This window comes from Bombus vancouverensis, chromosome 17 (genome assembly GCF_051014615.1).
Source record: "Bombus vancouverensis nearcticus chromosome 17, iyBomVanc1_principal, whole genome shotgun sequence".
Lineage (NCBI taxonomy): Eukaryota > Metazoa > Arthropoda > Insecta > Hymenoptera > Apidae > Bombus > Bombus vancouverensis.
In genome coordinates, this window is record NC_134927.1 from 7,507,662 (window position 1) to 7,579,750 (window position 72,089).

Below are 72,089 nucleotides of genomic sequence, written 5' to 3' on the forward strand. Positions count from 1 at the left end.
GCTCCCGCCCGCCACCGAGGTGGCGCCTCAAGGATAGAGACAACGAGATGCTCCAGGCAGCAGCCATTGACGCGGCCTGGAACTGGGACGCCCGCACAGAAGAAACAGGCGTGGACGAGGAGGCGGAGAACCTTCGCCGAGACATGAAAGCGGCATGTTGCCTGGAGCCAGACAGAACGGGAATGTGTTCTGGTGGACACCGGAGATCGCAGAGCTACGGGCGAGGAGAATTTGGGTCCGCAGGCGGTTCCAGAGAGCTCGCCACTAGCGACTTCATAATGAGGAACAGATCTCCCTCCGCTACGAGACATATAGAGAGTCACGACATATCTTACAGCGGAGGATCAAGAGCGCTAAAGTTCGAGCCTAGATGGAACTAGTCCTGTCAGTCGAATCCGACCCGTGGGGGGCGGCCGTACAGGATGGTGATGAAGAAACTGCGTCCAAGGGCCCCGCCACTGACGGCAGAGATGGATCCGGCAGTGACGGAAGAGGTCATTCACACACTGTTCTCGCCACAGGAGGACAGCCCGGGACAGCCGCGCACCACCTCGACTTGGACAGTGGAGGGGAGAGAGGAACTAGGGGTTGCGGAGAAGGTGATGCTGGATGCGACAGAGAAGATGGCCTCTCGCAACGTGGTGCCTGGTCCGGACGGAATCCCGGGACAGATATGGGCGGAGACGATGACGATCATGGCCTCCAGACTGCGTCACCTATTTACAAGGTGTCTGGGGGAGGGAGTATACCTCGGATATGGCGTATGGCGAGGCTGGTCCTGTTTCGGAAGTAGGGACGACCGACAGACTCGCCGTCGGCATATCGCCCGGTATGCCTAGTGGATGAAGTGGGCAAGCTCTTGGTACGAAAGCGAGTACGTCTTCCAGCGAGGCCGCTCAACGATGGATGCGGTGAACCGGGTACGAGAGATGTCACGGGCCATGGTTTCCCCGGGCGGGGTAGCGCTGGCAGTCTCTTTAGATATAGTCAATGCATTCAACGCCATACCCTGGGGCAGGATATTAGAGGCCCTTGAATGTTTCGAGGTGCCCCTCTACATCATTTGTGTTATACGAGCCTACCTGAAAGACAGATGGGTCGGCTACCGGCAAGAATGAAGAGGAGTGGTGGCCCATTGAACGCGGGGTACCGCAGGGTTCGGTTTTAGGTCCGATTCTATGGATCATTGGATACGACGCGGTGCTTCCTTGCCCCATGTCCCCAGACCCATGCATGGTTTGTTACGCAGACGACACATTGGTCTTGGCCGGATGACGCTGGTGGCACGAGACCTGCGCCACGGAGAGCTTGCCGCCGTTTGCGTGATACGGGCTATACGAAGGCTGGGCCTGAAGGTGACGCCAGCCATGTCGGAGATCATATCGTTTTATGATTACCGACGCAGAGGGACTACTCCGCCAGATCAGTGTCTGCACATAAGCGGAGAGGAGAATGAGGTAGGACCGCAGATGAAATACTTGGGCCTCACCATCGACAATCAATGGACGTTCGGGCCGCATTTCAAGCTCCTGGTTATGAAAGTGACGGCGACAGCCAACGCCCTATGTGGACTGCTGCCGAATATCGGTAGGGCGCAAGTCGGAGTGCGCCGACTGTATGAAGGAGTCATCCGCTCTTGGGTCCTGTACGGGGCTCCGATGTGGGCGGAGGATCTGATGAAAAATCGACGCAGTCTACTCTTGTTGAGGAGGCTACATAGAACGACCGCCACCAGGACCGTAAGGGGATGCCGGACGATATCATATGCGTCGGCGATGCGTCTTCTTCGTTCTAGCTCCAGGCCCTAGCGTTTCGACGGGTATACCATCAACTGCAGGGCCTGTGTTCGGACGGGAATAAGTCCTCTGCCGGCCACTCGGTCCACGACGTCCGGGGTGTGGCAAAGCTCAAAACTTGGGAACGGTGGCACAGCCAGCTCGCCGCCGAAGATATGGTGCGGCCTCATCGGGCCTAGAAAGATCGTGGCGGGCTTCCATTGACGTACAGAATGACGTAAGTGCTGACCAGGTACAGAGCGTTCAGGAAGTTCCTGCTAAGGATTCGGCGGGAGGTAACTAGCACGTGTCACCACTGCGAGGAAGAGGAAGACACGGCACAGTACATACTGGAGTTCTACCCTTTGTGGGAGGAACCACGCCGTGTCTTACGACTCGCCATCTGCGAGAGTTTGGCCCCCAAGGCGATCGTAGGAGCAATGCTGAGGGGGAAACAGGAGTACATCACCGTCCGCTCCTACTGCGAGCAAGTCATGAGCCGATGAGAGAAAGGGTGAGAGGACAACACCCATCGAGAGTGCTGTCACGCCGAAGAGGGTCTGGTCTCTCCTTCAAACTCGCACGACGACCCAGGCAGCTTGGCATCAGGAGGAGTGCCCCCCCTAACGGTCTAATCAACCAAGGATGACTCCCGACCATCAGGTAGAAGACGAAGGAGTACCCCAGCAGCAATACGAAAAGATAGCCTTGGAGCTCTCCTACCAATCGTCAGAACGATCACAGTGGAGGTTTTAGCTGGTATCCAGTCCTACCCAGCGCCCTCTCCCTGGAGGGCGCGGGGCGACTGTGAAGGTTTCCTCCACGAAAAAAAAGTCTGAAGCAATTATATTCACGTCTAAGTAAAGTAGAAATTTATAAAATTTTTAAGTAAGAAAATAAGAAAGCAAAACCTGTCAATTAAATCCAATTAAATGCTTTATTTACGAAGATTATAAAAACAATTCTGTATCTATCAGACACGAATTCCAATAACTAAACTGAACTAGCAGTTAGTATTACGCAGCTTATCACAAACTAAATTAACAGCAAATCACTGATAATGAAGACGGAGTAAAGCTAACAAATGCTGGCAGAAGAACACTCCACATTTTAATTTAATTATTAATTAATGTTAATTCATCGACAAAGAAAACAAATCAAACAAAATCAAAAATTCAAATAAATCGCCAATATTCTTTAATTGAACGACAGTGAAAGCACCTCCAACACATACGAAATGAATATAAATCTAAAGAAAAGGCAAGACTAATTGAATAGCCAATATTCTTTAATCAATCGAGTAAAATTTCTCGCAAGTATAATAATGTAATAAAGCAAATTAAAGCAATATGCAAGAATTCGAGAAATATCTATCCCTATAATAAAGTTGGAAAGGACAGTTTATCGCAATACACCATACTTTGGTGTGATAACAAACAATCTTGGCGGTAGAGTTTAGATGTCCATCGGGCTGTAATTGCCATTACGGACGAATCAGCACCATGTACCAAACGCTCCATTACTGATTAACCATCGAACTAATCTATCCGACGATTTAGACACTGAGATTATAGACGTAAAGATTGTCCCTGATCTTCAGCTTCAGTGGATATAGAGATGTGGTTATCCTTTGAGAAAAAAATGTGCCCCTCGTTCAGCCTCATAAATATTGAATTTCGAAAAACGTTCAAACATATGTTTATTTATTTTTTATGAAATGTTTGAGGTGTGAGTGTTGTCCGTGATAATTGTAACTGCTGGATGTAGATGTCGTTGCTGAGGTACTGCTGTTTTTCTTCTCATTTTTAGATGCGTGGAAGAAAAATCGGACTCCGGTCGCCAGGATTTGAACCCGGGTCCCGAACGTTCGTAACCTAAGGCACTAACCACTGCGCTGCTGTCGTCCGACTAGTTAGTGTCGAGTGGTGGTATTTGTGCTGTCGAGTGCTGCCACAGATTCATATGCCGAATTTCACATCTCTAACTTTAGTGGGCATATAGTTATCTTGTAAGAAAATTAGACCCGCTTTTTACCCGTTAGGTCCATATTTCCAAAACTCCTTACTTATTTCATGCTTACGTTATAAAAGAAGTGTACTGTCCGAATTTCATCTTTCTAAGTACTTGGGCTGGGCATTGATGAGTAAATTAATCCCTTTTGCATTGTTTATATCTATGTACACCTACACCTGACAGAAATTAACAAACATTATGATTGCTTGGAAATTACTGCATATTTTTAATTTTCTGAGATATATTAGATGAAATTAAAAATAGTATGAGGAGATAACAATGTATACATGGAATTGCAATATGTTTATTTTCGATTATATTCGTGTAATTTCTACAATTAATATTGGATCTAAAATGAACAAAATAAAAGTTTGTGGCGGCACGGGCCACGGAACTTTTCAACGGCTCCAGATACAAAGCGCGACGCCACCAAAGCGCAACACCGATGTGCCCAATCTGTCATCGATATCCTCACACTCTTTCCGCCGAATTCTCGGAAGAGCATACTCGTGCCAGCACAGGCGACACATCTTATGAATGCACGCGAGTGGGGATATCGATGGGCTACGAAGGGAAGGTCTGCGCGAAGAAAAACAAAAAGCAGAGTCAGTCTGGCTTGCGTCATTAGAAGTGTAACTCCTCGGTCCCTTTTCGATAGCAAGGCGACGAACGGCATCTCGGTGTCTATCGTTATTTGTTAGTTGTTACCTGTTGTCCGTTAAATGTTATTGTTGACCGTTAATTGTTAACTCTGATTGTTGATTAGTTCTAATAAACTGTTATTCGTTAAAAACACCAAGAGTAGTTCCTTACGCACCTATCACCAACCACCTCAAGTTTATCACAAAAGTTAAACATATTTGGAATTATATAATTACTTTTAATAAAAACTAAATAAAAAATATTCTAATAAGATGTTAGGTAGCCCCTATAACCTTTGGATTTGACGACTGCATGACATTTGCGTGACACTGAATTGGATTGCGCGTGAATTAATCGAACACAAAACGCAGCCGATATCTCACGCCATATTTTTCTAACTGTATGCATCAACTCAATGTATTAACTTCAAAAAAATTTTTTTTTAACTTGTTCAAAATTGACTTCCCAATTGACGTCTAACGTCAGTATTATTGTTTTGTAAACCATAAGTTAAAACTGATGGATTGTGGATCCCTTCTCTTTTTCTATTTTATTTTGTTTTTCAACACGTGTAATGTATGATTATAATGCAAAATATAATTATTTAATTTTCTTGCTGTCATTTCCGTTAAGGTGACACTGCAGACACTGAGTATTTCTCACTATATACACAGTAATTCTTTATATACAAGGAAGTGTGTGCTCGAAGTCTGCAGCAATAAATTCAGTTTTCTTATCTTTTTAAACATTTAACGGTCAACTATTGTATCTTCGATAAAATTTGATAAATACCAAGATTCGACATAAATTCCGAGAATTAAAGTGAGATAACGTGGAAAATCCCGATAAAAGAATAAACATTGTACTGCAGTAAAATTTCTATCTGTTATAAACACAAATTGTAATCAAGAATTTTACGTTTATTTAAACCAAATAGTGGATTAATGCGGAATACTCCCGTTAAACCCTTAGGTATGATGTGTCACTATAGTGGCTTTCGTGGATGCCATCTTACATTACGACGCGCCTCTATAATGGCTCATTCTACCCACTCATTCGCTTACCGTTTCAACTAAATGATCTATTTCACTTGTCTTGCTTCACACGTTTTTTGTCCTCGCAATGTTTTATAACAGTGTTAACAATATACAGGCAGAATATATAGTCTTTGTTTTTCATACGCCAGTGTCAGATATCAATTGTTACTTTTCGTTAAAATAAATTATTGGCTTCTCCTTTTAACATGCCGATCCGTATCCCTATAATTTTTTAGAATCTTCAACCTCAAAATGTCGCTTCAAAATAGAAAACTAAGAACAATTTGAAAGACACTATCGCTCTATGAGTGTGAAAATTGAGACGTGGTTCTATGTGTCGTAACGTGCTTTAACATATATCACGCTCAATCGTATTATTAATTATTAAAATAAATTATTAAAGTTAAACTTTATGCATCATATCTTTAAGAAAAATTGTAATTTAGTTATCAAAAACTTCGTTCCAATGTGCTTGCGTAGGGAACAGCATTATCCGTCACACATTGCAGTGCAGTATCGTTTACGTAATTCGCACCAAACTCTGCTGTACAAAGAAACAGTTCCGCGCAAAATTCAGCCGTACCTAAGAGGTTAATTCCCTTTATTCGGCTACCACTTTCCTCACCAGTGTACTACCACTGGCGTCTTGGTCATCTTCAGTTTCCCAAGTCGCCATTTCCGAGCGAGAGTGCCTTGGGATCAACCTCCCCCACGTCGTTCCTCCAATAGTTTGATGACCGTCGGGTCGAGTCTGGTGGCTACTCGAGTCTCCGACGGGGCCTGGGGGCTCCAAAACCCACTGCGCCTCACTTTTCTTTCCCTTATTCGACTTTTCCATTATAATTATTAATATTGTTCGTTGTCCAGGGTTGTAACCGTGTAAGTCATACATCGCCGTTCCATTTTCATAATCCATTACATTTCTCAGGGCGTCATAAAAGCGATATTCCCTTTCCATTAACCATATTCCTTGCCAAGGTCGTCATTAATACTCTTGTATTATTAGTACCCACAAGGGTTGCCAATCCTAATCAAATTTAGTTTATACCATTCTAACCGTTTGCGGGCGGGGCCTCTCGACGAGCGAGCGTCGCTGTGGACGAGAGGTATTGGCGCGCGCATTTGAAAAAATATACATGTTGAACGTTTGCGTTATTCATTGTTGAGGCTTGTATTATTTTCTTCAATATTTAGTTCATTATCACTGTCGCTATCACTAGAAATATTAAAACGTCTGAGCCAATTCCTTGTTGAACGGAGTTCGTTTTCACTATCTGAAGCACTGTTATCGTCTTCTACCTTGTCAGGTTCAAGATAATATTCATCACAACTATCACTATCGAACATGTCCTTTCTGAATCTTTTAGGCATCGTGTATAAGGTATTATAGAAAATATATATAATATACGAAAAGCTTGCTGATTCGTCTGAAGATGCCATTGAAAAATTGAAATTCGTTCTGACTCGACCACCATCCTACATCGCAAGTTTACGTTAAACGGAAGATAAGATTTCTAAAGATCTGGGCCAACGCCCTGGCTGCGCTGAGTGCACTCGTTTCCGTCAGATCACGAAAGTTAAGCAGTGCCGGGCACGGATAGTACTTGGATGAGTGATCGTCTGGGAACTCCGTGTGGCGTTGGCGAAGCGCGCTGGAACCGTGAGGTTCGGGCTTGGACGCTGGCGGCTTAGCGCCTCTGGGCCGCCAAGCAATCTGCTGGGGGAACCGGGCTGCCTGGCACGGCGGCTCCGGTGACGAGGCGCGGTGTGACAATGGTTACACACCGCCCTATCAGCGGTGGTATTAGGCGCGCGGGGGAGGCCGCGTTGCGACGCTCACACAGGTTCCGGGGCCTCTCTCGATCGCAGCCGGGACGGTTATCGTGGAGGTTTTAGTCGGTTGGAGTCCGACACTACCACGCCGCTTTCCCCAGAAGCGGCCTGGTGTCCGTGCGGATTTCCTCCACGTAAATATATATGTCGGAGAAACGTCGAGGATGGGGTTGGGAGCGTTAGATGATTCTTCATTGAAATTAGCCATTGTTGCGGTATAGTAACAGTACGGTTTATTAACACAAGTATGGGTAACACAGGTTCGACGATCAAACACGGCGATTAAGCACTTGCGGCACTAGTGACAATGATCTCAGGTTCGATAACGAATTCGCGGTCAACGGGATGATAGATGAATGTTCTCACGAAATCTAAGTCTGAATAGTTGCTGATTGTAAAGACGTTACTCTTTAGTCGATGAGGTCGCCAGAAAGAATGCCTTTCCCGTTCCGATGATGCCACAGAGGAAAACTATCACGGGGTGTGTCTAAGGACACGAGATCATCGGATTCGTCGGGGATATCACACGTTCGGAAAGTAAGGGAAATTGACGTTGCTGCTAATTGGCCAATCTCCATATCGGTAGTTAGAAAAGGATGCTAGCCGCCCTTGAGAGAGGGTTGCTAGTGGGAGACGTCGTTCGTGGAAAAATAGGTCTCTCCTGTCTTCCTGTAACTGGGACAAAGACTGTGTATCTGTTGAGGGATTCTATGTAACTAGATATTAGTGTTTATAACGGTCCTCGGGCTAGCCGATCACGTACTGCAGAGAGGCGTTGACATCTGGTAAACATCCTGCCCGGAGAATAGGATCTGCGTGTGGCGAGCTACGGGACAGAAACCGTTGGAATGTTTACTGCCACGTGCCGCTACAAATCTTTCTTTTAAGAAGAGCTATAGGGTTACTCAATGCCTTTGTTAGATGGAGAGTTCGTCTCGTTGACCGCGGCCACGGTCGGCGACTAATTGTCGCCTTGAGCCCAAGCTCATTGTCACAAATCTCAAACGAATACAATTGGGTAGAGTGACGGCAAATCGTTTAATTACAACTGTGGATTTTAATTACAATGTTTCTATGGATTTACCCGAGGTTTCAGAGGGAAGGCATCGGTGTCCTCTTATCTCCGACATACTTATTTCGCCAATTACGATCCACAATTCTTAACAACTTAACGATCAGTAAAGAGTAAACATCTTGAACACGTTTAACGTTCTCCACCAACGGTTACTCGAGGGTGGAGTTGGGAAAGCTTTTCCCGTGTTTTATCGCAATGAGCAATAACCCTAAGAAACTTCTCGACTTTTAAAATGTTTTTGACAATGGACTGTAAAAAATGCTAAACTTTGTAGCGGTTCCTTAGGATTATTATGGGCCTGAGTTGATATGCCTTGACAGCTGGTGGCTATCTTGATCGACGGATGTTGTTTGTCATCTGACCTTGAGATAGCCTTTTCTCTGTCCTGATTGCATTTATTTTAAGAATAACTAACATATTTTGTCGGGCGGTCAAAATGACCGCTCACGGTAGGCAAGGCAGAGTACAAATTTTTCTCAGAAAATAAAACAGCAAACTAAAATTAAATACCGAAAAATATATTGTATGCATGTTTTGGGAAAAGTGAAAGATTATGAAGCGATATGATAGTTTGAATATAATAGAAATGACTTTGAAATTCAAGAAATGCGTTAAAGATATAAAACGGAAAAAGATCGAAACAGATAAAGCTGATTGGGATGAAAATGATTTATGAGCAGTGTCTTCAGAAAATCCCCAATATTTTGCCTCTATAACTTACCTCGATTATAATTGTTCGAGATTTGTGATAATGAGCTTGGGCTCGAGGCGATAACCAGTCGCCGAACGTAGCCGCGGTCAAGGGATGAACGTTTTGTCTAACAAAGGTATGGAGTAATAGTATATGTCTCCTTAAAAGAAATAGTTGTAGCGGCACTCGACAGTAAACATTCCAGTGGTTTCTGTCCCGTGGTTTACCACACGCAGACCCTATTCTTCGGGTAAGATGATTACCAGATGTCGATGCATCTCCGCAGTACATGTTCAGCTAGCTTGAGGGTCCGTTATAAATCTTAAGATTTAGCTAACCAAAATCCTTCAAACAGACAAAGAGTCTTGTCCCAACTACGGGAAAATAGGGGAAATCTATTTTTCTCACAAACGATGCTTCCCGCTAGCAACTTTAACTCAAGAGCGGCTAGCATCCTTCTCTAACCACCAACATGGAAATTGACCAATTAACAGGAACGTCAACTTCCCTCACTTTCCGAACGAAGGCATCTCTTCACGAATCCGATGATCTCGTGTCCTTAGACACACCCCATCATAGTTTTCTTCTGCAGTAGCATCGTGACGGAAAGTAATTCTCTCGTGAGGTCATATTAGCGAGTTACTTAGCGTCTGTACGCTCGGTGGATATTCCACGTTTTAACAAAGAGTTAGTTCAGTAATACTTGTACCGCAGACAAGGAAGTTGGGTACAACTTGGACTTTGGAAGAGAACGCATTCTGGTATCCCGTTGACCGCGGATTCATTATTGAACCTAGGATCATTGTCATTAGGATCATTTCGAATATCTAATTACCACGGTTACTTGTTAAATTCTGCAATAATCGTATTTGCACTAGTCAATGTCTTCTCTATTGCGTAACAACAATGTGTAATCCAAATGAAGATTCGTTTCACGCCCCTAACTCTAATCATAACATGCACTCGACATATATATAGTGCTATTTCGAATAAGCAATTGGAATACATTAGCGTAGAAGAAACGGCGTATGATACAATTAGAAAGTTCGATGAGATGTATTTGAAAGAATCAACGGCACTGCAGATTGTGTACAGGAACAGATTGGAAAAAACGAAACTTAGCAACTATAGTGATTCAGCGACATTTTTCAGTGAATTTGAAAAGGCGGTAAAAGAATTGAAAAGCGCGGGTGCTACTGTGAAGGAAAAGGAGAAATTGAGTTACATGCTAAACGCGTTGCCGGACTCGTACAGCTATATAGGACTTAATGGGTGCATTAATGGAAGAAGATAAAAGTGTGGCGTACGTTAGAAATAAAATACAAATGGCAGAAATGAAAAATCAAAAGGACGACCGAACAGGGAGAAGATTGAATGTAAAACTAAGAAGGAGAGATTTTGTTTTAAGTGTGGAAAAACTGGTCATTTCGTATGAGATTGTCAGACTGGCCAAACGGGAAACAACGCCGGTTCTTGGCGGGGGCCAACACGTGGTCGAGACTGAGGCAGAGCTGGAAGAGGATACCACCAGAGAGGGCGCGGAAACTTGCGAAGCTTTCGTAATCAAGATGAGCAGAATAACGCAGGAACGGGTTCATGGTTGGCAATGGTAGATACAGCATACAACAGCGAAGTAAATAGTTTAAATAATGATGAAGTAAATTTGTTATTAGATAGCGGTTGTACTGATCACATAATCAATAGCGATGAATATTTTGATGAATGCATTGAATTTAGAGAACCCGTAAATATATATTTAGGAGATAATAGTGTCGTTAAAGCAACGAAAGTAGGAAAATGTATTTAGTTATTTTGGAACGTTTGGTAAGAGAAACGAAATAGTAATGAAGAATGTGTTTTATGCGAAAAATATGCATTCGAATTAAGTAAGTTACGGGAAGATAACTGAGAACAGTACGATTGTTTCTAAAGGAAATTTATCAAAAATTATAGATAAAAATGGTAAGGTTACAGCAGTAGCTTTTAAACAAAATAGAACGTACACAATGACAAACAAATTAAAGCGCACAGTGTGTTCGATAAATGCTGTTAATAGTAAAACAAACGAATCAGAAAGAAAAGTGGCATAGAATATTAGGCCATGTAAATTGTAGCTATTTAAATACTTTGTATAAAGAACAGTTGTTAACGGTTATCCCTATGGAACTTGAAACAGAATTTATGAAATATAAGACGTACATAGAAAATAAAACTCATAATTTGTCATTCAAAAATAGTAGAACGAGGGCCGAAGATATTCTAGAAATAGTTGGTACTGACATATGTGGTAATTTCACAACAACCGGTATAAATGGAGAAATGTATTTTGTCTCCTTTATTGAAGATTACAGTAAAATTGCAAAAATTTATTGCATAAAGCCTAAAGCAGTTTTTGATTACGTATTTCAATTTGTAAATGAAAGTGAGAATTTAACCGCTAAAAGGGTTAAATTTTAGAGATGCGATAACGGGAAAGAATATTTAAACAATAATATTTCTAATTTTGCCAAAGAAACGGGCATAACTATTAATAATTGTCCAGCGTATGTACACGAATTAAATGGAACCGCGGAACGATTTAATAAAACAATAATGGGCTTGGCGCGTTATTTATTAGTAGAAGCACAAGTACACAAACGATATTGGCCGGAAATAATGTGCGCAACTGTTTATTTGAAAAATCGCACGTTAGCAAATACTATAGTAAAGAAAACACCTTCTGAAATATTTTTCAGAAGAAAACCAAATGTTACAAATTAACGTTCATATGGAAGCAAAATTTTTGTGAGAAGATCAGAACAGAAAAGAATTTCTAAATTTGAAAGAAAGACAGATATGCGATTTGTACTATGCGGGGGATACAATCGGATCGGTTATAGAGTTCCTATAAATAATAAAATAATAGTTGCGAGACATGTTGACACCGTAGAAAAAAATGTAAAATGTATCGGTTTAGATGAATCAGACGAAGAAAATAATGATTGTGTAAATGACAAATCGTCGGATGATAACTCCGAAAGCGCTGATGAAATTGAACAAGGAAAAGTTAAAGAAAATAAAAATGATTCGAAATCTGAGACCAATTTTTAGAGTATACCACGTAAATCAAAACGCGAAAGGAAAGAACCAATTAGATATCCAGGAAATACATATAGTAATAATATTTATGCAAATTATTGTAGTGTAGATACTCCTTTTACATTTGAGGAGCCGATTGAAAGTAATGACTGTAAAAATTGGGAAAGGGCTATGAATAAAGAAGTAGAATATCTAAGTAAAAATAAAACATGGAAATTAGTTGATGAGATACAAGGAAAAGGGTTCTGGATGTAAAGTGGATTTACACAAGAAAATCACATGTTAGATATAAAGCTAGGTTAAAAACAGATGTAATTAATGACATATACTCTCCTGTAGCAAAAAAGGCAAACGTTAAAGATATTACTATTTCATTGTTGTAAAATGGGCCTAGTTATTGAACAAATGGATGTAGAGAAACTGTATTCTTAAATGGTAAAGTAATCTCTGAAATATATGTCAATCAACCGAAAGGATACGAAGATGGTATGAATGGGATATGTAAACTCGAAAAGGCATTATATGATTTAAGAGATAGTCCGAGAGCTTGGTATGAATGTTCAAATAAATTTCTGATAAATTTAGGATGTAGAAGAAGTAATATAGATTACAGCCTACATACTTTTAAGAAAGGAATAGATATTGTTTATTTACTCGTATATGCAAATGGTTTATTGATTTGTAGCATGAGCAAAGACAGTTCAATAACCGATTACGTAATAATAGGACCAATGACAAAACACTATATTAAGAGTATCAGAAAAGAACTAGTATAGAATCAGATCACTTACTGATGGGGGTGCAGAGATATAGAAGAACTAGCACGAAAATTCAAAGTGAAGAGCACTGGAAAGAAAGAAAGGTATGGACGGGAGAAGGAATAGAATAGACTTCGAAAAAGAAGAAACAAGCGAAATGATGGAAGAAATGATAGGAAAAATAAAAGAAGTGACACTACAAAGAGTAACAAACATTAAAAAAATTAAAGTAGTGTAATATCGTAAAAGAGTTTGATTAGAGTTGAAAATAGAAAAAAGTAGAGTTGAGAGAGTCGTCTAAGAATAGAGTCGTTAGAGTTGATCGAGTTTTCAGTGTTGTAGAGTTGTTAGAGTTGCTAGTGAGAGAGAGTGAGAGAGAGAGAGAGAGAGAGAGATTCGTTGTGACGAGAGTTGCCAAATGACTGTAAAGTTATTTGAGATAGATACGAGTATCGCATTTAATTTCAGTTAAACAAACATCGTTTTATGTCCAATTAATAGCTGTATATCCAATTCATTATTAATAAATTGTAAGTAATCAGAAAAAAATTTATATTTTAATTTCCACGATACTACATATAGAAATTCATTATCATTAAGTACATGAGCATGTAGAAGAAAATGCAATCGATGCAATCAAAATGATCTAATGAGAATATTGCGGACATGTCCACAAAGTCTTTATGCAAAGAAAAATATGAAAAATTTAGACAACTAGTGAATGTAAAATGAAAAGAAATACGTAAGACTAGAGTGTACAGGACAAAGTAAGGAGGCGTGTTAGAAAATAGATGTATGTACAACTGTATTGTACGAGTGAGGAGTGAAAGAGCCATGAGATGAACGCATCGTTTATGTGTTGAATCAATGAATGTGCAATAAAACAAATTCATTTCTGTTTGAGAAGTATAAGAGAATAGAGCAATATTCGTTAATATTTCAGGTTATTATGTTATATATGAAACAGTTATTCTGTTCTAAATAAATTTTGTATTTAATAAAATGTTATATAGTATTACTTTAACAAATATATGTCGGAGAAGGGTCAGGAATAAGGTTGTGGGCGTTCGATGAATCTTCATTGGAATCGGCCATCGTCGTGTTATAACGAAGGTACGGTCTGTTAATACGAGTATGGATGCTACCGACTCGACAATCAATCGCGGCGGTTAGACACTCGCGATACTAGTGATGTTGGTCTTAGGTTCAATAAAGAATCCGCGGTCGACGGGATGATAGATGTACGCGCTCACAAAAATCTAAGTCGGACTCTTTGCGAAAACGTGGAATATCCACCGAGCGCACAGACTCTACGTAACTCGCTAATACGACCTTACGAGAGAATGACTCTCCGTCGCGATGATGCTGCAGAGGAAAACCATGATGGGGTGTGTCTGAGGACACGAGATCATCGGATTTGTCGAGGATACCCTTCGTTCAGAAGGTGAGGGAATTTGGCTTTGCTGCTAATTGGTCAATCTCCATATCGGTGGTTAGAAAAAGATGCTAGCCGCCCTCGAGGGAAAGTTGCTAGTGGGAGACACCGTTCGTTGAAAAATAGGTCTCTCCTATCTTCCCGTAGCTGGGACAAAGACTGTTTGTTTGAAGGACTTTAGTCAACTAAATTCTAAGATTTATGACGGGTCCTCAGGCTAGCTGAACATGTACTCCGGAGACGCATCGACATCTGGCAATCCTCTTGCTCGAAGAATAGGGTCTGCGTGTGGCGAGCCACGGGACAGAAACCGTTGGAATGTTTACTGTCGCGTGCCGCCACAAATATTTCTTTTAAGGAAAGCTATAGAATTACTCTATACCTTTGTTAGACAAAGCGTTCATCCCGTGACCGCGGCTACGTTCGGCGACTGGCTGTCGCCTCGAGCCCAAGCTCATTATCACAACTCTCGAACAATTACAATCGGATTGGATAACTACAATTGTTCAATTACAGCTATAGTAGACTCTAGGTTACAATGTTGCGGGATTATCCAAAATTCCAAAGGCTCCAGTGTTCTTTCATCTCCGACATATATATATAAGATACGCGAATGTATATTATGAAATAAAATCAAAATCGAAACAAGGAGTATCAGCTCCAGGAGCGAAACTTTCCTCGGGATATATCTGACGGAACATGTTCATACACCAGAGACGTACAATGGGCGAAATTCCTCCCTGACCGGAAAGATGATGACGTATGTGAGCATCTAACATTTCAGCGGGAATCTCCTCGGGCAGACAAACTTCTACACACTCGTCGGTGATGACAAATTCGACAGAAGGCGGACACGGTGGAAGCCCTGTGGTATCTTTTTCGGATAACGTAAAATCGACGACGGGAGGATCACCAGGAAATGACGACGACAAAAGATTCGCGGCATCGATCCAGGCCGACAGAAGCTGCCAACGCATGAGTGATCTTCGCTCCTTTTCTGGGAATTTCAGGCTCCCACGTTTACCGCGCCGCCTTGAACCGTTTGGCTTATATCTCCTGCGTCGCTTCCTCTTCTTGCGCTAGAAGAAAACACAAGAAAATGGAAGGGGAGAAATAAATACAAATCGAAGAACGAGCAAGGAATAAATTCAAAATGTAAAATTACATGCCTTTTTAACTGGATCAAATATCAAGGATAAAGGTGGCTCCATGTTCATAATTAAAGAAAACCGAAACGCGTATTAAAAATCCACAAAGGTTACAAAAACCTGTTATAGTCCGAAACGATAAACCACCAATCAATCAAAATCAAAGTAAAATACTGAAAGCGACGATCACATAGAAATATTGATCGAAATTTGCGCATCCCAATCGAAATAATTCAGCACGTCACAATGGATAACGAAAGGATAAAACAATCAAAACCGATAAAACCACGCACTACGATCAGTAAATCCACTTCACGCCACTTTCCACAAAATACTAAATCAAACTCGCTACAAAACGCGCGAACACTCGGAGAAAAACTGTATTATCGAGAGCGCGAAGTAATGCGTGTTGCACGGTCGAGAGTCGGCGAAACAATCGTCCGATAACGCGCACCACCTTGTGTACGCGATTCTCCACCACGACGCTCGGCGTGACAGTCGTACAACGGACGGTGGGAGACCTTGATATTCTTTTACGCAGCGTAAGTGGGAAGCTAGTCAGGCGACAGATGCTGGGAGATGACATTCTCTCACGTAGCATTGGTGGAAAGCTAATCAAGTGACAGATATCAAGAGACCTTGACATTCTCTCACGTAATGTCGGTGGGAAGCTAAGAGATTAAGACGCAACGTTAACAAGTTAGCCGAACAGACGAAACATCAGCAAAAGATAACGGCAGCGGCATTCTCTCACGTAGTGTCGGTGGGAAACTAAGAAACTAAGACGCGGCGTCAACAAGATAACCGAGCAGACGAAGCGTCGGCAACACATAAGTAATCCCGGCATCGACATTCTCCCACGTAGCCTCTGTCACGTGACAATTATCCCATGGTAGATTTACATATAAGCGTAGCTACTTAGAGCAGTCAGTTTATTAACGTTCGTCAGTTGGTGTACATCGCTTAGTTAATATTTATCTGCGGCGCAATTAATATCCAACAGATAGTCAGTTTATAATTATTGTAAATCATTGACACGGTCAGTTATAGTCAATCAAATAGTTAGTTCAGGAGTTATTCTTCAGTCAAGTACAAGTTAGTTGAAAGTTTATAATTATTAATTACGCCGATCAGTGAGTTGAAATTAGATTGTCAGAGTTCAGTTAACTGACAGTTCTGTACATCTAAGTGCGATCGACAACACATATTCAAGGTGAGAATTTTAATTTTTCTATATTCTCTTCTCTATTAATTTCGTATTGGTACAACATTCGGCATCGAAATAGAACTATTCGTCGACAATTATAATCGACGATCAAGAATAACAATTATGCAGTTAATTCGGATTTTACTTTAAAACATATTGAACTCATAACAACCGTTCGCTGTATTAACTAGTGATCTGACGCAGCCGAAAATGTTGCGCTGATTACGATGTTTTCAATGATCGGAAGCACCTACAGGTTTTCGTGTTTCTCTTCCCACTGGTAGCAAATATTGCACATCTTTGAGCGAGATTTACGAAGCCACACTGGTTATCCACAGAGAACACCGTCGTAATTCGACGTATTCGTTCTTGCTTATTTTACACTCACGATTTTTTCTAAATTTAAAGTATTAATGATAAAACGATTATTTTGTAAACTTTGAAGTATTAATGATAAAACGATAATCACTGTGTTAATCTGTGATCCCGCGTAGCCGAAAACGTTGCGCGGATTACGGTATTTTCAATTGTTGAAAACTCTTGCGGATTTTCGCATTTCTCTTCCCATTGCCAGCAAACGTTGCTCATCTTTGGGCGAGACTTGCGAAATCACACAGGTTACACACAGAGAGAATCATTAAAACGACTTTGTTCGCATGAGATGCCCAAAGTAAGAAAGAATCATAGAGGCCAAGGTCGCAAGAGCAGAAAGCATGCTGAGCGCTAGTTTAAATGACTAGTAGCGACCGAAATTAAAGGAGAGGAGGAAAGAGTTAGAAAAGAATTAGGATTAATAAGAGGCAATCCCGAAATTAGTTTCTCACCTTCTAATTCTCCGATGCCGGAACGTAATAGTGCTCTTCGACCAAAAGAGCCACATCCATTTTCGTCCTGAACAGCATTGCCTGTGACACGACAACGACAGTTATCCTTGCTATATTAAATACCCAGAAGATTAAAGATAGATTTAGTTAATAATAATATAACCGGGTTAAATCGAATAAATCTTTGCATATTGAAAACATTTATTTATTTCGAACAACTTTAATTCTCTCCCGTGTCAGTATTCCTGCGTATAGCAGGTTAGCCGAACCCTGGAATTTAGTTTCCACTTGCGTTTAAACGCTAGTTAACACTACCCATATGCATGAAATTAATTGATCATAACATTAACAGAATACAACGGGTTGGAATCTTCGAATAATGCTGCGCTTTAGCTAAACGCGACAAGTTTTGATTCATTCCTTTCAGTCGTAAGCCTTATTTCGGAAATAATAATAAATACGAATTTGTTGAAATAGTCTTCAGACTGTTTCTGGTGGCAGCAACTACCGTATTGATCGAGATTCGAATTCAGATTCCAAATAATATCGTCACGTTGAATGAAGACATGGCATTCATTAAAACGAGACAGTTTCATCCTTTTCTATGAGCGTTGCTCAATATTTTACAAACTAGAAATAGCAGCACAAAATTACTGGAAATCGTACGACTTCCCCGACCTTTACAGCATTTCGTATCAAATTTGCAATTTTTTTTTAAACATTAAGCGTTCGTCAATATCGTTTTTGAAGAGTTTATGGTATTTCTTATAAGATACGACATGGAAATTATTAAAAATAGGTTTAAAAATTCAAATTATTAACAACAGTGAAGGAAACTTGTAAGATATGTTACGATAAGAGGGCAAGTTTTGAAACTTTTGGATTGCAAAGAGAAGCTGTGATACTAAAACAGAAAATTCGATAACATAGAAAAATGAAAAATTGGAACGAATTAAGTTCTTAAAAGGAAAATTCGAAAAGCTTAAGTATAAATAAACATATGATTTGGAATGTACGTAACATTTTCGTCGCTCTTACAATGTTCTTTAAAGAAAAAGTGTCTAAATATAAATATTGATTAGAATTTTCCTTTAAATTTTCTAGAATTATTAGAAATTATTAGAAATTCATTAAAGCTTTTAAGCTTTCGTTTAAAAATGCTACATCTAAGTATACATATTTGATTTTATATTACTTTAAAAGTTGATTTTGTTTCTCAACAGTATTTCGATACCGAACCCGATTTCATTTTATTCGTAATTATTCATCGACCAGAATGCGACTGATGCCCGCAAATTTTGATGTTTATAAATATTACTTTTAATAGTGAAGAGATTTAGTTTTTCGTTTAGACTCTAAATATTATTTTTAATATAAGCTGCTCTTTTCCTGCAATCAACTTTCATACAGTGACTTAGAAAATTGTTCGAACACTCTTCAAAGCAGAATGATTTTTTAAATATTGGACCAAACGATTTGAATTCCTTGAAGAAGTTATAAAGATTAGTTTACTAGATGACGTGTAAAGAAGATTACAATTGGTCGGAATCTTTTTGCTTCTCATGTTTCATTAAAACATGCAATTGTTTTCATTTTCTCTGCAAGTTATAAGACTGATTTCGATTTGAAATTATTTTTATTAAAACAGTTTTAAATTTATATTTAGTACAAACAAAAGGGTTCTTAGTTTATTTTGAAAACTTAATGTAGAAAAAGTAAAATAGAAAATATATATAATATATTTCGCATAATTTTCATACCAAATAAAGTTACTTCTGAAATAGTCGCTTTTTTTTATCACTGGTAAGCATTCATTAATAATAGATGCTAGATGTGGTTCACTTGAATTCAAATAGAAAATTTTGAAAGGTACAATTACTATAAATATAAATGAGCTAATAACAAAGGAACATTGAGGAACTAAATTTTCTTTTATATTGTAAGTCTTGATAAATCTGTAATATAAGTATAATATAATATATCAACAATATCATAATATGAATCGTAATAATATTAGGAATAATTATACACATATTTCCAAAATATATATTTTTTAAAAGATTCTCTTTATCGAATGAAGGGACTAAAGTTCTCTGTTTGAAGAAAGACTTTGATTAGAAATTTTGTTATAATGCATACTTCGGTAAAAACAACTAGAAGACATACGTATAGTTTGATAGTTGGAGTAAAAAATTTCGTAAACGACAGTCGTACCAGGATAACAAATCTCAAAAGCTTTTCTCTTGCAGACCACCCAAGTAAGAAAACTCGCAAACCACAGCAGTCTTTATTTTTCTTCTTCTACATTTCCTTACACACTTAGATTATGCTGTAATATATTTCAATATATGTCGGCTACTTACGCGTACGAAACACTGAATTTGTACTATTTTACACTTAATAACAATAAATATTTCACTGGATTATCTTATTATCTTATGGATTCGTACCAAGCTCTTGAAATTTCACGGAATCCGTATAACGCTTTTGATAACTTACATACTTTCCTGCTTTTATCATCGTAACCTATAGGTTGTTTCACAAGTACTTCCGACTTTATAGTTCCGTTTAGGAATGCTGTTTCCACATCGATCTGCATAACCATTAAACCGTATGACAACAATAAGATAATAATAATAATTTCAACGTTTGCATTTATACTACTGGAGAGTATAAATCTTGCAGTACTCCTTTCTGTTGGAAGCCTCGAACAACTAGTCTCGCTTTCTTACAATTATCAGATTTATTCGTATATATCCATTTCTAATCTAATATTTTCTAGTCTTTTGGTCTCTCTACTAATTGCCAAGTTCTATTTTTAACTGAACAACTCATTTCTCGATCCATTGCTTCTTTCCATGAATCGCTGTCATCTCCATTTAAAGCTTCTTCATAAGTTTTAGGATTGTCTGCGCTAACTACATTCACATAAATGAAATATGAGCTCGTTTGGTCATATCTTTGAGATTTTTTTCTTTCCTGTCCTGATCTTCTCAAATTATTTTCTATGTCCTCAAGTTTCCCTTCTGATTCGTTACTTAAATTTCTGTCCGTTTTTATTACAACCTTCCGATCTTTTCGTCATTTATTTCACTTTCATGAATTTTGTTTGAATCAGAATGTTCGTCAAAATCTTTTTCCGTTTCATTATCTGATTCATCCTCTCCTTCAAATCCTACTAAACTCTCATCTTCACCTATAAATTCTACGTGTCTTGCAATTATAATTTTGTTATTAACTAAGATTCTATATCCAACGTTTTCATAACCTACAAGTATTCCAGTGTCTGCTTTTCTGTCCCATTTCGAATTTCTTTTAATTTCAGGTATTCTTACAAAAACTCTACTTGCGTGCAATTTTAAATTATTTATATTCGGTTTTCTTTTAAAAAATATTTCAAATAGTGCTTTATTTTCATATGTGTTCGTATTTCTTAAGTACGCTGCAGCTCTAACTATTTCAGGCCAATATTTAATATTCAGCTTCGAATCATGTAGTAGGCATCTAGCAGAATCTGTTCCATTTAACTCGTGAACATAAGGTGGGCATGGTTCTACGAAAATTACCTTTTCCCTTATTCAATTGTACATGTCTTTGTTCATCTATTCTTTTCCATTATCGCGTCTTAGCCTCTTTATCTTCTTGCCAGTAAGATTTTCAACTTTGTTTATATCATCAAGGAAACGATTATAAACTTCACCTTTCGATTTCAAAGTATAAATCAATGCGCACTTATTATAGTCGTTTATAAATGTTAAGAAATATTTTGATCCACCATACCCGGTATTATTATGAGGTCCATTTAAATAGGTATGTACTAATTCTAAAATTTCGCGTGCTCTACTACGGTTATTTTGGAAGGGTAAATTGTGCATTTTATTTTGGATGCATGTTCCACATTTTAATTGTATTTGCTCAAAGTTTGCCGACACCCCGTCAAGTAATTTCTTCTCACATATTGTATTTAAATGATTGAATTTTGCATGTCCTAAGATTATGTGAAATTTTTCATTTTGTGTCATTTTTTCTACGTTTTTAGCGTAAGACTCTTGCCTTTCAATATAACTAATTATTTTATACAAACCATTCTTGAACGTTCTTTGAATGCGATCCATATCAAGTCTCTGTATTTGTTATAAATTTTTGATGTATTTCCTACTGAGACAATCTTATCTTCATCCGTTACTCTCGCATAGCTAATCAAGTTTTTGTCCATTTCATTCACGTAGAATACATTGGACATAGTGATTTTAATTCTCATTTTGTTTATTACAGTGTAAGTCGAAATTTTTCCAACTTTTGTTCCTTTTAGAATTCTACCGTCTCCTATTTTTACTTGCGGTAGGATGCCAATTCCTTGGCCGTCGTAACCCTCGTTGTATGAATAACTGTCGTCGTTGACTGATCCTGTCGTAGCGTTGCTGTCAGCCTTTGCTTCGTCCTCGTTGGCCAAATTCTCGTTGACCATATCCTCGTCCTCTTTGGCCAAAACCTCGTCCGCTGCGATCCCTATTCTGCTATGACTGATACGCACCTCCTTGCCACTGCACTCCGTCATTGTTTCCGCCATTGTTTCTACCTCTGCACGTGTTTGTGCAATTTTTCACCACGTGGCCGTACTTTCCACAGCCATGGCACTTTATGTCCCTTTTTTCGACTTTAAATACATTCGACTTTTTCCTATTACTTTCATTCGTGTCATTTCATATATCATCGCGTGTCCCACATAATAATTTTATTTTTTAAAAATTCACAAGTTCAAATTTAAGGAGGCGTGTAAAAAAATTATGAAAGCAAGACAAATTTAGGAAGGGAAACGCAAACTAAGTTGGCGACGGAGGTGAGGCAGGAATAATGTGCCTACATAAAAATACTTAGATCTCGCAAGCACCGACTGGTTATACCCACGTGTAATAACGGCGACACTGCGAAATCACACGCCGTAAATTCTTTTCCATCACTGGAGACATGTGGCAGGATATCCGATAAGACGAATCTATTTAGAAAAGTTACTGTAATTACATATCTTATTGTTGATTAATTAATTTATCTATTTATCTATATTTGTTTAGGTATGGAGAGAAATTGGAGAGGTATTACAAATAACTTTACTGGAATACTCACATAACTTTGCTCGTGTCACACGCTCAAGAAGGCCACCCGCTCAAAAACAGTAATCAGGTAGACGGAACATCCTGCATGCCACAGCTATCGAAATAATAACCAAACAGTAACGGAATAGCCGCCTCTGATATACATCCAACGATAACCCCTCCAAAGAGACTAAAACCTCAATATAAAAACCCTCCTAAATTAGCGCTCAACACATTATTCTGTTGTAACACTTTGAACCATCACTCTGTTGCATTTATATAATAAAATTTCCATCATCTTATACGGAGTTCAATTTTTTCACCTTATTCGTGAAACGTTCGAACTGCGACGCGAGAAGATGACCGGCGATCTAGCGATTTCGTGATCTTTTGTGTCTCCGACGTGACACTCGCCACGTGGTTACTCGCCGGAGGCCTAGGGTACGAGACTTCTTTCTTTTTTCTCATAGGAGGCCTAGGCCATCATGCGACGCTCATATACATATTAGGGAAGGGATACATATGAGGTGGTATTAAACGTGTTAGTTATTAAAGATACGAGTGGAAATTTGTAATAGTCAATTATATTAAAAACGCTTCAAGTAAAAGTACAGAGATAGTGTAGGTCGCTTGTGAGGTGTTATGTCGTGATAGGGTCGGAAGGAAAACTCAGATTTACTCAACGATAAATGTTTATTCACTGTAATGTTAATGAGTACACTTGGCGCAGGACTCGCGATTATATTCGGTTCGCGAATGCGCGGTTACAAGTTAGAGCTTGGATAGCTATGATTCGAGATGCGCTACGAGTGCGGAAGATGATTGCGCGAGATGTCGAGAGCTTAGATAATTATTCGACTCGAACCGTGTGAGTATAACGATCGTGGTATGTTGACTCGCGGTAATAGACTAACTTTTTTGTCGCGATGCTGCTGCGGAGGAAGACTGCGTTGGGATGTGTCTAAGGATGCGAAGGCATCGGATTCGTTGAGAAAAGCTTTGGTTCGGAAAATGAGGGAAATGTACTTTAATGTTTATTGGCTAATTCGTATTTGGTCGTTGGAAAAGGATGCTAGGTGCCCTTGAGAGGGTGTTGCTAGCGGGAAGCATCGTACGTGAGAAATAGCAGATTTCTCGTGTGTCCCCGTGGTAGGTGGTGGACTTCGAGACTGATAAACAAAGACTGTTTATCTCTTTGGAGGACCTTAGCTAAAATAAATCCTAAGATTTATAGCGGTCCTTAGGCTAGCTGGAAATATTCGGTACGAATGTATCGACATCTGGCAATCATCTTGTCCGCAGGTATAGGGTCTTTGTGTCGTGCGTCACGCGACGTAAACTGTTGGGAAGTTTACTGTCAAGTGCCGCCACACTTGTAACTGTCGCTCGTATGAGTCGCTGCGATAATTCTCTGTATTCTTCGCTATTCTGGCTCGCTTTCTAGACCCTCCTCCTAAAGAGGACGCTCGTCTATTTATATTGTCGGATGGACTTACAAAAAGTCGTATTTGATTCAAGTTGACGATTACTCATAACGGCGATACTGTTTTTGTCTTGAGTTTGTTTATTCTAGATGTTCGACCGTTCGTGGAGAGGCGCGATCGCGAGGAAGTGCGCCAACAGGAGTTGTAAATTCCTGTTACGATTATATACTCGACGCCAGTCGAGTCGAAGTGATCGATCCCCTATTTCGTTTAAGATAATAAGAGCGGTTAATGGATTATAAGACTGAATTAACAGGTATAAGATATTTTATTTCAACAACTTGCTGACATAGACAGGCTTGGTGCATGTAGATATGAGTTAAGGGGTATTCTAATCTGGAAATTTGAAAAAATCGAAAAATTTCTTTTATATTTCCAAAGTTTAGACATTCAAGGGACTTTTTCTTAATGGGGGATTTGTCCTTAAAGGGATTTTTCAAAATTTCAATTATTTACCGAGTCACAGCGATTGGGGTGATTTTGGCTATTCCGACCGGAACAAATCGAACAAAAAGTTAAAAGCTGTGGCCGAGAACACTATCGATAAATTTGTCCATGAAAATCCTCCTCTAAGTGACGATGTATCAAAAGTTATGTTATTAAATAGGTTTTGAAGTTTGATATTTAATTGATTCACACAGATTCAGTTTTTACTTTCTGTATTTCACCACCAAGTACAGCCATATGAACACACTTATGATACACAATATATGATACACTTAGATAATTGAGGTGGTTGTTGGTGAAGGTGCCCACAAGAAATACTCTTGAAGTTCATCAAGAAAGTTCATTAAACTATTAACAATCAACAGTCAGCAATTTACAATTAACAATTAACGATTAACGATTAACTATGAAGAGTCAATAATCACGTATCTCTAATTGTGTTTGCTTCACTATGCGCTTAACCTTTCGCAGCTCGGGGCAGAATCAATCTTTGGTTCTAAACCAAAGGGATTCTTTTCTTTCTTGCCCCTCGATATTTCCACTATGCACGCGTTTACTAGATGTCCGCGACGGTTGCCGCGTATGCATTCTTCTGAATATTCGGCGAAAGTACCGTAGGGTACAATAGGCATGTCGGCCTTACGCTTTAATGGTATAGCGCTTTGTGTCGTGAAGCCATCGGAAAGTTCCGTCGTCGAGTGCCGTCACATAATTATCACGTAGTCGACGCCTAAGATAAAGGAGCGTCGTTAGAAGTCGTACCAACTTAGCATGTAGGAACTAGTGATCATATCAACCTTTTTTTTTCTTTTTTATTAACGTAGAGGAAATCCGCACGGACACCAGGTCGCTTCTGGGGAAAAGCGGCGTGGTAGTGCCGGACTCCAACCGACTAAAACCTCCACGATGACCGTCCCGGCTGCGATTGAAAGGGGCCCGGGAACCGGTGTGAGCGATACACCGCCCCCCGCGTGCCTAATACCGCCGCTTGATGGAGCGGTGTGTGGCCATTGTCACTTGGCCAAACTTGAGGGTTGGATGATAAAATAAAATAGCTAAGTCGTAACACAACTATCAATTTTACTTTTATTAAACTTTATTATGAATTCAGCAATCATAATGGAATATACACTGAATTAACACGCATAAATCACAATTTACTCCACAACTTTATGTAGAAGCTAGTTAGACTGATACGTTAAGTACGCGACCGGTCTAAGTGTAGAAACTCGGTAAAAGGTATTGACTATTCTAAAGATAGAGACTGAGTAGTGTTTAGTAACGATGTTGTGACTTAGCAAAGCTAGGGATGGGTGTGTCTGAGGCCACGAGATGAGCTGATTCATTAAGGACAATTTTGATTAGGAAAGCAAGGGAGATAGACATTGCTTTTGATTGGAGCACAAGAACCCTGGTGAACTAGGAAGGGTCTTAGCCGCCTTTGAGAGAAAGCTGCTAACGGAAAATACCGAGTGTGAGAAAACTAACTTTCCCGTATCTTTTCGTATTAAACATAAATGAAAAGAACACTGGAAATGGAAGATGCTTGTTTTTGGTTTGAAGGACCTTAACTATGAAATGCCAAGATTTATTGGTAGGTCCTTAAGACTATTGAGGGTACGCAGTAAGGATGCGTAGACATCTGGATGCTATCTTGCCCTCAGTGTGTGGCCTGGTCTCTGTTATTTTTTTTTATTTAGTTGTTTACATTCACAATTTGTCCGATTTGGACATTTGGTAGAATTTTTTGGCTGTTTATCATGTGGGTGGCTACCCCCAGCACCATCTTCGTGTTTGTTAGGTTATATCCTTTATGAGATCTGTTGGGTGTTCCTTTTTAGTCTTCTTTCTATGCTTCATGTGTTGATAGTTTCCGCTGCCAGCCGATTCAGGTGCGTTGCTATTCTTTCGCTGTACCTTCTTGCACATCTGCTAATCTCCTCCTTGACCGTTGGTATTCCCAGGATTTTCCGAATGTTCTTGTTTCTAACGTACCATGGCGCGTTTACTATTATTCTAAGAATTTTAGCTTGCATTGTCTCCATTTTGCTTATATGGCTCATTGCTGTTGTTTCCCATAGTGGTATTCCGTACGTGCAGATTGGTTTTATGATCATTTTGTATATTTTGAATTTATTTTCTATACTTAGTTTGAATTTTCGACTTGTTAACCAATGCATTTGTCTCCTTGCCGTCTGTATTTTGTCTATTATTGATTTGATATGCTGTTTCCATGTGAGTTGTGTATCTATGTGGAGTCCCAGGTATTTGACTTGCCTTGTTTGTAATATGTGCGTGCGTGCGTATCTGTTTTCGTTGTGTAAATGTAATATGGTTGCATTCACTGGGGTTTGCTTTTATTTGTTTAACATGTAGCTACCTTTCCATTTTTGTGGTATGTTCTTGTAGTAATGTGACTGCTGTTACAGGATTAGTGTGCCTGACTAATACCGCTGTGTCGTCCGCAAATGTCAGTATTTTGCTATTGGTAGTTTTTGATATGTTGGCAGTGTATAGTGTGTATAGTATTGGTCCTGAGACGCTTCCTTGCGGAACTCCTGCCTTGATGTCTTTGACTTCGGAGTATGTGTCCTTGATTTTTATTACGAAGGTTCTGCTGCTTAAGTGGGATTTTACCAATTGATATATTTGCTCCGGGAATTGTTTCCTGATTGATTGTAGAAGGCTTTCGTGGTTTATTTTGTCGAATGCTTTCTCTATGTCCATAAAGAGGGCTGTACAGTATTGCTTGTTTTCTAGTGCTAGTATTATTTCGTTGACCAGTCTGTGCATTTGCTCTATAGTGGAGTGTTTGTTTCTGAATCCGAATTAGCGATCCGGTATTAATTTTTCCTTCTCTATTATTGGTTTTATCTGGTCGTAAATTACTTTCTCTAGTATTTTAGAGAACATAGGAAGTAATGATATTGGTCTGTATGATGTAGTTCGATGTGAGTCTTTGCCTAGTTTAGGTAACATTATAACCTGTGCTAGTTTCCAAAGTTTAGGAAAGTATTGAATTTTTAGTATTGCGTTAAATATTATTGTGATTTGTCTTATCGCTTTTGGCGGAAGATTTTTCAAGATTTTGCCATTGATTAGGTCGATTCCTGGCGCTTTATTATTTCTTGTTTTCTCGATTATGTTTCTAATTTCTTATGCTGTTGTTTTAGGTATGGTGTAGTATTTGTCAGTTGATGTACTAGTGGTTAGCGCATCCTCGTCCGTATGACTATCGTGGTTGCTGTTGTTGATATTATGTGGTGTAAATGTGTTGCATAGGTGGTTGGAAAATTCTTCAGCTTGCTCTTCGTTACTTCTTGCCCATGTGTTATCTGCTTTTCTGATTGCTGGGACCAGTTTTATTGTCTTCTTTATCTTTTGTGGCTTTCCATAGGGAGTAGTTGTAGTTCTCGTGCGCAGATGGTGACTCAATAACCTTTGTGAACTCGTTGTTATTGTGTTATTTTATTTTATTTTTTATTTCCTTTGCAAGTTTGTTTAGGTGTTTTTTTCTTTTGTTCTATGTTTTTGCCATTTTGCATTCGCTTTTCTTTTTTCTCTAATTTTTTCGAGGATGTCTAATGGAATTATTTTTGTTTGTCTTTTGATTGATTCAGGTATAATGGTTGCCCATGCTGCTTCTTGAATAGTTTCTGTAAATGTTGTTACTGCTCGTTCGATGTGTTCAGGTGTTTTCAATGGAATGTTGCAGTTGGTTTTGCTCTCAATTATTTCTTTAAAAGTTTGCCATTTGGTGGTTTTGTTGCATAGTGTCTCTGGATTGCTATAAAGTATTGGTTTGTTTCTGCATGTAATTATTATGGGTGTATGATCGGAGCTAAGCTCGAGGCTAGATGTTATTTTTAGTTTATTTGCGTTTAGTCCCTTTGTAACTGCAAAGTCGAGTAGGCCAGGAATTTTGCTCAGGTCTGTCGGCCAGTCTGTCGGTCTTCCTGTGGATAATATATTGAAGTTGTTGTTTCTAATGTATTTTTCCAGGCTTCTACCTCGAGGTGTAGTGATTCTTGATCCCCATGGCGTGTGCTTTGAGTTATAGTCTCCAGCTGCAATATACTTGTCACCCAAGTGTCGAAAGTACTCTTCCCACATTTGCGATGTAATTTTGTGCCGCGGCGGTACATATACTGCTGGCAACTGTAAATGGTTGCTGCTAGTTTGTACAGTAACGGTGGTTGCTTGTATATATTCCTTACTAACCTGGCTGTGTAAGTGATGTTTAATGTCGTTTCTTATTTCTACTGCGGTCCCCCCGTGTGCTTTTCCTGAGGGATGTTTGGTATCATATATGGTGTAGTACGGTATTTTTATGTAACTTTTTGTAGTGAAGTGTGTTTCCGATACGAGTAGTATGTCGATATTATTGTCATACAGGAATGTTTTAGTTTCTAGGGCCCTTTGTTGTAGGCTCTTAGAGTTCCAGGCTGCTATTTTAAGCATGTCTGTTTTTATTTTTTACTTAACAAGTTTGTGAGTAGTTGTAACATGACTGTTGTTTGTTGTACTTGTTGCCTTAGTATTGTGTTTAGCTCACTTACTATTTTTCCTAATATCTCCGTACCTTTAATGGATTGTTTGAGCATTTCTTTGATTTCTGTATCGTCTTCGGTGTTGTTGCTGGTTTGATTCTGATTGTTTGTGAGCGTTGCTTGTCTAATGTTTTGTGTTACTTGCGCGTAGCTTCGGTTTCCTTGGGGATCTATATTTCTGTTTACAGCTTTTGGTTCATTTTGTGCTTTCAATGTTGCTTCATTATCCGTTGTACTTTGTTGTGGTTGGTAGTTATTGATTGATCTATTGCGAAGTGGTGGAAACAGTTCACGTTGTAATTGTTTCCTGATTTCACATCCTTTATAGCTGGTTGGATGGTTTCCATTACAGTTGTAGTATTTTATTTCATTTATTTTCCCTATGTATGGACAGTGTATTGTTAAGTGATTTTTTGCATATTTAACATATGCCGGGTGTTACGTCGGACGACCCTCTACCTAGACCATACCATAGACCTAGGCCATACACCGCGGGTCAGACGGGAACCAGATGTCCGCTCATCCTTGCTGCGTACCCTCAATAGTTTTAAAGACCCATCATAAATCCCAGTAATTTGCCAGCTTAGGTCCTTCAGACCCAACAAATATCTTTTTTCCGAACCATTTTTAAAGAGTATGGTTTACTACGGCTTGACAAGGGAAAGTTAGTTCTCACGTACGATGCTTCCTACTAGCAACTTTCTATCGAGGGCGGCTAAGATCTTTCTAGTCCACCAACCTTCGTTTATCCAATCAGAAGCAATGTATACTGCCCTCACTTCCTGACCAAAAACATCATGAACAAATCCGATGGTCCCGTGCGCTAGACACACCCATCGCTAGCTTTCCTCCGACACAGCATCGTTGTTACGTCGCATGGAACATCTGCACCGTAGCCGACGTTACCTGGCAGCCAGCGGCCGACCTACCTTCTTCCCGACCCTCAATAAACTCAAGGACTCACCATAAACCATCAACTTCTACCTTAATTGTTTCCACATGTTGTCAAGTAATCTATTTGTCTAGAAGTATTTTCGGTTTATGTCCGGATTTAGAAAAAGTTCTTGATTTTATTAGGTTCTTAAAAATCATGGAAAAAGCAGGTAGACTGGGAAAACTCAACACATGTCCACCGAAAACGACTGGGTTTTCCCAGGAATGAAATCACCCCCGACCCACGTTGGTGGGAGACTTCCTCATCTCCTTCTGCATTCGCATGGGTCATACCCAATCGGCATCGCGGACGTTTACCCTCACTTCATTGACGAAAGGTGTGAATAACGAATCCGCGTTCTTCGTTCAAGGGACACACCCATCCTTAGCTTTCCTTCGACACAATATCGTCACCGAACAGCACTGAGTTCCCATCCTTCGGAGAATCAAGTCAACCACTTTTACTGCGACATCAGCAGTGCAAGTCAGTCTTCACCAAGGATCCACTCAAGTCAGTCGACACAACATACGCGACAATACGAACAGAGTCTCAGGTCGTACTCATTCGTAGTCAGTTTATATCAACCATTCACTTGTATCACACCGAAGTTGTTGGATTGTGCAAATATATAATACCTGTTAACAGCAGCGTTATATTCAAGTTAACTACCCTTATTATCCCACAAGAAATAAGGGATCGATTCGTGGCGTCGATTAGTCGATCGTAACTGGAATTTACGACTCCCGTTGGCGCGCTTCCCCGAGATCGCGTCTCCCCACGAACGTGCGAATTTACACTCATCAGTCAACTTTACTTCTTCTACACCGCTAGAAGGGTCAACTTCTTCTACACCGCTAGAAGGGTCAACTTCTTCTACACCGCTAGAAAAGTCAACTACTTCTTCTACACCGCTAGAAGGGTCAACTTACAACTAACGTCTAAATCTAACATCTTAGTATAAGCACGAACATTCACTTCCTATTAAGTATCCTCTAGTGCTACGTCCTACTAACATACTAAGTTCAACTCCAAGAGCCTTGCTCTAGTGTACATATACCATATCTTCGTGCGACAAAGTGTCATCTAGGAATTATATCTACTCAACAGTGTAACTTAGATGTTGGAAATAAAAAACTTATAATTCTGTGAATCACAGTGTTACACTAACCGAATCACCCCTATTATCTTAATGGAAATCAGGGGATCGATCAACTCGTAGTGTCGATTATTATAATCGTAACGGGAATTTACGACTCCCGTTGACGTCTTTCCTCGCAATTGCGTCTCCCCGCGATTGGTCGAAAATACACCGGGCTTCTGTTACAACAATTTTTTGTGTGACCGTATTGTTGGCGCCGCATGCATTGTGGTATATCTTTTTTGTGGCGTGGTGGTTCCAATGTTACTATCTTATTTAGAATTCTTTTGATTTCATAAATTTCCTTGTTGTTGGTTCTAGGTTCCAATTCTATTAAGAATAATGGTAATGGTTGCCTCGTATCTTATCTTGTCATATTGTTTATTGCTCTTGTTTGGTGGTCAATTTTTGCTAATTCGTCATTTAATTTTTTTGTGTTAATTTTTGGATGTAATCCTCTTATAACTATTTTGTAGCTCCTTTCCGTTTTGAGCTGGTACGTGTGGTATATAGCATTTTTTTCTCTTAATTCTTTTATCACTTTCCTATAACTTTCTGGGGTGTTTGTTTGTATTTCTACTTTTTCTAGTTTTGTTTGTTTTATTGTGTAGTTTTCCTTCCCAACTATATCGTTTATTCGATTAATAAGCGGGTTTATTATCTGGGCCTCGACAAATATTGGTGGTGGTTTTGTAGTGTGCGTTGATTTAGTTGTGTTTTTCGTCGTCTGGTCGTCATCTATTTCTTCTGTAAGTGAGCTGAAGGAGTTTCTTAGTGGTAATTCTTGCAGCCATCGCTGCTTTTCTGTATCTGGATTTCCTGTTATTTTTCGTTCTTTGTTATAACTCGCCACCTTCCAGCTTTCATCCTGTTCGGTTATTTCTTTATTGATTTCCATATCAACTTCGTTTGTAACTGAGCATTTCTGTTCTTAGTTTATTGGCTTGGGTTTGATATGTTTTATTTATGTAGTAATGTTCGTGTTTGTTAATTATTTTTATTGGTGAGATGTGCTTTTTCATTTTAGATTTGCTTATAGTCTTCTTAGTAGAAGACACGGGTTTCCACCATTTAGGTATGGGCGTTGCTGTTGATAACTTTCTCTTCCCCACTTGCCGCACTTTTTCTGAAGCACTGTTTTACACGTCCGTTTAGCTCGGATGCACAGGTAGAACTGGGTCTCTGTTGTGGATTGAGATTTGGTTAATGTTACACACGTCAGGACATCCCTTTTTTGGACCCCCCACTTTACCAACCGATAACTTTTCGAGTTTTGAATTTTTTTTAAATTTTTTATATATTCTTAAAATATAAATAAACGAATGATAAAAATTGATAGTAAAAATATTCTTTGTTTTTTTTACAGAGCTCGAAAAAGCGCCCGAAATTTGTGCCTCTAGATTAGAATACCCCCTTAAACAAATGACTGATTTAAAGATGGACAACCAGTCAAGAGATGTTGACTGGCCTAAGGATGACAAATAATGAAGAGATGTTGACTGATCTGAGGACGATGAACCAGTCCAGTTTGGTGACGATGATGTCGCAGAGGAAAACTATTGCTGGGTGTTGGCCGCCCCAGCACAGGTCGCTTACAGGTGGAACTGACCGTTGAACATGGAAAAACCCGACCTACCCATTTTTTATCTGATCGGACAATAACCATAAGAAACCTCTTGACTTGAAGGTGTTTTATACCAATTAACGGCCTTAACGGTCAAATCGAAAAGTTTAGGTTTATGACAGTTCCTTAAGATTATTAGGTCCGACTAATTATATTTGCACAGCGCGTTGCCGTCTTGCCCAAGGGATGAATTCTGATTGATGTAAAGAGTCACCGGACGGAACATTAGAACTTCGCGAACCCAAAACAGCGTTGATACCCCGAGGCACAACAAAATAGGCCACTCCCGATTTGAATTGTCCTACAACTCATGTGCTGCTACATATACTTGTGTGTGTTTTCGCTCTACGTTCCTTCACTCTCGCACGTACCATACGAATGTACATACTATATATTCAACACGCCTCCTTACATTTATATCGTACATTTCTATTAAGACACATTTCTTTACTTTGCATTTAAGAACAACGATTAACTTAAATACTTAAATACGATCAACAATCTAAATTTTTCGAACTTATCTTTATATAGTGCTTTTGTAAAAATATCCACGACATTCTCATCTGTGTTTATTTTAATTACGGTTATCAGGTTTTCCTTTATACACTCGTGAACATAGAGATAATGAATTTCAATATGTTTGGAATTCTTCGTAAAATTCCCGTATTTCACTATATTTATCACTTGAGCGTTGTCCTTGCTACGATTGGCACACTTCAAATCCGATGGACTGATTGTTACGTCGCGTAACACTCTACCTAGCCCAGGCCACACACCGCGGGCAATGTGGCAACCAGATGTCTTCGGGTACTCGCAGCGTATCTTCCATAGTTTTAAGCACCGTCCATCAATCTCATAGACTTCCTAGAAAAGGTCCTTGAAACAAAACAAACATCTGGTTCCGAGGAATTTCTAAACACTATTGTCTACCACGGCTGGCCAAGGGAAAGTTGGTTTTTCTCACGCACGCTGCAACTTTCCTCCCACTAACCACTTTCTCTCGAGGGCGGTTAAGACCCTTCGTTTAACCAATTAAAAACGAAGCCTATTCCCTCACTCTCCTAAATAACATCGGCACCAACAAATCCGATGGTCCCGTGCGCTAGACACACCCATCCTTAGTTTTCCTCCGACACATCATCGTCTCCCAAGACGTACTGATTTCACATCCTTCGAACGGTCAACATCCTTCGAGCGGGTAGACACACCCGCAGATCAGTCACTCAATCATCTCGTACACACGCACCAGTGTAAATATTCTCGTTATAAGTTGTGGAATAAACGGTGAAATATAACTTACTACTGTGTCATATTCAATCAACCACCTCTGTTATCCTAACCGAAACAGGGGAACGACTACTTCGCGGCGTCGATTCACCGAATCGTAGCGAGAATTTACGCCTCTCGCTGACGCGTTTTCCTCGCGACCGCGTCTCTCCGCGAACGGTCGTAACACTGATGATGGAGATAAAACTGTAACGGCACTCGGTCCTTCCGTCAAATGTTCTAAAAGAAGGCGTGCGTGGCAACGATTGCGGACGCCTTACAACGAACGCGCGGATAGTGGGGATATTCAGGGGTGACGAAGAAAAAAGAAACAGATCCAATCGAAAGTCAAATTGTAAGAGCTTCAGTCTTGGAAAGTCACGGCTGGAGTTCAGAACCAAATCGTATTTAGTGTAAACTAAGTGTTCAAAAATAAATTCTCTTTTTATTTTTTTTTATATTTTATTTTTCTTTTCATCTGAGATTTTCTTTTTCCTATTTTACGTGACATCCTCATAAATCTTCACAGGTTTATTATCTAGAATTACGTAGAATATTTTCATTACTTCTTTGATAAACGTTAGTTCGCTCACCGCTTCCGATAGAGCCACATACTCTGCATATATCGAAGCCTTTGTTACACACTTTTGTTTTCTTGACTTCCAAACAATTACATTTCCACATAATCTAATTAAATATCCAGATGTGGATTTCCTATCTAAGTGATCTCCTGCCCAATCAGCGTCTACAAAACAACCTATCATTTCACAGTTTTCATTTCTTTTATAACATAATTTTGAATCTTTTGTCCGATCCAAATATTTCAATATTCGCCATGCATACTTAAAATATGTTTCGCTATAACAGTTCTGAAATCTGGTCGTGTATTTGAACTTATATACAACAATGCACCAATTAAATTTCTCTATTTAATATCCTCTTCACTTATCTCAGCCTTTTCAATTTTTCAATTACTTTCCACATAGGTATACCGTACAGTTTGCTATTGTTTCGACCATTCGCGGGGAGACGCGCGTGAGAAAGCACGTCAACGGGAGTCGTAAATTCCCGTTACGATTGGATAATCGACGCCACGAAATGATCGATCCCCTGATTTCTGTTGCGATAATAGGGGTGGTTGAATTGACTTTACACTGAATTAACAGATATAAATAATGTTTATTCCAACAACTTCTTAACTACAAATGTACAATTAATTCGATTGATAGCTAGAGTAACAAGATGTTGTACGCGACGCACGCTTAGATGTTGAAGGTTCAAAAAATGTATAAAGACTGACTTTCTGTAACGATGATGCAGCGGAGGATACTTGCAATGGGTGGGTCTAATGATGCGAGAAAAGCTGATTTCTTAAGACCAAATTCTTGTTGGGAGAGAGCGGGAAGGACTTCTCTGGTAATTGGTTAATTTTCTGGATTGGTGTGGAAGGGCGGAGGAAGGTGTTAACCGCCCCCGAGAGAAAGTTGCTAATGTGAAACATCGTACATGAGAAAAACGAACTTCTCCTATCTTTCCGTAATAAACAATAATCTTCAGACAGTGACTTAGTGCAGATGTTTGGTTCGGTCTGAAGGACCTTAGAAATTCCTAAGATTTATGATCGCCTCTTAAGGTACGCAGTGAAGGCGTGCGGACATCTGGTTGCCATCCTGCCAGCGGTGTGTGGCGTGGTCTAGGTAGAATGTCGCACGACGTAACAGCTATCTTGTAATTTTTTTGTATTTACATACTAGTGACTCAATGTATTTCGTTTAACTCAGTTTCATTTCATTTTTGGTATAATCATATTCTATGCTGATTCCAAGATATTCTTTTATCTCACAAAAATTTTCCATTTCAAATTTGTCGGTCAATAATTTCTTTACATTCTGCATTTTACAAATAGATAAACAAATAGATAAACAAATCACCCACGTATATTAGCAAACAAACAACATTCTCTCCCTGTCCATGAGTGTATGTTTATACAACTCTATGTTAATTTTCTTAAATGCTAATCTCCTTACATGCTTATGATAACATTCATATCAATCCCTCGGACTTTCTTTTAACCCATAAAACGCCTTTGCTGATTTATGTATTCTATTCGTCCTGTCTACATATCCATTTGGTGATTTACATATATCTCCGGAGCTTACTTCGCCATTTAAAAATGCGCTTTCTACATCCATTTGTTCAACAATTAGTCAGTCCATTTTGACAACAATATGCTAACAAAATTTTTAAAGTTTGATTACTCGCTACAGCTATCTGCTATCGTATAAATCCACTTTACATCTAGTACCTCTTTGCCTTTTACATTTTCTACTCATTCCCAAGTTTTATCTTTATAAAGACATTCTATTTCCTTGCCCATAGCCTGTTTCCAATTTTCATGATTTTCGCTATAGATCGCCCCCTCAAATGAACAAAGGATATCTACTCTACAGTAATTTACATAAATCTCACTTCTGTTTTCTGGATATCTCACTGGGATTTTCTTATTACGTGTAGATCTCCTAGGAATCTTCAAGTTTTCGGGATTACTATAATTTTCGTCTTCTTTACTTTCTAAATTTTCTTTATTCGCGTTTTCTAATAAATCATTATCTTCAATGTCATCGTTATCTTCATCGAATGAATTTTCCTCAAGGCCGATATATTTTGTACCTATTTCTACGACCTCTACATGTCTATTATTAGGTGGAAAAGTAATAGTTGCTAGACTCTATAGCCTTGTGACGGCACTCGACGATGGAACTTTCCGATGGCTTCACGACACAAAGCGCTATACCATCAAAGCATAAGGCCGACATGCCTAATATACCATCTATATCCGTACGGTTCTTTCCCCGAATATTTGGAAAAATGCATACCCGGCAACTGTCGCGAATATCTAACAAACTCGTGCGTAGTGGGGATATCGAGGGGCAACAAAGAAAAAGATCTGTTTGGTTTCGAACAAAAGATTCACTTGGTTTCGAACAGCAAAGTGCGAAGGGTCTAGCCTAACAACGAAGCAAACACATTCGACGATTCCAGCTAGCAACTTTCTCTAAAGGGCGGTTAGCATTCTTCTTCAACCACCAACATAGAAATTAACCAATTAACAGGAACGTCCATTTCCCTCACTTTCCGAGCGAAGGCTTTCCTCGACGAATCCGATGATCTCGTGTCCTTAGATACACCCCATCATAGTTGTTGCGTATTATCGACTAAAGAGCAATCGGTCAGGTCAATATCGCGTACCTCGAATGACTTAACGTTCAAGGTAAAGAAGATGGAATAACTCGAGTGTTAGATTTTGACGGCACTTTATTTGTATTCGTTGTAGCACTTAACCGAACTAAGTTGGGACTTTGTCGTCCTGTGTCTGTAGTCTTCGTTGTTTATAGTTGAGCTAAGTTGGGACTCCGTCGTCCTGTGTCTGTACTCTTCGTTGCTTGTAGTTGAATTCTCCCGTTCCTCTTGCCTGATTCTCTCCTCCCGCAGTTGGATTTCTTCTCCCCACCGTGTCCTTCCGGCTGGTCTTTTCCTGGGTTTTTCCTGGCCTCGAGTCATTACGTTTACCGCCCTGGGAGGACATGTAATTCGGAATTTCCTAACGAGAGGAATGGGCCTGTCCGTGTCATAAACGGATGGCCACTCAAATTCCGAATTACAACCCTGGGAGGACCGGTAATTCGGAATTTCCTAATGAGGGAAATGGGCCTGTCCATGCCATAAATGGACGGCCACCTGAAATTCCGAACATACCGCCCCCTTGAAAGGTCCCGTTCAAAAGTTGCTGGTAGTGGTGTTTGGTTGGTTTGTATGTTTTTTTTTCTCAGCGTCGATTGATAAAGGTGCTATTTTATTGATCCCTCGTTTATATTCTCCGTTAATTGTGCGCACCGTAACTACTCGTGTGACCCCATCAGTTCCTGGGTGCAACTTTGTTATCCGGCCCATAGGCCACTGGAGTGGAGGAGTATTGTCTTCCTTTAGTATGACTAACATGCCCTCCTTGAATTCTGTGAGTTCCGGCTTATGCCAACCCTTTCCGACCATCAGATGATTTAGGTACTCTTTATGCCATCTGTTTTACAGATGCTGCCTCACTTGCTGTATCCGTTGTCATGAAGATAGTCGGCCGGGTTTTTGGATAGTAAGATCACGCTCGGAAATGCTAGTTGTTACATCACCTATCAGAAAGTGCCCGAGCGTTAAAGGGCTGAGGTCATCTGGATCCGATGATAGTGGTGTTAATGGCCTCGAGTTGAGGATATCTTCAATTTCGATCATGCACGTCGTTAATTCTTCATACGTGTAGTAACGTATGGATTCTTAGAGTAGACAAGTAATGATGTTATATTTAGAGTTAAGTTTAGTTTAATAAGCAATAACAAGAGGACTACAATATCGTCGTACGTCGATTCACACTCTGTGACCCCTCGACTCACACTGCGCCTCTCAACTAACTTTCTGGCCGTTGTAGCATCTCTTTTGTCTTTTGCTAGGCCCACCGCACACGTGTTCCGCAGACGCTCGTGGCCAAGGTCACGTAGGTCTTCTCTACGAAACTATGCACTTGAAAAGACCGAGGACACATTAATAGACTGACAGCGCCTCGGCTCTCGCGACATTGTCCATGGTTAACTCGGTGTTTCTTAGGCCCTTTTCCCCGATACTACACTCGGCCATCCTGCAGTAACATCTGCCCTCAGATATTGTGTTCATTCTCGTTGTCATCCGATGCGTCATCTTTGGCGTTCAGGACCCAAGGCTTCATGAAATCGGCAGTCGTCGATGTGTGCGCTGGTCTCTCATGCTCCCCTACTTTCTCCGCGGTGTAGCGGTCACTCCGCATGGCTCGCAATACTCGGTACGGACCCAGAAATCTTCCTCCAAGTTTTAACCCTGCGCCGAACTGGGTTCTCTTTATGGCCACTAGGTCCCCCCTTCGGTACTACTTTGCACTCTTTCTTCTTTTATTGTAATTTCGCCGATTCTCCTCTTGAAATGCGGCGATCTTCCTTTTCGCGTCCTCACGTAGCTCGCGGCGTTGATCTTCAAACCTCGCGGCGTTGATCTTCGAACCTCGCGGCCCACTCTTCGTCTATTAGCTTTCTAACTTGTGCATCTTCCTTGACTTGCATTTCGACCCCGACCAGTAGCTGGAAAGGAATTTTTCCCGTGCTTCTGTTTACGGTGAAATTCAAGTATTTCTGAGCCTGGTCGACATGCTTATACCAATCATCGGGTTTGGGTGCAGTCAGTTTAGTTAGTAATGGTATGAGTGTCCTGTTTACCCTCTCTCCCTGCCCGTTGCCCCTCGACGCCCCCGTCGTGATTAATAAATGCTTTATATTTTTTTCTTCGCAATATTCTCGGAAAGCGTTGGATGTAACGCTGTTCCCCGATCGGAGATGATTCGTCGTGGGTTCCCAAAAATAGCCGCTTGCTTCTTCAGTCGATCGACAACATCCGCGGTATCAGTAGACCTAGTAGGATAAAGCCACGTAAACTTCGTGAACGCATCCACTGCTACAAAGATGTGCGCGTATCTCTTCTTTGTAGCTGTCATGGGGCCCATGACCATGTCATGGTCAATATGGTAAGTGTATAACGGCGTGAAGTCTTTGTATAATGGATTTAGATATCCCTCTTGCTTGCCCAATTTTCGTTCGGCTAGGATACAGTCAAGACAGTTGGATACCACGTGTTCGACCTTTTCGCGTAGCCCCCAAAGGTCCTTCTTGACTATAGCTTCTGTTTTGGTGATCCCGAAATGCTCACGCTCCTGCGCCTGCCTGACTACCTGAATCTGCATAGCCTTCGGTACTACTATTAACACATCGTCCTGACACTCCTTATACAAAATATTGTTCCTTATTACATATCCATCGACCTGACTGCACGTTGCGGCGTCTAAAATCCTACGGACTTCAATGTCCTTGTTCTGTGCACTTCTCAACCGTGCAATCAGCCCGTCTTCACTCTCCGTTACATACATAGTGCTCGTCAGGGGGTTTCTACTCAGAGCATCTACATGCTGTATACTTTTACCCGGCCGATGACACACCTGATACTTAAACTCGCCTAGTAACAAGGCCCATCTAGCTACACGCACACACAAATCTTTCTTTTTCATCGTCATGGCGAATGCTTGACAATCAGTAACAATAGTAAACGGCACACCTAACAGATATACCCTGAACCTTTTCAACGCTTTTACTATTGCTAGCACCTCTAGTTCGTACCTGGTGTACTTCGCTTCCGCGGGAGTTGTTTTTCCACTGGCAAAGTAGACCGGATGGAATTTTCCGTCGTTTATATCTAGTTGCATTAATATTGCTCCGTAACACTCTGCGGACGCGTCCGTATGTAACTCGGTCTCTGTGCCTATTCTATATAGTTTTAACACAGGCCCGCTGGTAAGCGCTGCTTTCAAGGTTTTGAAAGCTTCTGATTCCCGATCCCCGAACCGGAATTCTATCTCCTTTTTCAACAGGTCAGTTAAGGGTTTGGCAATCTTCGCGTAGCCTCTAATGAATTTTCGGAAATATCCCGTAAGTCCCAAGAAACTCTGAATTTTTCTAACGGATGTTGGCTTGGGAAAGTTTGCAACGGCCTTGGTTTTATGAGCGGACGGCTTTATGGTGTTTTCCGAGACTATGTGTCCCAAATACTCGATTTCCCTCTGCATAAAGCGGCATTTCTTCCAATTTATGACTAACCCATACTGCCTAGTTAATTCTATGACCATTTGCAAGTGTTCCCACGCTTCCTCTAAATTCTTTGCAAGGATAATAATATCGTCCATGTACACGATGACAATACCCATATCCATCAGTTCCTTGTAAATCATCTTTTGAAAGACAACGGGGGAAATTTTCAAACTGAACGGCAACTTCAGAAATTCGTATTGCCCCGTTGGTGTAACAAAAGAGGTATACTTCTGGCTATCTTTGTCTAGACTCACCTGGAAAACCCCATTTTTTAAATCTATCGTCGTAAAAAGCTGGGCGCCCTGCAACGCATCTAAAATGTCTTCAATTAAAGGCAATGGGAAATGTGGACACTCAATAAGTTCATTAAACTCGCGAAAATCGACACAGAGCCTGATGGAGCCATCTTTTTTCGGACTACAACTATCGGACTTGCATACTCCGAGTCTGATGGTTTGATGACGCCCTCGTTTGTTCACACTTCCATCAAATCGTCCACTTCCTTTTTCTCAGACGGCGCCAGTCTTTGCGGTCTTCGTGCTACGGGTTTGTCGCTTTTCAAAACGATTTTTATCGTTATCCCGAATTTTGTCTTCGCCTTCATATCCCTCCTCATCGCTTCATACTGCTTCAAGCTTTCTTCCAGCTGTTGCATGTTCTTAACTCCATACAACACAGCCTTATTTGCGATCTCGTCGGGAATGCCTTGAATAATATAGCCGAGTTGCGACTGTATATCGACTCTTCCTTGTCCCGCAATCGCACGCATACTATTCATGTACTGTTGCAGACTCTCATCTGGTCTCTTCGTTCTATTCGCTAACTGCTGGTGTATCTGTTGGTCACTTACTGCATCTTCAAACTCGTCTTTTAACGCCTTCCTTAGCTTTACCCAGAAGTTCGTGCACCATTCTCGCCGTACGAAGGGTTGAGCGGAGCCTGTGAGCAGTTTCTTAGCGAAAGCTACCATGTGGATGTCTGACCAACCACACACTTTCGCCATTTCTTCGAAGTCCTTGATCCACCGACTTACACTCGGCAGATCGTCCCCGCTGAAATTTTCTAGCGAGTCCTCTACGTCTCTGAACGTTAACACCGTGCACCGAGGCTCGTTTTGCCTCGATCGTCTTATCACTGGAGTTACCCGAACTCCGTCGTCTTGACTATTGAGATTGCAATTTCCTGGGCCGTTAACGTCCAAACGGTCCCCAACCACACCAATCTTATCGTCGTCGTCGTCTTCTTCTAAATCGTCGTCGTTGTCATCCTCTGGATTGTCTTCTCGTGCACCGCGTTCCCGTTCTACGCGTAACGCAGCAAGCAATCGTTCTACCAGCTCGCGTTTTCTGCCCGCTAGTCTCAGCCGTCGTCTTCTCAGTTCGTCTTTTAGCTCAGGTATTTGCATCTGGGCTACCTGCTCGTCGGTCAATCCTGCTTCTCCTGTATTGTAGTCAGCCATTGTTCTGAAATATCAGTTTCACGAATACAGTCACTTAAACCCTTCACTTGTCACTTGACACTCTAAATCTCGGCTGAGCCCCCCAAAATATGTAGTAACGTATGGATTCTTAGAGTAAGGACAAGTAATGATGTTATATTTAGAGTTAAGTTTAGTTTAATAAGCAATAACAAGAGGACCGACTACAATATCGTCGTACGTCGATTCACACTCTGTGACCCCTCGACTCACACTGCGCCTCTCAACTAACTTTCTGGCCGTTGTAGCATCTCTTTTGTCTTTTGCTAGGCCCACCGCAGACGCTCGTGGCCAAGATCACGTAGGTCTTCTCTACGAAACTATGCACTTGAAAAGACCGAGGACACATTAATAGACTGACAGCGCCTCGGCTCTCGCGACATTGTCCATGGTTAACTCGATGTTTCTTATGCCCTTTTCCCCGATGCTACATACGTGAAGAGCGGTTCCTTCATAATGCGCCCCAAGTGATGTTTAATTGCCTTTACTGCGGCTTCCCATAATCCTCCAAAGTCTGGTATGCGAGGTGGGATGAAATGCCACCTTACGTTATTGTTTAATAAGTAATTACGGTATGTTTCTTTCGGAATTGATGTCTGTAATGACTCTATGTAGTTCCCTGTTTGCCCCGGTAAAGGTAGTGCCATTATCACTATAGATGTCAGTACATTTTCCGCGCCTCGCGAAGAACCTTTTTAGAGCTCACTGACCACTTCTACGTGTACGGCCTTGGTGCCATTTGATGTAAAACGGACCACAATAGTCAATCCCTATAACCAGAAATGGCTTCGAGAATCTGACTCGATTTACTGGAAGTTGGCCTATAGGATATGTAAGGGTTCTGGTTTGCATTCTATGGCACAGAACACATTTTCGAATTACTGACTTTACAGCTACTCTTCCGTTGACTGGCCAAAATGTTTGTCTCACTGCGTGTAGTGTGCCTTGAACGCCGCTGTGACCCTGGTTTATGTGCGCTTCGCGAATAATTAAATCTGTGACATGATGATATTGTGGTAATACGGCCGGGTGTTTCTGCTTTCAGCTCTGACTGTGCTAATCTGCCCCCCACTCTTATTATTCCTTCTGCGTCCATGAATGGGTTTAAAGCAATTAATTGGTTTGTCTTGCTTGCTGTTGCGTTAGCGACTAAGTCCTGTATTTCGTTCGAGAATGCCATTTTTTGAAGCATGCCTATGATTCTTTTGCTTGCGTGCTGTAGTTTTTCTACAGTTAGGTCTCCCCTGCGTTTTGATTGCTGTCTCGTGTTGTTAAAAAATCTGGGACGATAGGCAATGACTCGTTTGAGTAGTGGGAGTGAGGAAAATCTGTCCAGTATCTGACTTTGGGTTGCTATAGTTGTTTCTAACGTTGTAACCTTTCGTTTCTCCGGTACTTCTATCGGCTATAATTCATCAGCAGGCCATGTGGTTTCGGCTTGAGTTAACCAATGCGAACCACGATATAACATATTATGGTGTACAAGGTCTTCCATGTTCCCTCTTCGAGATAAGATGTCCGCATTGTCGCTTGATGGTACATGTCGCCACTGAGTTACGTTACTGCTTTGAAGAATTTCGGTGACCCTATTTGCAATAAACGGTTTAAGCGAGTGAGGTGGAGTGTTTATCCCATGTAATACTATTGTTGAATCTGACCAAAAGATGCTTGGTTGAACTGCCTTGGTGACGCTGCTGAATATCTGGATGAGCAACACTGCCGCGCATAGCTCCAATCTGGGTAAGGATTGCGTTTTCAGCGGCGCTACTCTGGACTTTGAGCATAATAAATGGCTCCAATGCTTGTCTTGGAAGTCTGTGCTATGGAAATAAATGCATGCTCCGTATGCTCGCTCACTGGCATCGGCGAATCCGTGTAGTTGTAACCTGATACTGTTCTCTATAGTGACCCGTCTAAGAATGGTAACTTGATGAATTTTCCGTAGCTGCTCTTGGAATTTTACCCATGCTACCCGAATGTTGTGTGGTACAGCATCGTCCCAAGCTACTTGACATTAACACAACTCTTGCAATATCAATTTTGCCTGGACTATTACCGGTCCTAGTAAACCTAATGGGTTGAATAGTTCAGATACTCTCGAGAGTATTGTCCGTTTTGTTATCTTGTGCACCTTTGCTTCTTGTTTTAAGGAATAGCCTAGAGTATCTTGCGTAGCTTTCCACTGTAGTCCCAATGTCTTCTTGCTGTCTTTGTCATCTAGCAAGAGGTGTTCCGAAGCATCTGATGTCATGCGTATAGACTCTATTAAATTTGGTTCGTTTGATACCCACTGTCTGAGCTCGAATCCTCCTTTCATGGTTATGTTAATGAGTTCATCCCGTAGCAATGTTGCCTTCTCGAGAGTGTTTTCCCCGGTTAACAGATCGTCGACATAAAAATCCCGTTTCAAAGCCCGTGCCCCTATCGGATAATTCTGTTCTTCGTCTTGTGCTAGCTGCTGTAGTGTACGTATTGCCAGGTATGGTGCGGATGCGGTATCGTATGTCACTGTATTTAGTTGGTATGTTTTTATTGGGTCGTTTATGTTTTCCCTCCAAAGAATTTTATGATACCTCCGATCCTCCGGGTGAATGTTTATTTGCCGGTACATTTTCGCTATATCGGCAGCGAATACGTATTTGTATGTCCGGAATCTTATAATCAAGGCGAATAAATCGTCTTGGATGGTAGGGCCTATTATTAACAAATCATTTAATGATTTTCCTGATGATGATCGGGCAGAAGCATCGAAGACGACGCGCACCTTCGGGACACTGTCCGCCTTGATGACTGCGTGATGAGATACATAACAGCCATCTCCCGGATAATTCGGAATCTCAAACATGTGACCCAACTGTTTATATTCGCTCAAAAATTCTTGGTATTGTGCTCCGTATGTAGGTTTCTTACGGAGCGAACGCGCTAATGAAAGAAACCTCTTTAGAGCTAACCCGTATGTGTCACCTAGCTGAGAGCTCTTGGTTTTAAATGGCAAGCGGACATTGTATCGTCTAGTTGACTCTCGAGTGGTGTGAGTCGTATAATGCATTTCACAGGCTTGTTCCTCTGGAGATAAAATTTTATTTGAGGAGACCTCTTCCACGTTCCAGAATTTGTTCACTTCTTCGTGAAGAGCCTTCAGTGTCGCATTGAAAGTTGCTTTGGATGGTTGCTTCCTTGTGCCTGTATCGCCCGTGACGATCCAACCTAATGCTGTATTTCGCAACTGCATGTTTTTGTTTGATAAATCGAGTCTTCCTTCGTGAAGGAGGTCCCAAAAGAGTTGTGCTCCAATAAGACCGTCTACCTCAGCCGTCTACCACTACCTCGGTGGAACTGTGGATCGGCTAATGGAATTTCGCCTGGTATCTCTAAATCGTTTCTATCAATATTTTCTGATGGCACTGCTTGCGAGACGTTGTCGACAAGCAGAAAAGTCTGCTGTGTAGTCGCTAATTCGTGAATGAACCTTGGTTCGAGTCATTCGACTGATGTGCGAAGTCCTATGGTTCGCACCACAGGGAGGTACATTGACTCGTTTAATGGGTAACGCTAGTCGCTTACATGCATCGGTTGTCAGGAAATGTGCCTGGGAGCAGGAGTCCAGTAGGACTCTGCATTTTTGCGGTTTCCCAGTTTGATCATTGATATTTATGACCGCTGTGGATAAAATGATATCCGGTAACATACCTGGTAAGCGACATGCTAAATTAATCTGTATGGCTGTCTTGAGTTCTCTCTATCAGCATGTAGAAGAGTGTGATGTTTTTTACGACATACTATGCAGTTCCACAAGGTACAGTCGTCCACAGAATGATTGTCCCGCAGACAGTTGGAACAGAGATTTTTGTCTCTGACGTGTTTTATTCTCTCCGGAACTGACAGTAATCCGAACTTTTTAGAATTACGCACTACGTGAGGTCCGTTACAAAAGTTGCAAACGCTTGGGGGCTGGGCGAGATAGGTCTGGTTCGGCGTTATCTTACGTACATTGTCTTGGCTCTTAACACGTGTACTATACGTGCGGGTTGTAGGGCGTGGTTGCGCATGATGTGTAAAATTCATCGGTTCTAAGGCATTGGCGCGACTGTGCAAAAACTGGAATAATTCTCCTACGGTGGGAAAAGGTTTGTCATCTATTCATTCCTTCCATCGTGGCTGTGTATCGGTATCTAGTTTGGACGTAAACAAATATAATAATACTGTATCCGCTGTGGGCTGATTGAGTGCTTGCAACGCCTTATAGTGCGTTTCTAGTCTGTTAACATAAGTTTTTATGCCCTGATGCGATGGACGTTGTAGAGGTGATACCTCGAACAATGCCTTTAAATGATTGTATACGATCTTGGCAGGCTGGTTATATAGTCTCTCTAAAATTTCCCCGGCGACCGGGTAATTACGAACTGTATTTGACGACGATGCTACTGCGTCAGCCGCTTCCTGCGTTAGGCAAAAGCGGAGATATATTAATTTCTTACAGGCATCGATTCGGGAATTATCGTGAATCGTGCAACGGAATTGATCCGCGAACCCGGGCCAATCTTCGTAGGCTCCTGAAAATGTAGGTATTTGAATTTTGGGTAAAGCAGCTTCATTCGCGATTAGATCTGCATATGATGTGCTCGGTGTGTTCATCATATTTCTGTCAGTTGGTTGTCTGTTCTGTCTCGTAACTCTCTCAACTAAGTCCGCAATGTCTGCTTTGCATCGCAAGAATGTATACCTTATGGCCATGCGTTCACTTCGTGCTTGACCATCGTCTGTATCGTCTAGTTCGTTCTGATTTTTACTATATGTGGCATACTCTGTTTCGAAGTCGTTCAAACGGTATTGCATGAAGGTTACTGACCCTCCTTCCTCGTAATTATCAAGTAACTCTTGAACATTAGCTAATTCTTCAGTGAATGCTACCCGTTTCTGCTTTAATTGCTTCATGCGTTCCTCCTGATTGGGCGCCATGGTATATGTGTAGTTCGATACTTTTACGCTGTGTATGAGAGGAGAGGTGACTCCACAAATATATTACTTACGTTTGGATGTTCAGTCGAATGAACGTTGTGTCTGCTGCTCTTCGCTGTGCAGCGGTATGTTTAGCTGTGTACTTCTCGTCGAAGGTGGCACTCACTTAAATGTGCTTTATCTAACACTCTTGATTTTCTCCGGACTGAGGTTTCCTCCAACGGCACCGGATTCGGCTCGAAGGACCAATATGTTGCGTACTACAGCAAAGAGCAACCGGTCAGGTCAAATCGATCGGTCGATATCGCGTACCTCGAATGACTTAACGTTCAAGGTGGAGGAGATGGAATAACTCGAGTGTTAGATTTTGACAGCACTTTATTTGTATTCGTTGTAGCACTTAACCGAACGAAGTTGGGACTTTGTCGTCCTATGTCTGTACTGTCCGATGGTTGAAGCTGAACTCTCCCGTTCCTCCTGCCTGATTCTCTCCTCCCGCAGTGGATTTCTTCTCCCCGCCGTGCCCTTCCAGCTGGTCTTTTCCTGGGTTCTTTCTGGCCTGTACGCGTAATGACATGTAATTCGAGAGGAATGGGCCTGTCCGTGCCATAAACGGACGGCCACCTGAAATTCCGAACAATAGTTTTCCTCTGCAGCATCATCGTGACGGAAAGTCGTTCTCTCGTGAGGTCGTATTAGCAAGTTACTTAGCGTCTTTACGCCCGGTGAATATTCCACGTTTTAACAAAGAGTTAGTTTAGTAATATTTGTACCGTAGCCAAGCAAGTCGAGTAAAACTTGGACTTTGGAAGAAAGCGCATTTTGTTATCCCGTTGACCGCGGATTCGTTATTGAAACTAGGATTTCATTTCATTTACTACAATCAGCAATAAATCAAATGAAATATTTTTCTCCATTTACTCCGGTAGTTTCAAAGGGACCACACATGTCCGTATGAATAATTTCCATTATCTCTCTAGCCTTAGTTCGATGGTAAATTACGCATTTTATTTTCTATACACGTTTCACATTTCACAAATTCCTTTTCAAATTCATTTGGTATACCCGTCACTAGCTACTATTTACCAAAATATTCAAGTATCTAAAATTTATGTGCCCTAGCGTTCTATGTCATCTTTCCTTTTGACTCATAATATTACTTTCGGCACTGTTTACTAAGTGCTCCTTCCTTTTCAATATACTTTTCATACTATTTTGTACTATTTTATACTATTCTGAACACTATTGCTGTAAGTCTATTATTCCGATTTATCACTTTCGCAATGTTTCCTTTTAAAATAACCGTATTATTATTATCCGTTAATTTTTTTAAACTAATCAAATTCTTTATTTATTTATAAACTTTATTCATATTTATTTCATTATGTCTTCCAAATACGTCAAGATAACTTATGACATTTCCAACTTTTGTTGCTTTTACCGGTTTATTATCTCCTAAGTGCATATTTACTGGTTTTTTAAGATCAATACATTTATCAAAATAGTTTACGTTATTTATTATGTAATCGTTACAACCGCTGTCTAACAGCCAAACTATTTCGTCATCACCTAACCTGTCTCCCTCGCTGCTGTGTGCTACGCGCGCCTTTGCTATCCATGTACCTGCTCCTCAGTTGCTCTGCTTGCACGTGCCTGCTGTTTGTTGACGATGGAAATTTCCGCGTCTCCTGCTCGTATGGCCTTTGTCTTCTCTTCCTCTGTCGTGACCACATGCCGATTGTCACGTAAACTTGAGACTTAGATTATAAAAGAAAAGAAGGTTGAATCGTAACCCAACTATTACCTTTCTTTTATCGAACTTTATTATAAATACATTGGTTTTGCAGAAGTAGAATGATATCGAATCAGAGAAAGGTTGAACAAGAACTGCCCGAGCTGGCTGAAGTCTCGGCTTATATAAGTTTTGGTTTGGGGATGATGTGCAAGAGAGTCCGAAGGTCGGGGGTCGATGTCTTATCTGCGGTGTATATTAAGATGTGATTGATGTCATACCGTTATTGTTTTCCGCTTGGACGTTTTGTCACTCGCGATTACTTTCTTTTGTCATCCCTCAACATCCCCACCGTCCACGCATTTGCTAGGCGTCCGCGACCGTTGCCACGTGCTCTTTCTTCTAGAACCTTCGGTGGAAGGACCGTTGGGATGTTGATGGTTCATTACTTCAGCGATATACGTTGTCGCCGAGTGCCGCCACATCTTTATCTCCATCGTCAGTCCATCGGATTTGAAGTATGCCGGTCGTGACACTGCCTCCTCCCATTTGTCGTCGAATTGCCGACATTGTCTCTTTTCTTATGTCGTGAAAATAATATTGGAACCCATCAGAACCATGCAAGTTGAACCTTTTTTCGTCTGAAAATAGTACCCTTCTCCTTTTCTTGTCCAATGCATTCTTTCTTTGAAACACTGAAACTGACACTAGATTTTTTCATTATTTGCTTCGTTAATTGTTTGCGTTAACTGCGAGTTAAAAGCTACGCGCAAAATTACTCGCTTATTATGATCGGATAACGATGATGGCTGACCAGTACTTTTCTTTTTGCCATAATCTTCAACATTTTTTAAGAAATTGCGTATTACTATACGACTCCTTATTACTTTCGATATTTTTGCTACTCATAACTGTTGCTGTTTTAGTTGAAAAATTTGCTTTTTTTCAGACTCGTTTTTTCCGCGTCCCATATTTACAAATTTATATAATATTCTACTGTACTCTTTACTCGTTGATAGATCATGAACTACTGAGCAATTTCTAAACGTATTAACAGAGTGTACTATCATTTCGTTCTTAAAATAAAACATTTCTTTTTGTTACACATTAAATCTCATAATAGTTTTTATTATTGTCAACGAACCGCATATTCTGAGCTCATAATATTTCGATATTATGCCTTACAGACGAAAAACTTTACACGCGTCATTGAGAAATTAAATATAGCACACGTGAGCTATCTTTTAAGCGAGGATATACATTATGTACAAGTAAATAACAAAGCCAATTCCGAGGTAATATCTATGGCGGTTCCGCGGTTGGTTCCTCTTGTACATACCATACCAGGGATTTTAGCGAGTATGGTCGTGCCAACTAGCCGAGTCCAACAGTGGGGGTTGCTGGGTATGTGTAAAGCACTTTCCACTCCTCGCGAAACAAAAGGATTTAAGAGATGGTTCAAGAGCTTAATAGAAATATAAGACAGAACATTGGGAAATTTAAATAATACAGTGTACACATACCCAGATACACCAAGCTTATAATTTGCCAATGATTGTCAGCTGAATTGTGCTAAAATATTCGGATGTGACGTAGGACGGGATTTATGCTATGATGGCGTGTACTATATCACAATATTTAGAAAATGTAATGCGCAGGAAAATTGCTGTTTGAAGTAGAGCGTCTCTTTATTAGAATGTTAATTTCGGTGGAATGTATCTGTGATTAAGCTGGTGCGAATCATGTAAAATGGAAATTCGTTGTCACGTCCCGCGCTCCGCATGTGCCGTAACGAAAATTGAAAACTACACATGCAAATAGCGCGAGTGGCGATTCGAACACGCAAGGTGAGTGCAAGGTATAACGATTATAAGAACACTTTTGTGGAGGATAGATCTTTTCGAATATCACGAAATAAAATAGACAAACTGTTAATTTGTTAAATATACATTTCGTGTATGGAAATTAATCCAACACAAATCACAAGTCCAGGTACGATATATCTCATGAAATAAATACGCGTTATCTTCGAGAAACTCCGTAGATACTTCTTATGCGTCCGAATGCTTCTGCTGCGATCGATGAACTTCATGCTCGTCATTTCGTCTGTTTATTTATACTGGTCGGGGGACAGTCGGAAAATTTGAACTTGACTGCGTTTGACCGTTGAAAGTAGCGGCGACATTGTTTTGCTCGGAGTTCATTACTCCTTAGAATACCTGTGATCTAACGGTCATGATACTCCGAAACAGAACAACAACAGAATTTGAATTGTCCTGCTCGCGTGCCGCTACACTTTAATGATAGGTTAACTAGATGTAGACACACGTAGAAATGGTATTAAATAAGGGCGACTAATAGACTAACAAATAGAGAATGCAATATAACCTGTGCCAACTAACAACCCGAGCAAGCCGCCAACCGATCAAATTAATCAGGAACAAAGAACGATTAGCAAGCAAGCATAATAGCAAGTAAAATAAACGAAACATTAGAAACATGGACCAATTAATAAACTGGGACTCGATACTATATAATATTATACAACGTAATATTCGATCAAGAAACAACCTAGGACTCGACAACTTGACCCGACAAACCAATTAATCCGAAGCAACTCGCGATTTCAACAAAGTAATTAATAAACTACGACTCTTTACTATACAACGTAATACTAAAATATTATATAACCTATGATTCGACAATTCAACCCGAAAAACTAATCAATCTAAAGCGACTCGCGATTCGAAAAATTGACTAAGAGACATCAACAAGGAAGGAAAAGGAATGGGACAATAGGAATACAAACTTTAATAACAAATATGGAATACATGAAATACAAAAAATTTACAAAACCAATTAATAACCTAACCATAAAGAAAATATAAACATTTACATATACATGTCGGAGATGAAAGAACACCGGAGCCTTTGGAATTTTGGATAATCCCGCAACATTGTAATCTAGAGTCTACTATAGCTGTAATTAAACAATTGTAGTTATTCAATCCGATTGTAATTGTTAGCGAGTTGTGATAATGAGCTTGGACTCGAGGCGACAGCCAGTCGCCGAACGTAGCCGCGGTCACGGGATGAACGCTTTGTCTAACAAAGGTATGGAGTAATTCTATAGTTCTCCTTAAAAGAAATATTTGTGGCGGCACGCAACAGTAAACATTCCAACGATTTCTGTCCCGTGGCTTGCCACACGCAGACCCTATTCTTCGAGCAAGAGGATTGCCAGATGTCGATGCGTCTCCGGATGTTCAGCTAGCCCGAGGGCCCGTTATAAATCTTAAGGTTTAGTTAACTAAAGTCCTTCAAACAGACAAACAGTCTTTGTCCCAACTACGGGAAGATAGGGGAGACATATTTTTCAACGAGCGGCGTCTCCCACTAGCAACTTTCCCTCGAAGGCGGCTAGCATCTTTTTCTAACCACCGATATGGAGATTGACCAATTAGCAGCAACGTCAATTTCCCTTACTTTCTGAACGAAGGCTTTTCTCGACGAATCCGATGATCCCGTATCCTTAGACACGCCCCATTATAGTTTTCCTCTGTGGCATCATCGGGACGAGAAAGGCATTCTCGTTCGCGATCTCACTGATGAAAGGAGTAACCCTTTACGACCAGTGAATATCACGCATCCGACTTAGATTTTGTGAGTACGTTCATCTATCATCCCGTCGACCGCGGATTCGTTATTGAACCTAGGATCATTGTCATTAGTTTCTCGAGTGCCTAACTACCATGGTTACTTGTCCGGCTCTATAATAATCGTATTTGCACTAGTCAATGTCTTCTCTATTGCATAACGACAACGTGTAACCCAAACGAAGATTCGTTTCACGCCCCTAACCCTAATTCTAATGTCCGCTCCGACATATATGAGGTATATATACCCTCCATCCTTGTTGCATATGTATGCAAATAGAATATATATGTCGGAGATAAGAGGACACCGGCGCCTCCCCTCTGAAACTTCGGGAAAATCCATAAAAATTGTAATTAAAATCTACAGTTGTAATTACACAATTTGCCGTCATTCTACCCAATTGTATTTGTTTGAGATTTGTGACAATGAGCTTGGGCTCAAGGCGACAATCAGTCACCGAACGTAGCCGCGGTCAACGGGACGAACCTTCCGTCTAACAAAGGTATGGAGTAATTCTATAGCTCTCCTTAAAAGAAATATTTGTAGCGGCACGCGACAGTAAACATTCCAACGGTTTCTGTCCCGTGGCTCGCCACACGCAGATCCTATTCTTCGGGTATGATGGTTACCAGATGCCGACGCGTCTCCATAGTACGTGATCAGCTAGCCCGAGGGCCGTTATAAACACTAAGATCTAGTTACCTATAGTCCTTCAAACAGACAGTCTTTGCCCCAATTACGGGAAAATAGGGGAGACATATTTTTCAACGAGCGGCGTCTCCCACTAGCAACTTTCCCTCGAGGGCGGCTAGCATCTTTTTCTAACCACCGATATGGAGATTGACCAATTAGCAGCAACATCAATTTCCCTTACTTTTCGGACGTAGGCTTTTCTCCACGAATCCGATGATCTCGTGTCCATAGTTTTCCTCTGTGGTATCATCAGGACGGAAATTCATTCCTTCTTGCGATCTCATCGACGAAAAGAGTAACGCCTTACGACCAGTGAATATTACGCTTCCGACTTAGATTTTGTGAGCACGTTCATCTATCATCCCGTCGACCGCGGATTCGTTATTGAACCTAGGATCATTGTCATTAGTTTCTCGAGTATCTAATTACCACGGTTAATTGTCCAGTTCTATGAGAATCGTATTTGCACTAGTCAATGTCTTCTCTATTGCATAACGAAAACGTGTAACCCAAACGAAGATTCGTTTCACGCCCCTAACCCTAATTCTAATGTAAACCCGACATATATATTCTTAGTAATGCTAAAGCAATATAACTAATAATTTGTAAGGCACTTAGTTCCCATTTCTTAAAACTTCTAATTCTATGTTCATAATCAAGAGAGTTTATTATACATTACAAGTACATTGTAAGAGATTGTACATTATTAATGATTTCTGGAGCGTTTTCAATTTTTGTTAGGATTTCTTTTAGACTGTCATTTAAGGGTAAAACTATAGTTTTGAGATTTGTTTTGTAAGTTATATTGGTTTTTTCTTCTCCTATTCGCATGTGTTCGTGATCATATAATCATTCGCAAGTTTCAGAGTTATAACAGTATAATATAATAATGAGTTGTTTTCTATAGTTATGGCTTGATGTTCCTTTCTACATATAACATTAATTTGCGTTGGTTTTTCGGGTATGGCTATGTAGCGATTACTAAGTTTTAACGAGATAAAGCTAAAGCCTTTGATTTTATAGATAACAATTTGACAATGTTTTTGTGGTGTGTATTTCTTTGAATTCTCGTCCATGGGTATTTGGGGGAATCCTGAGGATAAGTCTAAAGCGGAGAAATATTTTACGTTTCCTAGTTGTGAGCGTATATCGCCAATGTCAGGTGGTGGATATGCGTCTTGCTCTGTTAGTTCGTTTAACTTTCTACAATTAATTACTATTCGCCACTTTTGTTTCCCTGATGTATCGATTTTCTTTGGAACGACCTAGACAGGAGAGTTATAGGGAGAGTCAGAGGGTTCTATAATCCTTTTGTTTAACATTTCAGTCATCTGTTTATTTATTTCGGTTTTATAATGTTCGGGAGGACGGTAGAATTTTACGTTGATGATCTTATTTTCTTTTAACGTAACGGAATGTTTGGCAAGAGATGTACATGATAATGTTTCGCTGTCTAAATTAAATACGTCCATGTAATAGAGAAGAATCTTTTCCATAAGTTCCCGAAGAGGCTTTTCTATGTGCGATAGTCGAATCAAAGATTTGTATTTTTTGATTTGATCTACAGGGTTTGTATTTTCAATGATGTAAGAAATTTGAACTGAGGACTTACCATCATTAATAAAGCGTATTGGCATTGGCTTTCCTTCAAGGTATACAATTTCTTGAACGGTTTCTCCTGGTACGAGGATTGGTTCTTGCTGCAGCAGAAGGGCGTTTATTATCTAATTTCAATGTTTTATTGGAGAGTTCGAATCGATATTGATTTAAACCGGGTAAGCCTAATATGCCGTCTTCTATAATAGGGAAATTATCATCTACTAAGGAAAATTCTATCTCTTTGTTGAATAAATTTAGTATAATTTTGGAATTGGTTTCGTATTTGGAATGTCCCATGGAGAATTTCTTTGTGTCTGGTATTATTGTTCTTCCTGGGTAGCATCCTCGTTTAAGCAAGTTGATTCCTGCTCCCGAGTCAACGAGAAATCGCAATCCTGGTCGTCCTGGTAATTGTAGTCGTATTGTGGGTAATCTTCCTGCGATAGCATTGTTAATTCTGATTGTTTTTGAATATGGTTTATTCCTGGAGGGGCCATTGTTCGAGGCGGTATTCGAAAATTCTGGCATTGATTGGCAAGATGTCCCAATCGATTGCATTTGAAACATTTCGTTTGTGTCCTTTCGTTTAATGGTCGGTTCTCAAGCTTTGTAAAATTATTCATTCTTGATTGAATGTTTTGTGTGAATTGATTGTGTTTGTGTTCGTAATCGTGAAGCGGTTACCTACTGGTTGAGACGTCTGGTTACGATAAGATGGCGGAGCGGTTGTTTATCGCGTCATCCGTCTGCGAGCGTTGTCTTCGCGGAAGTATCTTTCCACGTCCATTGTTTCTGTTTCTGCGTCGATGATGTTTGGGGGGGGGGGATTAGCCAATACCTCTTGTCCTATTTCTGAACGAAGGCCTCTTACATAGTCAGTCACAGAGCCCACGTATAGTCGAAATCTAATGTTATAATTTTGCACGTTTTCGGTTAATCCTTGCCTTATTTCTCTTAATTGATCTTGGTGTTCTCTTACTGATGCTTTAATAGCCTCCGGGCAAACAATAAAGACTAAGTAAAGTGTCAAAGAATAATTTATTCAACCGTCTTCTATTCACGTCCGGTAAAGCACTACGCGCGATTCTAACTGGCATCGTAAACTGGTGCCCCTATAGAAACTATGGGTGTTTCAATACTCAATCTTATCCAGTATCACATCTGTAAGGTGCTTCACGATAAGATCTCTTCAACTCTTGATCTAATCAAGGTGATCAATAAAATTCTAGTCATAAAGCAGGATGTGCCGAAGACGGCAATAAACACGCAGTTCGGATTATTTAAATTCCTATGCATGATCGTTGGTCTTAAAGATGCGTTTAAATGGCCTTGTTCGACCGTCCTCGTGATCGCAAGGAAGCGCGCTAACGGGAGTCGTAAATTCCCGTTACGATTAGATAATTGACGCCACGAAATAATCCATACCCTATTTCGTTTAGGATAATAGAGGTGGTTGAACTGATTATAACACTGAAGTAACAGGTTACAATATACACATTGTTCCAACAACTTTATAGACGTAGACAGTTACGCACGGTGCGTATGGATATAAGTTAAATAGATGACTGATCTAAAGGTGGTAGACCAGTTAAGCGATGTTGACTGATCTAAAGATGGAAAACCAATCAAGAGATGTTGACTGATCTAAGGATGACAAATCAGTGAAGTTCGGTGACGATGCTGTCGCAGAGGAAAACTATTGCTGGGCGTTGGTCATCCCACCACCGGTCGCTTGAGGGTAGAAATGACCGTGGAACATGGGAAAAACCCGACCTTCTCATTTTTTATCTGGTTGGACAATAACCATAAGGAACCTCTTGACTTGAATGTGTTTTATACCAATTAACGGTCTTAATGGTAAAATACAAATGCTTAGTTTTATGACAGTTCCTTAGGATTATTGCGGTCGGACTAATTATATTTGCACAGATAGTGGCCGCCTCGATCGAGGCATGGATTATGGTTTACGTAAAGAGTCACCGGACGTAACAGATTTTAAAAATCAAAAATGATCAAAACCATCAAGCGCTCTCCAGCCTAGACTTCGTTCAGGCTTATATAGAAGACATTCTCATCGTCTAGGCCATCCAAAATGAGCATTGAGGACATCTACAGACGGTCTTTTCAGCGAGTACAAGTTGCATATCAACGTATAAAATTGCAACTTTCTTGCGGATGTAATGGAATTCCTGGGCTACGAGGTCTTAGCGCAAAGTTTCGAGCTCCTATTTATCAAGGTCAAAGCAATTCTGGATTTCAAGAAAGCTCCGACGTTGCAGGTGCTCCGTCGTTCCCTAGTTGCGCTCAACTATCGTCTGTATCAAATACGCAATTGTCTCATAGACTCAAGTGCCACTTTATCTCATTCTAAAAGATGCCAAGAAACACGACAAGTGATCAGTCCATTGGGATGCAGCTTCGGAAGCAGCCTTCACTAACGCGACAGTTCTTGCTCACTGTTGTGTGGGCAGCTGCATATCTTTCCTGGCGCTACGTACTGATCACAAGTCTTTTGCCTTCGCCTTCAAGCAGAAGATGAAGAAAGTCGAATCCTGAGTTTCATAGCCCAATATTCCTCAAAATTCCACTGTTATCGAGCACATCAATGGCTTCCCTGTGTCGCCGACGCGCTGCCTCTCATCGATGTGATCCGATTTCGCCTCAGTCTCTAGGTCGTAGATAACGGATGAGGAGTTCGCCCAATTATGCAAGAACACCAACTTTTTTGTGAAATTGAAGAAACTCATTTTAACATCTTGTGCGATATCTCAACGGACGACATCAGATCTGATCCCACTATGGAATTCAGAAAGCAGGTTTTCAACGCAATCTTTCCCATACGTCTAACAAGTCAACAGTTAAGTTGGTCTTCTAGCAATACATTTGGCTTTCCATGAATAAGAAGAACTCACGCTAGACGATAATCTATGCTAAAATTCCTAGCATTTTTTAACTGATGGATTCCTAAACTCTAAACTAGTATTTTTGAATTCTATTCCTCGAATATTATCAATATATTATTATTATGTACATAAAAAGAAGTCAATAATTTTTTATCGCTAAAAGTTAAATTTAGTCATTAAAATATTCAAATCAACGTATCTCCGCACAGTCGAAAAATATTGCAAAAGAATATGAAGCTTTGAACACGTGAAGCGATCGCCTGTCTTCACCTCCCTCGTTTTAAAGAAAAGTGTTACGTCCGGAACAAAATTTTGCTTTTTTTCTTTCATCAGCTTAAATACACTTTGACTGCGTTTTTGATATACTGAGAAAACCCTAATCGAGAACAGCAACGGTCTTTGGGGTTTATAACATAGTTTATCGCATTGGTGACACGAATCTGTTGTTCAAAACAAGCATTCCCTCCTTGGAATCGTCGTGGTCTTAACTTAACGCATAATAGATACCCTTAAGATTGCTTAAAGTAAACCAATGCCTCTCGTGTGATTCGATAATGCTAAAACGTTCTGGAGTTCCGGATTCTCCTCTCCATTCAAGATTCCTCGGAATCCTCCATCGGATTCCCGCGAAGATAATTTCGAATCACATTTGATACTGGCTTGAATTTTGTAAAAACGTTGCGCTTTCTATATCCGTCGTTGCACGTCAGTCAGTTCATATGAGATTTTATATAATCTGTAATAATTTGTACGTATGTAACTGGGTTGGAATTGTTCATAAGGAAAGCCGTTGTTGTTGAGGGAATGTTAGGTTGGTATGATTACTAGTTCTTACATGCTAAGTTGGTACGACTTCTAACGACGCTCCTTTGTTTTAGGTGTCGACCACGTGTTAATTATCTAAGTGCATCCGATGTGTTCATACGGCTGTACATGGTGGTGAAATACAGAACATAAAAATTGAATCTGTGTGAATCAATTAAATATCAAACTCCAAAACCTGTTTAATAACAATTGTTAAAACAAAATTTCTTTTATAAAATACTATTGTAAAGCACGACATTGTGGGGAAACCTTACCATGAGTATTTCTTGATGTATTTCTCAAAAGTGAACATTAATGTTAATATTAGGTATATCCTTTCTTTCTGTTAATAACACATTTCATTTTGTATGAGGAGTTTCTGGTCCGAACTCAAATCAGCATTTACGTTAAACATCCTGCGATACGAAGGAGACACGCGACCAGAACGAAGCGTCGATTTTTGCGGTCAAAATTACAAAACTTTTAATTACGAAAACTTCATCTTCTGATATGTATATCACATATGTATATATCTCGATATTGAATATTACCTCATCGATAGTTACATTGTACTATAAACTTATTATTTCTGTTCAACATTATCATACAATTTCCATAGTTAACGTGAAAAATATAAGTTTGTGTCGAAAGTTTGATTGTCGCTATGTATACACCAATTTATAAATAATAGCATTATAAATTATAAAATTAATAGATAAAGTGCAAGAGTGAAGAAATATGTTTGAAGGAAAGGAAAGAAAGGTAGAAAAGGAATAAACATGCACACTCTCACGGCTTCTCAACTAACGAATTATGATAATTCACGCATCGAGCTCCACAACCTAATTCGTTATGTACAACAATAATGTAACGTAAACAATTTTAGCTAGGCCCACTCCGGCCTTTTACGGGAGCGTAAAGCTACGTTATTCTTCGACGTGCGATCCTAAGATGCGAGTTGTAACGATCTGTGGAATGGTTTGAGTTAGAGTCTGCTTAAGCGTGGTAGACTGGACAGAGAAAATCATCCTCTAGCTTAAGAACCCACTCTTGCGTATACCCTTTTTTATATCTTCTTCCATTAATTCTTTTACCTTTTTTCTATTTAAAATCGTAGTAATTTTAGTTTTGTTTTGTAGCTTATGTTTTAACGTGAAATAGAATCTTTCTTAAATTATACCGCTCAGAGAAATCGATTAGTTTGTGTTTCTTTCCATGATAGGTTTTTAAGCAGACAGATAAAATCTATTGTTGTCTATTAGCAATTCTGAGTGTAGTGAGGTCATATTTGAAGATCTCGAGAAATTAGTGAATGAAGTTATTGCAAAACATTCCGAGAAGAAATAAGTTTTAGATGCTCGTAGTATTAAATTATTAATTCTAAAAAATTATTTACTTTTTATTTGCATTATTATCACTTGGCGTCTCAGCATGTTATACACTGATATATTATACACTGCATGAATTCATATAGCAAAATTTCGTATATTTTCAGCTTCTGCTGTGCAGATTTATGTCCAAATCGATTTCTTTTTCAAGTGTGCAATTATGGCGTCTCTACTCAATTTTGTCATAAATAACCTAAATTTCCTGTTTGAAAAGTTGTATTACTTTATCAGATTGTTTCTGTGCTCGTTTCGACTCTGCTATTATCATGTCTCTGTCTGCTGATGAATATACAGTTTGTTTACCATTTATTACTAGTGTGTCCTATCCAGCGATTGTTTTTCTCTAACATCTACTAAACAGACATCTACTAAGAAACACACCTTCAAGGTGTATTCCAATCCAGTTAGCAGCCCTATCTCTTGTCTATTCTGTTAGATATCATCATATCCGGAAGTGTCTTGTTTATTCCGTTATTTGCACCTATAACAGTCGGAAAAACTTCTAGATTGTAACATGCAAGTAACCATTATTGCTCCGGTGTTACCTACATCTGATGTACAAGGCTGCAGCTTGATAAAGTGAGTGGTTTTATATAAGAATAGGATGAGCGATTTTGAATCGACTACAAGTAATCTTGATGGAAATATTATTGAGCAAGTTATGACAAGAAATAAGAGATTTCATACTTTTCCACGGAGACGTCCATTATTAAAGGTAGTCTACATAAAATTCAGCTCCAATCTTGCAACACTGGCTTTATTATCACGCGGTTTGATAGAAGTATTTCTGGTGACAAGCTTAGGTCAATTTGTGTCACACTTAAATTGTCAGAGACTCTTTTATTAATTTTGAAAAACAGATCAAATTACTAGGGTTCAGTCAGAGCTTCGCAACACCAAACGATTAAACAGCGTGCGTTTCTAGACACCGTGGAAACCAAATTGCAGGTTACTAACGATGTGTCAAAATCAATCCAATATATTCGGATCCCTCACAGGATTCTTCCGGTTACTGGTAAGTCAAAATACACCATCTCCATCCATTAGTGCATAACCAAAATGTAATGGTTTTTATAGAAAGTTATAGTAGCTGTAATGTGGAATTGCTTGTTCCCCACGTGCGTACGATGTGATTGCTCTCATGAAAACATGGTTTCATTCTGATGTATTAACCTAGAAGCTTAGCTACTCTTGCTGCGAGTATGTATTTCGCTGCAAGTATGTACTTGCTTGCTGTATTTCGTTGTGGTAGATCTGTGACGGATCGGTACCAACAGGACGCCGACAGGTCGAGGCATCAACGCGGCGCAACATCTCCCGGGCGCTCCGCGAGTACCAAGCGCCAACACCAGACGGCTACTACGATGACGAGTCTGTCTATCTCGCTAGCGGTTGAATATACGGGCGCACGATACAAATACCGCACCTAGCGAGACTAGGTCTACGTCTAAGGTAGGGACTACCAGGCATAGCCTTACTGACGAGTCCACCGGTAGTCCCGGGACGGAACGCCCATTCCCTTTTCACACGGCAGAGCCATAACACTGTCAAAGATCTTTTCTCACTAACAACTTCTCAAGAGATGGTGGTGTTTTAATTGCTGTTAAAAGCTCATTTCGTTCCTTAAGTACGCACATTAATAATCCTTGTCAGGATTCTTTTTAGATCAACATGTGCTTCTTTCGCGGCAGTTTGTTTTCCACCCACATCTTCTCCATTTGTATATTCCGATATCTCATATGGCGTTATTGAAATCGTTGACTTGTATCCCGATCGTATGTATAATACTGTACATACTAGATGATTTTAATTTGCTTCATGCCACATGTAACGACCAAATTCCATCAATTGACCCCGAGGCAAACTCGAATATAGCAACATTCCTAGAATACTTAGTTCTCAACCTAAATTTTTGTCGTTTATTTAAAAAAAAATCAATCATTGTAAGTTTTGCCTTGATTTATTTTGAGCTAGGGATAATAAGACTAGAAGAGCTGCCTTATCTTCTTTTACTTTACTGTGGTTTTTAAAGGTTGTAAAGTTTTGCATGGATTTAACATCTTACTCTTCACCTAGCAATTATATAACCTACAGATATGATCTCAGACGTGGCGCTTACTCCGAAAAATCGTGCGCAATGATCTAAATTCCATCGCTTGGGATGACATTCTAATGTTAATATTAATCATGGTAATGCAGTTCGTATATTATATGACCATTTATATTTTACCATAGATTTGTTTATGCCTAAATTCTATATAAAGAGCTCCACTTTTCTTAAATGGTTTTTGTCTTCGACTCGTTAAGCTCGGTTGACAAAGAAATGTGCGTACCAAGTATACCATTCGTATATGAATTCGTATGAGGATTTCATAATTTTTTCTATCGAGTTCGATCTCAGTTAAGGCGCTGTCTAGAATTGTTACACGCTATATTCCCGCAACACTGAAATATTAATCCGTGAAACCAATAATATTAAGCCATTTTGCAGTTTCGTAAACATTATTTGCAACCTTCAAAGTGTAGCTTGATCAAATACGTAGCTTGATAATGAAAAAGCAAATGATGCCTAATCGATGAGTTTTCTTTTTTGACTAATTCACTTAGGAGGTGTGATCCTACAAAAAATTTAAGATACGGATAGCTAATATCCATATCTTCAGATTTATTAAAAATATTTCCAATATATGTCGATGTAGAACATATTACAGTATAAGGTTTTGTCCAAGGACTTCTTGGATATGCTGCAAATCAGCATGAATTCTTTTTCACCGCTGAATACAACTTTTCTTTAATTAAAGCATCCTACACTAGGGACACGTCTACAGGGGGGAACAAAACGATTTATAGACGGCAGATCATTTCGGACATTACAGTATCGGAGGATAAGATTTTACCCTTGTTAAGAAAAGGAACAAAGGAAGCTAACGATCCCTTTATTCCAAAAAAAGCCTGGCGAGAAGTCCAGTTAACTAGAACAAATATGCTGATGAAAGTGAATTAGATATCGACATACCTTTGGAATATTCCGAACATAGTCGATTATAGCACCCCAATGGCGGTAAAAACAAAAAGAATTAAGGAACCATTAACCCCTTCCCGTGCCATTTAGTTCGACGAAACTCGGACCCAAGCGGTAGACGCGCGCTAAACAGACCAGACTGATGCTCATAAACAAGAACTAACATTCAGTCACGATCGTAACGGGCAAAAAAACAGTCCGCGAGCTCGGCCTGTTATGTTTACGTTTGGCCCAAGTATCTGGTCGCGAGTCAGACTCGCGATATTTATGTTTGGGCCAAAATCTTCATCGCGAGGCTGACTCGCTAAAGTACGGGAAAGGGTTAATCATATCGGCTATGGGGAGGCAGAAAAATATAAAAGATCTTACGAAAAGGGATGACGAGGAAGAAAGGAGATCCTCGCAATCAAAAAGAGAAATAGAATACTTCATCAAACAAGTGGAGGTGGATGTGTTAATTAATACACTAATCGAAGTGATCTTAAACACAAACAAAATAAATACGAGGTTCCACTTATTATCCAAAAAAGATCCGAAAATAACCAATCACTAAAAATAACAGACATATAAGTGGGTAAAAAAGAGGGGTAAGAGGGGACATCGGTCAAGGAAACGGTTATTCATAGAGAGCTGGTGGTAACCCAAACGTCGCCCCCTAAAACAGAATATAGTAGCTACTAAATACAGACTGAGGCGTATTGTGTTGTCCGTGATACTTATAGCTGCTGGCTGTAGATGTCGTTGCTGGGGTACTGCTATTTTTCTTCTAATTTAGATGCACGGAAAAAAATCGGACTCCGGTCGCCAGGATTCCGAACCCGGGTCCCGAACGTTCGTAACCTAAGGCGGTAACCACTGCGCTGCCGTCGTCCGGTACTAGTTAGTGTCGAGTGGTGGTATTTGTTGTTGAGTGTCGCCACAAGACTGATATACAAAGGAAAAAACACTACCAACTCAGTAAAAGAAAACAGACCTTCCCAGCGGAAGATAAAGAGGAGGAATTTAATGAAAAGAGCAAGGAAAGAAGAGTTGGCATACGCGGACGTATCAAAATGAGCACCGAAAAAGATGACACCCAGAAGGAAGACAACAGTAGCGAGATTAACGAATAGAAAGTGCAAATAGAATATCAATATCAACCCAAAAGGGACATTAGAGAAGCAAGAAGTCAGCGAAGAATCCACAATAGACCGGAGGCAATACTCGTTGAGGTCGAAAGAGAAAGAGAATGACCCGAAGCCTATAGAAAGCTTATAGGAGCTAAGGAAGCTCTCAAGGAAACAACAGGCTAAAGCACCAGCGAGTGAAATATCTGAGAAAATGAAAACGGTTACAGAAAACCGGGTACAACCAACACCACTATAGACTATGGTGTTACTGGAAGTAAAAAACATTGATCCACTGACGAGCAAAGAAGAGCTCAGTAGCGATATTTGTCGAAATTTAGACATAAATTTAGACACTACGGAGAACTCTATGGGGAACGCAACAGACCATAGTTGTTATCCCCACATCAACTGTACCTGCTGATTATAACACTCTAAAAATCAGAACGGGGTTAACAATAACAAATATAAAAATTTTGCCGAAAATCAGTAGATGTTTTAGGTGCCATAAAATTGGACACACTTCAAACCGGTGCAGATAAGTCAGCCCAGGAAAGGAGCTCTGCAGGAAATGTGGAAGTAGGGACAACAATAAGGCATATTGCAATAACGAATCGTACTGCACCATGTACAGTGTACAAGGATCAACAAACAAAAGGCACGTCACTGGGTCATTGGCGTACCCTATATACAGAAGAGCGATGAAGGAGAGGAATATTAGACCAAAAAGATAGAGATCTTGCAGATCAATTTAAATCGCTGCAAGTTGGCGCAGGATTTAATGTACCAATACGCTTGTGAAGTCAGAGCAGTATTGTTATCAACTCTGAACCAAATAAACAACAGACGTACTGATACAAGGACACAAAAGGAGACGCAACCATATAGGTTATGTTATTTAATGGCACATAACCGTGTGAAGATACCATAATTCAAGAACATGGTGTGGTGGGAATAAGAATAGGAAAATTTGACTGTATGAGTAGATATTGTTCCCCAACATCAATAAAGATAACTATTACAAATATGTTAATAAACTAGAAAGTTTAATTAAAAAGATATATCAAAAACAAAGAAAAATAATTGTTGCTGCCGATTATAATGAAAAAACAGCAGCGTGGGGCGGAGATAAAACCGACAAAAGAGGTAGAACCTTAGCTAGGGTTAGCTAGGCTTTATAAAAGGATAAACATCCGACAAATTTTTAATATTTCAGGTTACCTTTATGCATTACATGAATTTTAAAATACGACAATCAACAGAAATTGTCATTATAAATTTTCGACAGAGGCCTTTGATCCAGATAGGTTTATTAACCCTTTGCACTCGAGGACTTTTTCGGCCGAAAATATAATTTTATAATATTAATTTCTGTATTTTTTTGTATGATAACTTATAAACCATTCACCAAGATGTATTCTTGATATAATTAATCTCATTTTTAACAGCTCAAAATCAAGTTCATCTTCATTTGAGCTAATTTCACTTCCGAAAACCACTTTTTTAGCGTTTCTAAACTATAATACTTTTGCCATGATCGTCGAATCCGAACTAACGTTGGAGACGTTGTTTCCATACCATAGTTGAACCATAGTTTCGGAGGGATATGGGATTAAATATTTTATCTGCATTTTAAAGTCTAACACTTTACATTTCCTAACAAAGTACACAAAGAGCCAAGGAACTAATTTACGAACCAATGTTGCACTCTCATCAATTGCAGATGTCAAAATCTAGCATAAACAGGGACTATCGCCTCTCGCTCGCCACTGGAATTGCAGCACGGAATGCTGTGGTGACTGAAAGTCGCCTCTTGAGTGCAAAGGGAAAAATGTCTTCCCATTAAGGGTTAAGAAGAACGAAAACTATTGATAGAACAAGGATATAGCCTCATTTAGAAAAATAGTGAATAAATTGGAGAGGTTGCCCAAAAAACCTGTATTAAACTTAGTTAGCAATGTGGAGGATCTTACTAAGATATGTAAGCAGAAAAAAGAAACTGAAAATATTAATTCAAAAAAGCAGAGAGCATGGAAGGAATTCGTTGCAACCTTAAAATGGAATCCATGGGGTAAACCCTATAGAAGCATTATAAATAAATTAAAAAACAAGAAACCAATAGTTAACTTGAACTCAAATAAAATTAATAGCATTATAAATACACTTTTCACCACAAAAATAAACATAACTGCCAAAGAAGAGAGACGGGATGGCAAATACGAGGAAGTAACAAGCGACGATGTATATGTCACCGTCCAAATGGAGGAGTTAGCGAATGCCATCTAACAATTAAATTCTACAAAGGTCGTTGGCGTAGATGGGGTTCCTGAAACAACAATTAAATTATTATTTGAGCGCGAAGCTCACAACATACTAAGCATGATTAATACTATACATAAAATAGATAAAATACATAAAAAATGGAAAATTACCAGAGTAGTATTGGCAGCAAAATCAGGAAAGGATCCCCTCCTTCTCACTTTCTATTGCCCCATAAGTATCCTACCTGCAATGAGCAAGGTAGGGGAAAATACTTTTAAATCCTCCATTGAGAAGTAATTGAAGCAGGATCCATATCACAAAAACCAATATGGTTTCCGCAGATGTAGGAGCATGGTCGATGCCATCACACAAGTTAGCAAATTTGCAAATTTCTGAAAAAAGAAAAATTTAGTATGTATCCTGATGGCTGTCAACATTAAAAATGCTTTGCACATCCTTCGATGGGATACATTAATTAACAAAGCCAGGCAAAGAAAACTTCCAGGAAACTTGACATTATTATTTGATCACCTGAAGGATGGAGAGATTATAATTAAAAGCATAAATAAAGAATTTGAAAGTAATGTCCACGCAGGAGTCTCACAAGGTTCTATAGCAGGACAGTTATTATGGAACTTAGTGTACAATGGACTTCTTAATAAATTTGCTACTCTAAAAATTTTTTGAACTGTAGCCTTTGCAGACAATTTGGCAATTTTAATGGACTTCAATAAAGAAGAAACCATAGAAAATAAACTAAATATGATCATAAATAAAATTATGACTTGGTGTAATAACGCTGGATTGCAAATTACGAAAGAAAAAGCAGAGATTATTCTATTGACTGGTATGCGAATATCTAAGATAATGTAAATATTATAAATACGTCAATTACTACAAATAAGACTATTAAGTACTTGGAAGTAGCAATTGACAACACCAGAAAGTACACTATGTACCTGGAAACAGTATGCGATAGAGTTGATGCATTAGTCGGAGTGCTGACAGAATTCCTTGTCAACGTAAATAGCCCCACTAACCTCGTTAGAAAATTGTACTACAATGTCTGGGAATTGGTGGTACCATAAACCTCTCCTATATGGGCTGAGGTTCTAAAAATGACTAAAAATAAAAAAATATTAAAACAAGCACAAAGATTGACCTTAATATGGACATCAAAAGCTTATACTGGCAACATGTCAATATACATTAAAGCACAGCTGTAAGGAAAGATGTATGAGGTGAAAAAAGGCACACAATAAAGACGGTAGGAAGCATAACCAGTAGGGTGCAAATGTTACTCAAGTAGGAGATAGAATAATTGGAAGAAACAGCAATAGTGGATTGGAGGACGGAATGGACCCTGTATAAGAAAGATAATTAGACAAGAAAATTGATAGACGGTGCAGTCATCTTTATAAAGAATAAAAAACTTATTAATCATTGTACAATGCAAATACTTACCTCCCAACGTGAAGCCCTTGAAAAGGGCTTAAGCGCCAAGAATATAATTATCTTAGTTACATTGATATATGGAATCACTTCCATGTATTTTGTGGTTCCATAATAAAGGCTAGGCAACCAAATGAAACAGAATATGAACTTTCTATAAGGCTTACATACAGGGTATAGTCCATAAAAATTATTTTAAGCAACAATTAAAGAAATTAATTATCTGTTATCTACTTTTATCTATTCTGTTTTATCCACCTATTTAATTAACTACTGTAATTATTTATTTAGTTTTATATATCAGTTATTAATTAATTAATTTATTTATAATTTGAATTATATGTACAATACATTATATGATTAGCTATTTGTGGATAAACACAGTGAGCTGACACATATACTCAACTAAATAACATATAAGAAAAATAACATAATTTAATAAATAATTAGTTATATACACAATTTAAAATACTATTTTGCTATGTTATTTATTTATCTAGTATTTGTATATACATTTATAATTACTTAATGGATGGAAAAGTAATACAGATTGATATATTCCATAACCCACACACAATGGAATGGTAGCACCATTGTGATAAATTGTAAATTTAGTAAACTAAACACTGTTTATCGACATTGCATTCACAAGCAATCAGCGATGATTACTTAGAAATCAAGTAATCACTTAATTGATGTATGAAAGTTTAATTGTAAATATTATATCGAGTTAAAAACTAGATATGGAACTAGCACGTGGTATTATAGAAAGCCGCTAGTTATATTGAGAGCATTGAATATGGCGTAATACCAATATGACTAGTTTTTAATCAATCATTGTAATATTGTTACCAGTAACTATTTATTTATTAATTATTAATTCGTGGTGCTTTATCTACCAGTTAACATCTAAACAAATGCCACTAGCTTAGATATATATTTACACTACTAGAAATTATTCAATTAGTAATTACTCTTTTCCGGGGTGTTTTCATATATAGGTACTTTTACATTCGAACAAACGTCATAATTTAGACATATGTTACATGTTACCAGCAACTTAGATACTTTAATTACATTTTATTCGTTATTTTATTCATTTTAATATTTATCTTTTTAATATTTAATAATAACGAATTCTGAATATACTCATTTTAATGATATAAATTAGTAAGTTAAACTAGAAAACGTTGAATTATTATCTTAGCTATCGAACAATGTGCCGCAAGTTTAGACGTATATGACACGTTAATACGAAATACTACTCGTCACAATTAATATTTATTTCCGCGATTCATCTTTATTAAGTATTTAACACCTGATAAAAATATCGCAATTCTAGACATGTATATGATGCTAGCAATGCAGTCACTTTTACTATAATCAAGTATTAATTGCAGCGAATAACGATATAGACACTTACACTTAAATATACAGGGTGGTTGGTAACTGGTGGTACAATCGGAAAGGGGGTGATACTACGCGAAAAAAAAGTCGAAAATATAGAATAAAAAATTAAAAAAAAATTTTTTTTTTATTTTTCCATCGAGACAACGATCTATAGTGAGATCCGTTATAACGAGACGCAATAAAGTGCACGCGTAGTGAGCGAAAATTCAAAGTCCATTTTTTCGAAAACGAAAGCCTCAAACGCGTAGAATCGCCCCCTTTCCGCTTGTACCACCAGTTACCAACCACACTGTATATACAAGGATAATTAGAATTACTATAAATTGAATTCTCAAGTTAATAAAGCTGTTAATTGATGTAGGTTTGGAGTTGATAATTAATCGATTTATACAGATTCGATTTTTCTTTCTATATTTCTCCGCCTCGTACAACACGTCCTAATACACAGGATAAACTTAGTCAATTAACACGTGGTCGACTTCTAAGATAAAAGAGCGTCGTTAGAAGTCGTACCAACTTAGCTTGTAGTAACTAGCGATCATACCAACCTAACTTTTCTCAACCCCATTGATTGTAGTTTCTACAAGCCCCATAGCTTTGGTGAAATACTGAGACTTAACTCTATTTAAGCCTTTGGTAAGAATGTTAGCGACATTCTCAGGACTAGGTATATATGTATAATCTAATATTCCCTTCGACACGTAGTTCTTAACATAAAAATAACGTACTTGGACATGCTTAGAACTTTCAGCAACTACTTCATCCTTTGACCATGAAATAGCCCCGATATTATCACAAAAATCTTGCAAGTGCGAGGGCAATATGACAATTGACCCAACTCCCTTAACAATAAGGAAATCCATACAATTTCCCTTGCTGTTTCCTGCATCGCCACGAACTCCGTTTCGCACGTCGTATGAGCTATAATTAGTTGTTTCTTAGACAACCAGGATATTGCATCACCAGCGAGTATGAAGACATCCCCCCTCCTGGGTTTCCTATCTACCGTACAGCCGGCGAAATCCGAATCATAAAACACCTTCAAAGGTTGTCCTGTCCTTTGGTATACTAGCTTTAAGTCTTTGGTTTTCAGCAGATATTTAAAAATCCGTCTCACTGCTTTCTAATCCGATACAGTCGGATTTGCGCATCTTTGGCTTAATTTCCCTATTGCGTACGCGACATCAGGGCGACTCACAGTTGCGACATACATTATATGCTCACAGCATGTTCGTACAACTTATTATCGAAGAGCTCATGACACTCAATGTCAAAACCGGCTTCACATTCCTTAGCTAGCGGTGTCGAAACTCCAACCTCATGAGCAATGTCAAACAGATCCAGCATTTGACCTATCTGTACGGATTGATCAAATACGACAGTGGTACTGTTTGGCTTACTCAGGTGGATGGATAAAAATTGAGTATTTGTATCTAGCATCCTAACGTCTAATTTGTCCTTAATTCTAGTTTTGAACACTTCAATCCAATCCTTCGTCCCAAACACAAGAATGTCATCCACATACACAGCTACAATCAGATCTTTGGACTCATTCACATACACACACGGATCACTCATACATGGGTTCAGACTCATACCTTTCAAGATACTATTTATGTACCTAAACCACATTCTCTCAGCTTGCTTCAGTCCATGCAGGTTCTTTTTGAGTTTGCACACAAATTGAGTCCTGTCTTTTCCTGGAACTCTAAAAAATTCTGGTTGCTCCATATATATATCCTAACCTGAGATTACTGTTGAGATATGCACACTCCACATCGATCCGCTCGTAAACCCACTCATTCTCCGCACACAGAGCAAGCAAAATTCTTAGTTCTGCGCTTTACTATTCGACTGAAAGTTTCTGAGTAATCTACTCCAGGTCTCTGTCAGAATCCCCGAGCTACAAGCCTAGCCTTAGATCTATCAGGGTCTCTCTTTATGACAAGCAGCTTCTTACAGTCTATAACATTTCTGTTCAAAGGTCTTTGCACAATGTCCCACACATCTTTACTTCTTAGATTGTCTAACTCCTTCATTATTGCATCAGTCCACTTTTGAGCATCTGGCCCCCTCAGGGCTTCGTACACATTCACATGTACACACATGCTTTGAGTTTTGCGGTCGCAGTATGAGCGCAACTATCACATGCCTTTGGTTTATGTAATCTTGCCGACTTCCTGGGCACAGTCGGTACACTCACAGCCTCCCCCGGATTATTCTCACTTGTTAAATTGTCCATGAAGTAGTCAGTCTCGCCTTCATCGTTTTCGCCATCACTTTGTGTTTCGACGTCAATCTGGTCAACTCCCCTTCCAAGTTCAAAATCTTCCACGTCCCATATCCATTCTGAGGACCTCCTTTTTATATTGTCTCCGTCTTAACACTCTTGTAGGGAAACGTATTCTCCTCGAACCTGACATGACAAGATATTATTACTTTCTTGCCTGTCCGGATGCCTGTCCGGAATCATGTGATTTGAGGCCCCCGAGTCATGGTAGCTGATCCTGCCCCTTTCCATGTGGTTGACAGACGATAAAGCTAACGTAGAGATAAGTCCCTTGGACCTCGATTTGTCTTCTGATTCTCCCTCCCTTTTGTTGTCTTCTTCTTGGTTCCTTTTCTCTCTTTGGTTTTGCTCCTTCTTATCTCCATTTCCCTCTTGGCAGTGGTACGACATGTGACCTCGTTTTCCACATTTATAGCACTTCTGGTCTTTTGGGTCTCTGTGCTTTGGCCTCGCGCCATCTTTGCTTTGTTGAGGCTTGGGCTTTCATTGTTACCAAGCCGCCATTGCGCTGTTCTTCTCGACCGAGTCCGCGGCCACACCGATCCTTCTTTCTTCTAATAGAACATCGGACTT

General features: G+C 39.7%; 2 protein-coding genes, 2 long non-coding RNA genes and 1 pseudogene across 6 annotated transcripts; 2 read left to right on the top strand and 3 right to left on the bottom strand.

The window, feature by feature from the left end:
- The first annotated feature begins 6,993 nt into the window (after nucleotides 1–6,993).
- Nucleotides 6,994–7,112, top strand: LOC117159305 (5S ribosomal RNA; annotated as a pseudogene).
- A 9,093-nt stretch (nucleotides 7,113–16,205) lies between these two features.
- Nucleotides 16,206–22,911, top strand: LOC143303906 (uncharacterized). The gene is made up of 2 exons (XR_013060586.1): nucleotides 16,206–16,698; nucleotides 22,589–22,911. It is a non-coding gene; the product is annotated as an uncharacterized LOC143303906 (long non-coding RNA).
- Nucleotides 22,912–41,237: 18,326 nt separating this feature from the next.
- Nucleotides 41,238–42,221, bottom strand: LOC143303955 (uncharacterized). The gene has a single exon (XM_076626174.1). It carries the CDS (start codon nucleotides 42,219–42,221, stop codon nucleotides 41,238–41,240), a length of 984 nt encoding a protein of 327 aa, XP_076482289.1.
- Nucleotides 42,222–43,644: 1,423 nt separating this feature from the next.
- Nucleotides 43,645–45,471, bottom strand: LOC117159296 (uncharacterized). Its single transcript, XM_033339014.2, has 2 exons — nucleotides 44,310–45,471; nucleotides 43,645–44,243 (listed from the first exon to the last, which is right to left on the bottom strand). Exons 1-2 carry the CDS (start codon nucleotides 45,469–45,471, stop codon nucleotides 43,645–43,647), a joined length of 1,761 nt encoding a protein of 586 aa, XP_033194905.2.
- Nucleotides 45,472–59,171: 13,700 nt separating this feature from the next.
- On the bottom strand, nucleotides 59,172–68,599 carry LOC143303889 (uncharacterized). 3 transcript variants are annotated; one of them, XR_013060574.1, is made up of 5 exons: nucleotides 68,342–68,599; nucleotides 67,829–67,937; nucleotides 67,324–67,486; nucleotides 66,535–66,756; nucleotides 59,172–66,428 (listed from the first exon to the last, which is right to left on the bottom strand). It is a non-coding gene; the product is annotated as an uncharacterized LOC143303889 (long non-coding RNA). The 3 variants fall into 3 exon arrangements; XR_013060575.1 differs by having other exon boundaries at nucleotides 68,330–68,599; XR_013060573.1 differs by lacking the exon at nucleotides 68,342–68,599 and having other exon boundaries at nucleotides 67,829–68,099.
- Nucleotides 68,600–72,089: the final 3,490 nt, after the last annotated feature.

Excerpts from the sequence above, each read along its gene's own strand:
- LOC143303955 (XM_076626174.1), bottom strand. The coding sequence starts at position 42,221 with ATGGCTGACTACAATACAGGAGAAGCAGGATTGACCGACGAGCAGGTA.
- LOC117159296 (XM_033339014.2), bottom strand. The coding sequence starts at position 45,471 with ATGCAGTTGCGAAATACAGCATTAGGTTGGATCGTCACGGGCGATACA. Across the intron at positions 44,244-44,309 it reads TGAACTATTCAACCCATTAG|CTTGGGACGATGCTGTACCA; the intron begins GTTTACTAGGAC and ends AATGTCAAGTAG.